We start from the raw sequence: 72,089 nt of genomic DNA, 5'->3' as shown, positions 1-72,089 counted from the left end.
TTGATATTCTAACAAGAAACTTGTTGCCCTTCCTTTCAGGCACTAACAACCAGATTACTAGCTCCTTTTTCTCCTGGGTTTACCATATTCCTCCCATCGTCTGCCTAATGGCCTTTCCTCTTCCTCTGGCTGCGTCTCCACCAATTGCTTACTCCTTTGTCAACACCACTCACTTTGCACACCCACTTCCCAACCCGTCTTCAGCACATACACCTTTTCTTAGTTACCATCAATTCTGAGAAAGGGTCACCGCACCTGAAATGTTAAGACTACTTTCTGTCCATAGGTACTGTTAGGTCTGAGTTTCTCAAGCAATTTTTTTTGGCACAGAAATAAATCTCTTGGCCTATCATCCTGCTGCTGTTAAGCCAACAACTTAAAAAAAACACAATGCTGAGTAGACTTAAAAGTTAGCTCATTTCCTAACCAAAATAAATAGCAGCTATAATGTGCTGTGTTCTTGTGACAACCATTTTCCATAATATTTTGTGATAATCTTTTGCCTTTGGGGGTGAGGGAGGGGAGCAAGAAATGAAGCCATTACACAAGGTGCAATGAGCCTACCCCATTTATATTATGGGAGCAGCTCTCTGAGATATGGGCTGGAGTTTCACACTCTCCTCTCCCTCACGGGTAACATGTCAACGTTGCAAGCATCTTAAATCTAATTGTAACCTGCTTTCAGTGCATGCCGATGGACAATTTAGTCAAAGCAATATAATAGGCTCTTAAGGATGTCTAGGCATCCGAGGCCCAGCGAACCTATAGCCAAAAAGGGAGACAAAGGCAGACTGACACAGTGATAATGTCCCTACCTCTGAGCCAGAAGGTCTAGGTTCAGGTCCTACCTGCTCCTGGAGGTGTGTAACAACATCTGAAGAGGCAGATTAGAAATATTAAAAAAGAATAGGTGACTTTATTGTGCACCAGAAACAGTAACAGCATGAATGAGGGGCTGGTGGGGACCCTCCTCCAAAGCCTGCAAGTTACCTTCACATTAGGTTTCTAGGCAGACATAGGATTCTTGGGTTTAGCATTGCGGCACTCCTGAGACCGTGGATTGAATTATAATTAGGTTGATTGTTTAATACAGGGGTAGATGAGTACAAAGTTGCTATTTCTGGTGCCATCTTCAGTGCTTTGGTACAAAATATGTACATCAACATACTCCAGGCCCAGAGATCAGACATCCCAGGACTGGAACCACAACTCAGATTTAGGGAAGGTGGAATTGGTGCTAAATCCACCCAAGATAACTGACCAGACTGACCTTGCCCTGCAACCTGCAATGGAGTTGCTCCATTGGAAACCCAGCTGATCATTGACAGATTCCTGGCTTGGAATTCAGAAGGACAATGAATGACTCATGTTAAGATACAACTCAATATCTGAAACTTGTTTCCCCTCACACTTACATAACCTGCCCCTGTTAATATCCAGGTCCATATTTAGGCCCCTGAGGTACAATCTTGTCATATTTATCAGGTGTAGCATCAAGAATCCCTCCTGTAGGTGATATCACCGGAAACAGACTAAGTGTTCAGGAACTCCCCACCCACGTCCAGGACACCACCAACGCCCTTCACCTCCTCCAAAACCTCAGTTTCTCTGGTCCTCAACACCTCATCATCACCATGGATGTCCAGTCCCTATATACCTGCATTTCCAATGCAGACAGCCTAAAGGCCCTCAGCTTCTTCCTGTCCTGCAGGCCCAACCAGTCTCCCTCTACCGACACCCTTATCCACTTAACAACTTCTCTTTCAACTCCTCCCACTTCCTACAGATGAAGGGAGTGCATGGGTACCCGCATGGGCCCAAGCTATGCCTGCCTCATCATAGGATACGTGGAACAGTCCCTCTTCTGCAGCTACACTCGCCCTAGCCCCTACCTTTTCCTCCACTACATCGATGACTGTGTTGGCGCTGCCTCATGCTCCTATGAGGAGCTTGAACAGTTCATCAATCTTACCAACACCTTCCACCCCAACCTCACGTTCACCTGGGCCATCTCTGGTACCTCTTTCTCCTTCCTGGACCTCTGTTCGGATCTCTGGTAATCACTTTGAAACACATTTATTTCAAGCCCAATGATTCCCACAGCTACCTAGAATGCACCTCCTCCTACCCACCTTCCTGCAAAAATATGATCCCTATTCCCAATTCCTCTGCCCCGGCTGCATCTGCTCCCAAGATAAGGAGTTCCACTCCCGAGCATCCCAGATGTCCTCATTTTAAAAAGGATTGCAATTTCCGCCCCGCCCCTCTCCCACCGGGGTAAAAGCTCCCTCAACTGCATTTCTTGCGTTCCCTACATCTCAGGCCTCACAGCCCCTCCCCGCAATAAAAACAAAGATAGAATTCCCCTTGCCCTCACCTAGCACCCCATTAACCTCCAGATTCAACGCATCATTCTCCACCACTTCTGCCACCTGCAATCTGACCCCAGTACAAAGGATATATTTTCCATCCCTATCCTTATCTGCCTTCCGGGGAGAGGGGGAACGCACTCTCCGCAACTCCCTTGTCTGCTTCACACTCCCCACCAGCCCCACCACCCCCGGCACCTTTCCTTGCAACCGCAGGAAGTGCTACACCTCCCCCTCATCACCCCCATTCCAGGCCCCCAAAATAAGCCTTCTACACAAAACCGATATTCACCTGCACATCTGCTAATGTGGTCTATTGTGTCCACTGTTCCTGATGTGGCCTCCTCTACATCGGGAAGACCAAGCGGAGGATCGGAGACCACTTTGTGGAATGGCTATGCTCGGTTTGCGACAAACACCTTCCAGTTGCGAACCACTTCAACTCCCCCTCCCATTCCCTGGACGACATACCCATCCTGGGCTTCCTCCAGTGACACAATGATGCCACCTGGAAACTGGAGGAACAGCGCCTCATATCCCTCCTTGGAACCCTACAGCCCAATGGTCTCAATGTGGGCTTTAGCGGTTTCAAAATCTCCCCACCCCCAACCTGATCCCAAGACCAGCTCCTCCTCTCATCCCCGCCTCCTTGACCTGTCTGTCTTCCCTCCCTCCTATCTGCCCCTCCCACCTCACTGACCAACACCCATGCCCACTTCCTACCTACAATCCCACCTCCTGGGCCTGTCCGTCTTCTCTCCCTGTCTATCTGCTCCACTATCCACCTTCTATCACAGCCCACCATCTCTCTATTTATTTCAAAGCCCCCTTCCCCTCCCCCATTTCAGAAGAATGGTCCAGAGCCAAAATGTCAGCTTTCCTGCTCCTCATATGCTGCCTGGCCTGCTGTGTTCCTCCAGCTCTACACCTTGTTACCTCAGACTCCAGCATCACCAGTTCCTACTGTCTCTAAGTGTAGATTTGCCCCACTGTGCCATGTTGCATTTGTCAGTAAAATGCTTGAAGTAGATTTAACATGGTGTGAAATACTTGAGCATTTGTACACAAATACAATTATTGGTTGGCATTACCTCTGCGGGATCAAAAGGATGAGTTAAGGCAAACAGAATAGAGATCAACTTATTTGTTATCTTAAAAGTATAATGCTCTGTACATCCCATAAAACTACTTCAAAATCAGAGTATATCCTTTAACTGGTTTCTATCATTTGCTTGAACAATTATAGAGCAGTACAGCACAGAACAGGCCCTGCAGCCCACGAAATTATGTGAGCTGATTTCAGAAATGTCACCCTTTCGTTGTTAAGTCACTTTTCAAAACAAAAAGAACAGTTCGATACTTTTTAACAATGTTTATAATTCATGTCACTCACAAGTTGTAAATGTCATTCCTAATATTTATCCACCACAGACAACGCTGCACATCTAAAAATATGGAAATCAGCACAGGCGCCGAGAAGAGACTTGGTTGGCTCTCAAGTGTCAGCATTAAGCTGCTCTTCTCTGATCCTCCGCTTCATCTTTTGATGCTGTGGTAGCACTGACGTCCACAGAACAGATTTACAGGCAATTGAAAGTAAATATTTGCTTTCTATGGACTGCTGATATGTACAACAGTGAGTGAGCTATCACTTTTTTTTAAGCTGCCATATTACTGCATCATATCTTTTTCTTCAACTGAAACCTCTGTCATTATTTTTTATTGTCAATTTTGCAACTACTGTGTTGTGATTTAAACAGTTTAATTTTAAATTCAGGCACTTTTTGACTTTCATGCTTGAATCGTAAAATATATTTGCATGATAAAACCAGTTTCAGTATATTAACCTTTTGACTTGAACATTCAAATATAACGCAATAAACTTCGTAAAGAATGTGATTCTAATCTTTTAAAAGGACATAATAGATGGTCCCAAAATACACGATTCCCCTTGTGGATTTAATTGCATCAAAAGCAGATAATCAGACTGGAGATTCATCATCAAAATTAACATCTGCAGTCATTTTGTTTCATTGTGATAACATTGGCTGGTAAAAAACGATTCGGAGGAGAATCATTTGAGCAATGTGGAAAAAAAGAGACATCTTGAATGAGCATCTGCTTCTCAACAGGAAGAAAGATAGACAGATACATCCAGGGTGATTGTATTAGGTTTACTGAGATGAGGAGAAATTTCTTTACTCAGAGAATAATAAATCTGTTGAATTCTCTGTGAAAGCAAGTGGTTGTGGCTAAAATATTGCTATACATAGGTCAGAGGGCTAATCGGATCAAAGGAGGTGGGGAAGCAGGGGCAGGGTCCTGAGATAGATTATCAGCTATATTGAATGGTTGGTCAGGCTTGAAGGGCCGAATGAGCTATTGTGCCCCCTTTTCGACATTTTCCTATGTTTCTATGAACGAGGCTACTAAGAACCATAGCTTTCAGTGTCAAATGAGCAAAACAAATGAGACTTCACTCACTCTTAGACCTGCTCTGCTCACTCTGCTTGTGGGTGCAATTTTGAACCATCCAACCACAAAAAACCATCACAGCTGCTGAATCTGACATCAAGTTTTAAAAGCTGCCCGGTTAGAATACAAGCAAGGTCTGCAACAATAGTAAAGACAGATCTTATTTTTATCTTATGTTACTTTTATTATTACTTTAAATCCTTGTATCCCTTTTTTGGGGAGTAATTTGATCTTTTTAAAAATATGTAGTTTTCATGAATAGGTGTGCAATAAATTAATTTTGTACAAAGCTATGTTGGTTACTTTTACATTGAAGCAAAGTTAAAAAAATGCTACATAAGAGATTACACAAATCCTTAGTTCATGGACCACTCTGAGGTCATACCTTTAAGATTAAATGAAAAAGTATGGTTTACTGACAAAACATTCACGACGCAGGGGAACTTCTTTACTCCATCCACAAAAACTGGCTCTCAGGGAATAAGTATAAGAGATTTTAGAAATCGCATGTTCCATAAATCCAGGGGTATTAAAATTAAAAAGGTCACATGAGTTACAGCTTCCCAGAAGTCCATGTTCAATGCTTGGTTCCTTGGCAAGCTGGGACTTATAGCTTTTCCTTCTCACAAACAAAATGTAGGCTTCTTTCCAGCCAGAAACTAAGGAGATTGAAATAGAGGGCTGAGGCAGGCTATAAAAAACTCCGCCTGCAGTCCTGCTCTCCTCCAAGGCAAAACAGCAACTGGCTTCAACCCTCAAAATTCGACATCAAACCAATTCAACAAGCCCCAGTTTCAGTTCATATGATAAAGACAAGAATTTAATGTGCCCATGATCCATCATAGTGGGCTAATTGGAAAGGCATTCAGTTAAGACTAAAGTTTTGCCTCTTCCATCAGAGATCCCATTGCAAGGTGATGAGGTTACTGTAAAAGTATTAGTGCCTATTTGTAGCTTAAATGGACTGTGATGTCTTCTTTGTCCAGATCTGGTTGGAAGATTACTGGTCTCCAACTCTTTTGTGTCAGCTTTCACCAGAATGCTTCTAGAATGTAGGAGTTTCAGCAACTTCTGGGCATACAATGAGGTGTTCAGCTTCTGCTAATTTATCAATCCAGAAAATGGTGTCCAGTTTCAAACGGAACAGATTTTGTTCATAGACAACGCTTTTGAGAATCCATTTCCTGGCCTCTGGCCATGACTTGCCTATCAGCCAGTCAGCCCTGAAGATGGACTCCTTTGCCAAGATGGTGCAGCTGGCATGCAAGTCCTCTGGGCCTCGAATGAATTGATGTCATAGTCTAATATCAGCTGTAATCAACCCTGCTGAAAATGAGAGCCTTCCACTCATCATTCTGTGGACACTGGGATAATACATTGGAGTGTTTGGAAAGGCAAAGGAACATTGAAAACAGGCTCAAGCAGAATGCACAAAGATGATTAGTTCACTTTTGATGTAATATGGAAGTGATTTCTTTGATACTAAAATAAACTTTACATTGAACTGCAGGCTTCTGAGTCAGTAACAGAAAGAGAAGGTTAGTTGTGAGAATGTTAATGGCTAGGGAATTAGGGTTGTGTTAATGCCTGGAATGGGTTCCTCAAGGACAGTCTGGACAGAGGGTGTTGGCTTTTTCTCTTTCTCCTCATCTCCTTTTCCTGAATTGCTTGCTATGTTGCCAAGGTGGTTCACATGTGATGTCAATGTGTTCAGTATGCGGCACACCACAATATGTCTTGACCAATGCACACAGTTCTGAGGAATTGTCACTGGACCCAAAATGTTAATACTTTTGCTTTTTCTTCACAGATGCATTCAGCAGCTATTAGATAGACTTATGAATGATAGGATAAGGTATCGGTGGATGTTAGATAGACCTTAGGTGTTGGCCAAAAGTTCGACACAACATCGTGGGCCGAAGGCCCTGTACTGTGCTGTACTGTTCTATGTGCTATGCTGCCAGACCGACTCAGCTTTTCCAACAACTTTGTTTTTGTTTCTGATTTACAACATCCACAGTTCTTTTGGTTTTTATTTAACGTGTCTTGACACCTGCTCTGCCAAGTACTGCAATTTTGCTTCAGAGCCGGTCGGAGAGTGGAAGCATTGGTTCAGCTTGTCCATAGTTTTCTCCACCTTAATCCATATGGCAGCATGATTTTCATTGTAGCCACACATGGATTGTGCACAGAAAAATCAGCCGCCACATGCTCAGATCTTGCCACCCATTAACCACCTTATGGTTTCTCCATGTGGGCAACTATTGGTGCCATGCAGTCACTGAATGAAAATGTGATGCCTACAGCTGGGGTATGGGATATTAGATGGTTCATTGCTGAAAGTCAGACAGCAGGTGGACAGACCGGAATTGAAATGTACTTTAACGTTGAGAGAATCTAGAGCGATGAGATGCCTCTTGTGCAACACAAGATGGTGAACTGCAAATTATTCCAGTTCAGCGGTGGATGTAAGGAGGAAGATGCATAAAAATTCATGGCCAACCATTTGCAGTTATTGGCCAAGTGGTACATGTCCTGGTCTGCAACAAAAGCAGTCTGTCAGTTGAGGATGATTGACTCAAGGTGGAACATAGAGTCATGCAGGATAGAAACAGGCCCTTTGGCCCACAGCGCCAGCTAATACATAATCCCATTTGCCCATGTTTGGTCCATAGCTGATTATACCCTGGCCTTTGAAGTACTCATCCAGATGCTTTTCGTGTCCTCACATCCTCTCAGGCAGCATCTTCCATGTTCATATCCCTTTTTGGGTGAAAAGAAGATTCTGATCTCCTCTGAACCACTTACTCTTTAGCTTAAACCTACGCCCTCTGGTTTTTGACACATATGCTATAGGGAAAAGATACTGACAATCTACTCTGTCTGTGCCTCTCATTGAGATACGCAAAACTAAATCAGATCAGCACACCTCGTCTGCTCCAAGGAAAACAAATCCAGCCTACCTAGCCTCTCGACCGAACAGAGGCTTTTTATCCAGGCAACATTCTGGTGAATCTCCTCAGCAACCTCTCTAGTGTGATTGAAACTACACACAGTACTCCATCTGTGGCCTAACTAACATATTAAAGGTGGAAACGAGACTTTCTTGCTCGTATATTCTGCACCTCAGCTCATGAAGGCAAACAATCCCTATGCCGGCTTCACCACCCTGTTTAGCTGTGTTGTCATCTTCAGGCATCTATGGACAAGTACACCAAGGTTCCCTTGTTCCTCAGTAATCTTTAGGAACTTGCCATTCATTATTTATGCCCTTCCCTTATGAGAGCTCCCAAGTTGCTTTCTTATTTATTTGAGAGATGTGGGCATCGCTGGCAGGGCAACATTTATTGCTTGTGCCTAGCTCCCTTAAGAATGCTGTGTCTCCTTGCACCACAGCAGTCCATGTGCTCAAGGATAGAATTTGCTTCTCAACTGCCCTCAAATTACGTCAAATCACTACAAATACATTGCTGTGGGTCTGGAGAGAAGGTCGGTGAGGAGAGAAGATTTTCTTTCCTGAAGGCCATTAGTGAACCACATGGCTTTTCTTTTCTGATAATCAACAATGGTTTCATGGTCATCAACAGTTGCTTAAAATCCCACATACTTTTTGTTGAATTCAAATTCCACCATCTGCCATGTTCAGATTCAAATCAGAAAATTGGATGAGTTTCTAGGTTAATAGTCTAGTGAGTATACCACTAGGCCATTGCACTGGGCATCATGGTGGGTCAGTGCTGAGCACTGGTACCTCAATATCAGGAGTTCAGGTTCACCCTCGAGCAGTTGTCTGTGTGGAGTTGACACAGTAGCCCTGTATCTGTGTGGGTTTTCTTCAGTTCTCTGGCTTCCTCCCACAGTCCAAAGATGTACAGGTTGGGTGGATTGGCCATGCAAAATGGCCCATATAGAGTCGAGGGATGTGTAGGCCAGGTGGATTATCCGTAGGAAATACAGGGTTACAGGGATAGGGTAGAGGAGTGTGTCCGGATGAGGTATGTTTAGGAGCGTCGGTGTGGACTCAATGGGCCGAACAGCCTGCTTCCAGACTGTAGCGATTATATGATTGGATCTTCAAGCATCACCTTGCACTTATCAGGATTAAGCTCAACCTGCCATTGCTCTGCGCAATTTCCCAGTTGATTAATAGATTTAGATTTTATTGTGACGTGCATTCAAGTACAGGAATAGAGTGAAAAGTGTGCAAAGTTATCATCTTATGATATCACCTTAATATACAAAAGACAAGATTAAAAACAAAGGCAAATACAAAAGAATCAGCCAAAGAAAACATCCAGATCACACTCCTGCTTCCATCAGGAGTCCACGCGACCAAAAAAAAACTCAAAGCCCTGATTAGTCCCTGCCTTCCCAATGTTGATTGAAAGTGTCCCTCAATATTTTTCCAATAATTTTCCAACCACTAACGTCAGGTCAACTGGTCTGTAATTGCCTGACCAATTCCCGATGCCCTTCTTGAATAAAGGAGCCATTTTATCTGTCCTCCAGTCATTTGAAACATCACACAAGGCCAAAGAATTAAACATTTCTGCCAAGGCACCAGCAATCTCCTCTGTTGCCTCTCATAGCATGGGATACATGTCATCAAGCCCTGGGCATGTATGCACCTTTATGCCCACTAAGGCATCGAATACGTTTTCCTTGTTCATCTTAACATGTTCTCACCATCTCAACTGAAATCCCCAAATACAAGGCCTCTCTCCTCTGTATATACAGATAAGAATTCATTTAAGACCTAACCCATGTGCATGGAACCAAAGGACAGGCTGCCCCTTTGTCCGCTTATAGGGCAAGAGTGGGACCTGGGTTGTGGGTCCTGAAGTAACTTTACAGCCCATTTCTGGATCTGCACATCGTGTCATAGGTGGGTGGGATGCTTGTGTATTTGCACACCGCTTCTACTGTTTGAACTTTACCTCCGTCTGGGCACGTCAGAGACACTCAAGATGGTTGAGGCATTATCAGACACTTTTTTAGTTTGGGAATTTTGCAAGTTTTCAGGGAGACTGTGAAGATCTCCTTGAAATGTTTTCTTTGCCCTCCTGGTCACCACTTGCTCTGACAGAAACCAGAGTAAAGAGCACATTTTGGAAGTTTTGAGTCAGGCCTGGAGATGATGTGACTGGGAGACGATAAGAACTGCAGATGCTGAAAGCCAGACTTCGTGTGAAGCTGGAAAAGTAAAGCAGGTCGGACGGCATTCGAGGAGCACCAGCCTCAATGCTGGTGTTGCTGACCTAATAGGGGACACTTACCCTTTCAGCAGATGTCCTCACCAAAGCATAAGCACCTCATATATTGTTTTCTGTCAAGCTGGGTAATTGCCACTGGGTGGCTCTCCTGCAGAGAGGCCTTGAGCTCTCCTACTTCCTCCTCTGTTGCGGGTCTTAAGTCAGATGCATCATCTTCTTGTATTCTAAGGGGATTGCATGAGATACCAACCACCTCTGGTCTGGTCAGAAGATCTTCTATCAACAAAACCTCCTTCAGCACTAGTCACACCACGTCCTGTTGTCATTTGCCAAAATAGATACCCAAAACACCAAATTCTTCCAGAATTGGAATAAGCGAGAAGGAATAAATCAGCATCTGATTTGAAAGCAGCCGATAATTCCTTTAAATAACACAGGCAGGCAAGGTCCTTTGTGCTGCTGAATGCATGTCGACTGTATAGAGCTAAAAGAGAATTGGCTGCAGCACTGAACACCAAAATCAAGCTGTTGGCATCCAATCACATTCATTGATATCATGAACTTCCTGCTGTATGTACTTCCTGTGAATGTTTGCTAAAAACGTTGCATTTAACACTTTTGATATACAAATGTTCAAGTGTTCCTTGAAAGTCATTTTGGAGCTTTAAGAGGCAAATAAACAGGTAATGTGCCTAATTTATGCACACAATGAATGGAGGTAAAAATAAACTTAAAAGGATTCATGTCACCTCAGTCTGCTAACATTGATCTATATTGAAGAAATTAAGTTAGTCTTTTACATACAGCTTTGTTGATTATAATCAGGGCTTTTAATTTCAAATAGCATCTCTATAATCTAACAAGATCCACATTTCCAGTAATCCCCATAGGATTGAGAAAGTAATTCATCTGAGGAGTTATCGATGTAAAACATTTGAAAAGGAAATGTGAACAATGCAGTCAACATGCTTCATTTGTAGCGTGGAAAATCCTGTTTGTCAGAATAGTTGAGCCCATCTGAAACACGGTGCTTAAAAAATGATGCAAAGATTATACAACAGTAACAATGATAGACTGTTACGAGGGTCTGTGAGTGACACAAACTATGGCGAACTGTGTGACAGAATCAGTGGATGAGTGTGACAAGGTACATTTCAATGGCAAGATCATTTCTCTTTTATAGTTTTCACAAGCTGTGGGGGGGGGAAGATTCTCACTGGACAGCAGTGAGATACAAAACTGGCTCACATTATTGTCTGTTAAATGCCTTCTTAACTCCACAATTCACCTCAATGACATTCAGACTCCCAAATTTATCATATAAACTAAACGTTGGAAAAACCTGTCAAAGGAAACCGGGTCATATGCCTGGCAAAGACCTCTCACTGCTTGCGAACATTTCAGGGCACAATTCGTGGGTATCAGCTCATGGCACTCATCCCACAGGAGCATTAGCACCTATCACTGCCAACTCATCACACCTATCCTGGCATTTCTGGCATGTACTGACAGGGTGCTCTGGAAGCAGAGACTTCCATTGCAGGACACAGCTGCAACGAGCATAAAGGGCAACAGAAGGGATAATTTGCATGCAGGGACTGGAATCTAGCTCAAAGATTGGGCAGGGCTGCATATAATTGATGCTTATCTTCTCTCTTAGCACTTGCTCACCTAGCACCGACTTGCTTGCTCACAGGCTACCTACTTTGCCTTCCTATATGCCTGGTAGTGCACTCATCAGGATAGGGAACTGGGAGCTGCAGTCTCTGGACAAATGTGCAATTGTGGACAGGGGCCAGCGAGATTTCAAAGGTGTTGATCCTGTAAAACATGGCTGGGAAGGATGCAGTATGGGAGAGGGGTTCAAACACTTTCAGAAGCAAATAAAACCCGAAATAACTGCGGATGGTGTAAATCAGGAATGAAAACAAAATCGCTGGAAAACCTCAGCAGATCTGCCAGCATCTCCGAATTGAGAAGGGTCACCGGACCCGAAATGTTAACTCTGTTTTTCCTTCACAGATGCTGCCAGATCTGCTGAGCTTTTCCAGCAACTTTGTTTTCATTTTTCATTTTCAGAAGCACCCTAGCTTCAAGAAGTGCAGGGATCAATGAATGACCACCTCAGACACATGAACCACTCATGTCAGGATCTGAGTGGGAAGGGTGGGCAGGGAGAGGTCCCTCTAGATGCTTTAGGTCGGAGCATTGGAAAACACAAATCCTAAGAGATTGATGGGGTGTACTACTAGGAAGGGGATGTAGACACAAAGGGGCTAACTGAAACAATTAGGCTGAGGAGCACTCATTGTTGCATTCCATTGGAATTGAAAGTGCTCAATGAGAAGAAAAGGGCATATGGAGTGGACAGGTAAAGTGGCTTGACCAATGAAGGAGGAGACTGCAAAAAATGTGTGATCATTGGACTTTGGAATGGGAACAACATAGCTCACAAGCCAGTGAAAGATCTAGCACATGTGCACTGTTCACTTGGTGGCTATCCAACAGCATCAATTCACTCTGTACTTTCTGCTGCCTGACACAGCCACTGCTGGACAAATTCACGATAGCTACAATTTAAACACAGAACGAGCCAAGGATTAGGAACCAGGGGGACCAAAAGGTATTAGCAGTTCTCAATGCTGTGTGTACACATTTTTGCCCAGTTTAGAGATAGTGCAGTAGGCTGTCAGAACTGACCTCTATCCACCAAGGTTAAATCCATGGCCATGAACTGCTGCTGCCCTACACAGACAGACTCAGATGCATGGAAGTTTAAATAAAGTAATCAACATTTATGTACACACATCTACTTTTCTTAAAAAAAAACCTCTTCACCTGTGTGCTCTGAACATACTATTTCTTATTTCTCTCCCTCGGACTTTTCCTCAATGTAGCCCCTGTTTCTGTTGCTGGGGGTGGAGGCAGTTTGCTCTGATATGGAGGCTGTTGCCCTTGGAGGTTAGGTGGGGAGACCCTGGTGGCATTTGTCCCTAGATTGGAGACATGCCAGGTGTCTTATTGCCAAAGGTAAGTTGACCCTCTTTAGCTTGAACGGTAAACAGTGAGAGGGAGATTAGGCTGAGTGGAGGGAGAGGACCTTGACACTTCTGTAATGTCTTCTATGGAAACCACCAAGGGACCTGTGCATGTCATGACCTCCTGCTGGACGCCTCCTGGCACCACCCTGTAACCATATGAAGAATGTCATCTGGGCTGACGTCATGGTCCCCTGGTCTAGGAGCAGCATGGTAGCTCAGTAGTTAGCACTGCTGCCTCATAACAGGGACCTGGGCTTGATTCCGCCTCAGGAGACTGTGTGGAGTTTGCACATTCTCCCTGTGTCTGTGTGGGTTTTGGCTGGGTGCTCCGGTTTCTTCCCACAGTCCAAAGGTGTGCAGGTTAGATGGTTTGGCCATGCTAAACTGCCCATAGTGCTCAGGGTCGAAGGTGGTTTAGCAATGGGAAGAGCTGGATTACAGGTATGGGTTTGGGTGGGATGCTCTTCAGAGGGTTGGTGCGGACTTGTTGGGCTGAATGGCCTGTTCCACACTGTAGGGATTCTCTGGAATATGGTCCTGTACACATCTCCAGCATCCTCTGGAGGTCGCTGGGCCTGGCTCTCCTTGGCAATCATCAACTGGCATGGCGTGCTGCAGCTTCTCGGCAACAGTGCCAGTGCATCCCCTGTACCTTCCTGGCATTGCTGCTGCTGCTGCTTCATCTTGACCTCTCCTCTCCTCCCTGTGGCCTACCAGCATCTATAATGTCTTCCAAGTGCCAATGGCCTGGGGTGTTTATTCCAGCTGAGAGATGCTACGGAGATATGCTCACCAGCTTCTGCTCATAAACATTTTATCACTGAGGTGCCAGCGTTTCAGCTGGTGGGGAGTGTAAGAGGCAATGTTGATCATGCTTCCCAGAGCCATCAGAGAATTTTTAAAAAATTTTTTCAGCTATGAGGGCGTTGCTGACCAGACAGTGTTTATTGCCCATTCCTAATTGCCCAAGAGGGCAGTTAAAAGTCAACTACATTGCTGTGCGTCTGGAATCACATGTAGGCCAGACCAGGTAAGAATGGCAGTTTCCTTCCTTAAAGGCCATTAGTGAACCGAAGAAACAGAACAAAGAAAATTTCAGCACAGGAACAGGCCCTTCAGCCCCACCCAAGCCGGATGGATTTATTTCGACAATGGGTTCACTGTCATCACTAGGATTCTTAATTCCGGATACTGATGTAAATTCATATTCCACCATTTGCTCTGGCGGTATTCGAGCCGGCTCCCCGGAACATCATTTGGATCTCTGGTGAATAGTCCAATGATAATATCACAAGGCTATTGCCTCCCCCCCACCAACCACCACCCCACTACATGTCCAACCCTCCCAGATTGAGGAGGGGTGGTGGAGGCTGGTTGAGGCAGGGGAGCTGCTGACGGTTCCTCTACAACTGGCTGTTTCTCCACAGATATCTCTGGGAGACTTGCAGAACTCCACAACAGAGAGCAAAGGCACTGTAGCTAACAATTATAAGTGGTGTGGAATGATTGAGGGAGACACAGTCGTGTTTATGGTAGACTGGTAGCAGCACGAAGCGTGGTTCATAATCATCTGATGGGATGTCTTGGCATCCCAGCAGGTGTGGTCTCCCTCTCTTCCTGCCAGGGCCAGGATTCATTCTTTGTGGAGGGGGAGGACATTGATGCTGGTCATGAGGGACAGGATGGCACATCTGTTAGCATGAGTGCTTGTCAGGCAATAGCCGTGAGGCACTCCGAAGGACTGAGGAGTCAGTGTGGAGGTCATACAGGGTCTGTGCCGAGACTGAGGTGGCTGAGTGGACGAAGGAATGTGTTGTAGGAAAACAGTGGGAGTGTGTAAAAAAGATGAACCTTGGTAGGAGGTAGTGAGAGTGTGAGGTGGCAGAGAGAAAAGTGTGTGACACTTCCCCTGCCCGAGCACAGAATGTTATCAGCCTTCTTTCTACATTGCTGTCTGATGCCAGAGAAGGCACTGACTCAGGTGGTGAGATTAAACCAGTCTGCCAAGGTCTGCTGGCACAGCCTCCTCTGCAAAGAAAACTCCTGTACTTGGTAACACCTCATCCATCAGGATCCCCAGGACCCTGTCAGAAAAGCAGTGCCATCTCCCCCTTCTCTGCTAAGTTCGGGTTCTATTAACCAGCAGGGCAGCCTTTTCTCAGGTCCTACCACTTCTCATGCAATCCATTTAGCATGAATTTAGTCTTGGAATATTTGACCTCAAAACCTCCTGAGGTTACTCTGGGAAAAATAAATTTCAATTGTTGAGGAACTTGGAATTGCCAGGAGAAAAACTTGGGGAGGTCCAATCTTTGTAACCATACAGCTGGGCAATACAAATTTACTCCAGATCATTGGGAAGAGGAAGAAAGACAACAAAGTTAATTAGTTTGAACCTATGAATGTGCCAGTAAATGAGACAAAAGGAGTATTTTTTAGAACCAAATGTATGCCATCAGCTCCCGTCTACATCAATATTGGAAGGAACAAATGAAAAAGGCAGCCAGTACAGTGCATGACTCTATTCCATTAAGCTAACAACATTATTACAATTAAACTGCTCTGCCTCAAGACTTAACCCCGCAAAGCTGATGCTTTGCAACTACACAGCTTAGATGGAAAATCTTTCTTATTTGTAAAATGGAGGCTGTATGATTGAGAAGGTTTCATATCAAGGGGGAGGTGATGGCCTCGTGGTAGTATCACTGGGCTGTTAATCCAGAGACGTAGATAATGTTCTGGGAACTTGGGTTCGAGTCCTACCAGTGCAGATGGTGGAACTTGAATTCAATAAAATATCTGGAATTTAGAATCAAAATGATGACCATGAATCCATTGTCAATTGTCAGGAAAAACCCACCTAATTCACTAATGTCCTTTAGGAAAGGAAATTGCTATCCTTACTTGGTCTGGCATACAATATGACTCCAGAGCCAGAGCAATGTGGTTGACTATCCTCTGGGCAATTAGGGATGGACAGAAAATGGTACCTATCCAATGACACCCCTTATCCTGAGAATGAATAAAAAGGGGGAAAAAAATCTTCATCCAACAAGGTGGCCTGAAAATTCTGCTTACGTTTTGGCAACGGCAGCTGGAATCGATCAACAAAATTCTAAGTAAAACAAAGCACACAAAGAGAGCCAACTTGTCCTATTGCTCCAAGTTAACAGATTTGTCAAAAATAGCTAAGGTCAGATTGAGAGCCACATCACTGCCAAAGACTTTTTAAAAGGTTGGACCATATCGAGCTTAGTCAAAATCCAACTTTTTTATTTACAGATAAACATAGTCAATGATGAAAATATAACAACAAAGAAACCTACAGTACAGGAACAGGCCCTTTGGCCCTCCAAGCCCGCGCCAATCAAGATCCTCTGTTTAACCTGTCATCTATTTTCTAATGGTCTATGTCCATTTGCTCCCTGCCCATCCATGTACCTGTCCAAATATATCTTAAAAGACGCTCATGTGTCTGCGTCTACCACCTCCGCTGGCAACGCGTTCCAAGCACCCACCACCGTCTGTGCAAAGAACTTTCCACAAATATCTCCCTGAAACTTTCCTCCTCTCACTTTGAAGTCATGACCCCTAGTAATTGAGTCCCCCACTCTGGGAAAAAGCTTTTTGCTATCCACCTTGCCTGTACCCCTCATGATTTTGTCGACCTCAATCAGGTCCCCCCTCAATCTCCGTGTTTCTAATGAAAATAATCCTAATCTACTCAACCTCTCTTCATAGCTAGCACCCTCCATATCAGGCAACACCCTGGTGAACCGCCTCTGCACCCTCTCCAAAGCATCCTCATCCTTTTGGTAATGTGGCGACCAGAACCGTACACAGTACTCCAAATGTGGCCGAACCAAGGTCCTATGCAACTGCAACATGACCTGCCAACTCTTGTACTCAATACCCCGTCCAATGAAGGAAAGCATGCCATATGCCTTCCTGACCACCCTGTTGACCTGCGTTGTCACCTTCAGGGAACAATGGACCTGAACACCCAGATCTGTCTGTTCATCAATTTTCCCTAGGACTTTTCCATTTACTGTATAGTTCGCCCTTGAATTTGATCTTCCAAAATGCATCACCTTGCATTTGCCTGGATTGAACTCCATCTTCCATTTATCTGCCCAACTCTCCAGTCTATCTATATTCTGCTGTAGTCTCTGACAGTCCCCTTCACTATCAGCTACTCCACCAATCTTAGTGTCATCAGTAAACTTGCTGATCAGACCACCTACACCTTCCTCCAGATCATTTACATATATCACACACAACAGTGGTCCCAGCACAGATCCCTGTGGAACACCACTGGTCACAGGTCTTCAATTCGAGAAACTCCCTTCTACTACTACCCTCTGTCTCCTGTCGCCTAGCCAGTTTTTTATCCATCAAGCTAGCACACCCTGGACCTCATGTGACTTCATTTTCTCCATCAGCCTGCCATGGGGAACCTTATCAAACACCTTACTGAAGTCGATGTATATGACATCTACAGCCTTTCCCTCATCAATCAACTTTGTCACGTCCTCAAAGAATTCTATTAAGTCGGTAAGACATGAACTTCCCTGCACAAAACCATGTTGCCTATCACTGATAAGCCCATTTTCTTCCAAATGGGAATAGATCCTATCTCTCAGTATCTTCTCCAGTAGCTTCCCTACCACTGACGTCAGGCTCACCGGTCGATAATTACCTGGATTATCCTTGCTGCCCTTCTTAAACAAACGGACAACATTAGCAAGTCTCTAGTCCTCTGGGACCTCACCCGTGTCTAAGGACGCTGCAAAGATATCTGTTAAGGCCCCGGCTATTTCCTCTCTCGCTTCCCTCAGCAACCTGCGATAGATCCCATCCGGACCTGGGGACTTGCCACCTTAATGTCTTTTCAAAGGACTTTTAAAAAGAAACAAATAATTACCAACTCTCAGAATGGGTAATATTTATATCATGTTAAGTGGCGAGAATTTATAAATTAAAAGGCTTCAAGTTGAATTTTCTGGGAGGAGGCAAAGGTAATTGCAATCAGAAAGCCATTCTGGCTTATTTTTCCCCTTTTCCCTGCCCAAGAGCTCCATGGTTTTGGCAGGAACCCCTGACTTAAGCCTTTTGAGAAATGCACATTACATATCTTTTGAGAGCCATCCAGTGCAGCACAGGGTTTGTATTGGGGTCAAGGTTTACTTTCTCTTTATAGTAGTATTTGCCATCTTCCCAGGCTTAAACAATCGGAAGGCACTTTGACAAGCTACAGAGAAAAGGTAAGCAACTAAACTATGTGGGTGAGGAGATACGATTCCAAGTGTGTGGGTAAGGGGAGGAGGTGCAGGTCGTTGAGCGCGTATAGTGTCAAGTAGGTGGGTGATGGATAGCATGGCCGATCTTGCTGAAGTTACTTATGTTGTGTCATTATCAATTGGGAACTATTTGCGGTTAAGGACCAAGTGTGTGGGTGAGGAGATCTGCGACAGGATGGTACGGGGTTAAGGTTGCAGCTGATGGGTAAGGGTCTCGAGAGCCAGAGAAATGAATGACTGAGTTGGGTGGCAGGTTCAAGGAGGTAGGGGTTACGTTTATATGGATTAGAGATTTAAGGCCTGACGTGGCAAGTAGGAGTGTGAAGAGAGTCAGGGCAGGAGGCACATGAATGAGTGGTCAGCTTGCAGATGCTTGGAATTAGGATGGCGGCCAGCGGTGAAGGAGTACAGTGGCATCTTAGTTTGGGTTCAAGTGGCATGTTAGTGAGGTTGGAGGTGGCATGTTGGTGGGCCAAGAGGTTAGGGTAGCAGGTGCTCACCTGAGGGGGTTGAGTGGTAAGTATATGGCTGTTAGGGAGCTGTTGGGGTTTGTATTCGGGAATGTCACTGGGAACTTGAGGGGGGAATCCATTTGATAGTTATCCATACATTCTAGTAGCTTTTAATTCCTCAAACCTTTCCTGGATAACTGTTTGGGAAAGTCTTTGAAGTCGCTTGCTTTGACGCAGGAGTTGTGGATCTTAGATGGATGGTTTGAAACACAAGACATTGAAAGTTTATACTTCAAAAAGGTAATTCTCGGGTAGGCAACAGGTCAGTGGTTCCATTGCTCATCTTTCAGATACGTTGCTGCAATGGCTAGATTCCAATTAGAAGCTTCAGTTTTCCTCTTGGATATTAGGAAACATACTGCACAGTAATGGCTACAATGACAATTCAATTCAAATTCATCAAGTGAGCATTGTCAGAGTGTTGGCTGAAACTACTTTGTATGAATCAGAAATCATTGTAACTGTAAGAAAAAGAACTCTCCTACTGTGTATTACTAAGGCAAGTTTTATGCAAGCTCTTTCAGGGCAGAATCCAACTAAGTAATTTGCTCACTACGTGTGGAAGTTGTCAGGGGTGGGTGCAGGGGAGTAGTTGTTAAGCTACAAGAAGCACCAGGGGGCCGACACTTAAAAAAAACAGTAGGGACTTGGAGAAGTTTACTCTCCAGGTTGTAAGGTTAGACTGAGCTGCTTCTCACCCAAAAATGGTCAATTAAATCATGTGATTGCACACTGTTAAAGTGACAGTCCACCATACTTGCACAATATCCCTTCCCATTTACACTAGATATTCCTACAATGAGAATAATTTGCAGGATTTGCAATCCTATTTACGACAGTAAGTAAGACATTCTTGAGGCTATCAAATCCTGTGCGGCCACTTATGCAACTCTGGCATCGTTTTTGCATTGGCTTTAATCTCTAGAGTTTTAGGTGCACTAGGAACATCATCTGTCACTGTTTTCCTCAGTATCCAGAGGTTCACACAATGTCATGTATTATTTTCCACTAAGGCATTGCCCCCTCAGATGCTTCAGTTACTGTTCTGTCCTTAAGGTATATTCAGTGCTCTATTTGGCACAGTTATTTATGGATCTCCAATTCACATTGGCCCTGGCACATTTGTTCTGTTTACTAAGAGTTGATCTTCTCTGTGTTACATTGTCTTGTCTGTACGGCACTGGAAGCTGGTCTTGGCCGTATTACAATGATGGCTGGTAACCACTTCTCACAAGAGGTGGGATTTCTCACCGACACTTCTTGGACTTTTTGGAAAATGTAGTGTTTGGCTTCGTTCTCTCACTGAAAAACCTGATTTTGTTGTTTCTTGTCTTTTGTTCCGTGTGGTTTCAGCAGATCAAATGCCGTGCACTGCTGACATTTTATCATGAGCAATGCTGGAGAGCTTCGAGTTGTTGACTAGGTTGTGTTTTGGTAAGTTAACAAAACTCGCCATGGATCAGATTTTAAGTGGATTGGAAGAAGTCCAGCATTGTGCAGATGATATTTCAGTCAGAACAAAAAAAACCGCATCTCCACAATTTAGGTGCTACTCTACAGGAAATTAAAAGATTCAGGCCTAAAAGTGAAGAAAGACAAATGATTTTTTTCTAAGTCTGCCAACAAACGTTTAGGCAAATCTCATTGATGCTGAGGGACTACACCCAGTTTCTGTCAATAAGTAAAGGACATAACTATGGCACCAATATCTAAAAATATAAACCAACCACATTCATTTGTTTTGGAATAACAACAGAAATTGCTGAAAGAGCTCAGCAGGTCTGCCGGCCTCTGTGAAGAAAAATCAGAGTTAATATTTTGGGTTCAGTGAATCTTCCTTGGTTTTTACATTCATTTTTAGTTTTGCTAATTACTACGGCGTTTTTGTCTGAAGTCTAACAAGCATTATTTAGCCTTTTCACAATTCACTTTGATGGGAGAAGAATTAGAAAAAGGGACCATGATGTGGAGATACCGGAGTTGGACTGGGGTGAACAAAGTCAGAAGTCACATGACATCAGGTTACAGTCTTATTGCGTGAAATTGCAATATGTGAGAAACAACTGCTCCAATTTGCTTGCAGGGCACAAAGAAGTTGATTTTAGACAGGTTGAAACAAAGTCCTTTCTGCATTTGAAGAGGTTACAGCCTGTGTCAGAATGAAACAGCCTTAAAACAGATCCATCCATCTGCCGGTTTAATTTGTCTCTCATCCAATTAAATAGTCTAAGAAGATTACCAAAATTATACTCCATTTTCTGCATGGCAAAGGTCCCAAGGGGGAAGAGAATAAGGGAATTCATTTTTAGGGAAGAAACAGATGTCCTTGTAAAACATTCATTTTGTATTCTATAATACGGGCTGCTTCCAATAAGATAAGGCTACTGTCAATATTATTGATTAGTGGGCAAGGTCGATAAATATTCTTTACTTTACATTGATTACCTTGTTAGGTCCCTCATGCAGACCTTTTCATTCAATGACAGCACATTAGTACAAGAGCTGTTTGATTTATATTAATAACAGCATCAGTATAAAACTTGCTGAAAATGCAAACAAACATGCAACTTCTTTTATTCCTCCTTCCTTGAAATTCTTGCCATGAAAAGCCATGGGATCATCTAAATGGTTTCCAGAAGGCTTCATGGAATATTTCCCAAAGGCACAAGTCACTAGATCGGTCCTTGGATGAGAGCTTTGTCTTATAATGGGAAGCTGAACATGTTAGGCTAATACTTTTCAGAATTTAGAAGATTGTCTCACACAAAGTTCTGAAAAGGGCTTGACAGCATAGTGACTGGGAAATGTCCACATGATAACCAGAATCCTTGTAATTTAGTTCTGTTGTAAAAATATTTCTGACTGAAGGTCACTGTACAGAAAAGCCTATCTGCTATCAAAAGAAGAGGCCAGAGGTTTAAAAAAATAGTGTGTGGGAAAGAGTGAAGGAGAAAAGAAAACATGCAATAATGCCGCACAAGTCCGAATAAATAAGGATGTGGACACTGTTCAATGAAATTGGAAAAACAAAAATCAAATTAATAAAGTCCTAGGTATTACAAAAGGAGATTTGTAAATTGCATTACAGCCAAATGTAATTGTTCAGACCTTGAATCCAGCATGACAATGTCAAGGAATATAAAGAAAAAAAATGTTCATGCAAGATTATATATTCCAAGCATGTAAGATACTAATCAAAGGAAGAAGAAGTCACAAAAGAAAGAAAAAAAAAAAGACTCACTGCAGGTGAACCTACTTATTCCAAGAGAAGCCTAACAGCCATAGACATAAAGCTAATGAACCCATCGGGCCAAGCTGCACATTTAAAATCCTTCTACAGCAGAGAACGCCTATGCATTCAAAGCTATTAACTTGTCAGTAATACTGACTATGAACTATAAATCTAACTTTTGCCAAGTCTTAAGGTAACCTCTGACAAAAAAATTTATACTATAACTGCAAGCTGAACTACAGCAGAGATTCTGCATCATGTTCAAATTACTTCTGAGCCAACAGTGATTTGAACTGTTAATCTCCAACAGAGTTCAGTATAATTCACAAATACTTACCTTTGTAACAGGATGAGATGTTACCTGAGAGGCCGAGGGAGATTGCTGACAAAAAGGATGGGACTAGTAGTGATAGAATGAATGCACTTCAAGCAATGGCATCAAATGGCTTGCTGTTGCATATCTGGCCCAGACTATCTCCCAAAATAGAGTCTGTAACTGGAGGAAAATAGCAGGCCAGGCAGCAGAGGAGCGGGGAAATTGATGTTTCAGGTCAGGATGCTTCTTCAGAAATGGTGAGGGGACAAGGGACCAGGGAACTAAATGGAGAGAGGAGGGGTGGGGCTGGGGAAGGTAGCTGGGGTGGTGATAGGTGAGTGCAGTGAGATGGGAGGGGCAGATAGGTGGGAAGAAAAGGCGGACAGATTGTGTCAGGTCAAGGAGGTGGAAATGAGATGACGGGTTAGACGTGGGATGAGCCCGGGGGTGGGGAGGTTTTGAAACTGGTTAAATCCATGTTTAGGCTATAGGGCTGTAGGCTCCAGGGATGAGATATGAGGTGCTGCTCCTCCAGTTTGTGGGTGGTGTCATTGTGACACTGGAGGAGGCTCAGGTTGGACATGTCACCCAGGGAGTGGGAGAGTGAGCCGAAATGGTTCGCGACTGGAAGGTGTTGTTGTTTGTCGTGTACAGAGCTCAGATGTTCTGGAAAATGGTCTACGAGTCTCTGCTTAGTCTCAGTGATGTAGGGGAGGCCACATCAGGAGCAGAGGATGCAGTAGGCCATGTTGATGGAAGTATGTGGGAGGTTTGTTTTGTACCTTGAATGGACGGGAGGGAGGGAGTTGTAGGGGTAGGTGGAGCACCTCCTGCGGTTGCAGGGAAAGGTGCCAGGGTGGCGGATTTAGTGGGGAGTGTGGAGCGGACGAGGGAGTCACGGAGCGAGCAGGGCCTGTGGAAGGCCGACAGGGGTGAGGTGATACGTGAGGACAAGGGGGATTCTGTCTTTACTTTTGTTAGGGTGACAGGATGTGAGGGCAGTGATGTCCTCCTATTTCAAGGACTACAACTCCCCTTCCCTTCCCCCCACCCGTGGTGATTGAAAATGCCCTCAACTACATCTCTTGCATTTCCCACAACTCTGCTGCTTGTGACAAATGATGACCCTTTACAGTCGGGAACCATTTTAACAACCCCACCCACTCCCTGGGTGACATGTCCATCCTGGGCCTTCTCCAGTGTCACAATGACGCTACCCAACACCTCGGGAGCCTACAGCCCAATGGCCTAAACATGGAATTCACCAGTTTCAAAATCTCCCCTCCCCTAGCCTCATCCCATGATCAACCCACTCTCTCATTCCCACTTCCTTGACCAGACACAACTTGTCCATCTTCTCTCCCACCTATCTATTACTCACACCTCACTGACCAATCCCCACCACTGCTTACCTGCACTCACATATCACCATCCCACCTACATTGCCCAGTCCCACCTCTCCCCTCTCTATTTATTTCAGAGCTCCCTTACCCCTCCCCATTTCTGAAGAAGGGGCTCGACCTGAAAGGTCAACTTTCCTGCTCCTCTGATGCTGCCTGGCCTGCTGTGTTCCCCCATCTCCACACTTATCTCCGAGTCCAGCTTCTTCAGTTGAGATAGTAAGAATTATCTTCCAAAAGCCATATTGCTGAGTGACTAGAGCAGACACTGAATAAAAGTAAAGTATTTACTCATATACGCAAGTTGCCTGTTGCCCCTTAAAAACTTATGCTGATCCATTTCCGCTGAGGGGCCAAAAAAGGAACTGAGAAATGATGTCTTTTTTTTTTTGAGGGGCCAGGCATTGTAATCATGCTCCTCTGTGCACCACAACAAGGCCCAATACTGTAACGGCATCTCTCCCTCGTTCCTCACTTATTGTCTGCAGTCCTCCGGGTCGATGTTATTGAGGCTCAGGTCTTAAAAATCAACAGTGCCCCACCCACCTGCACTCACTGTTGTGGCTGTGTATATCAGCGTGTATCACACTGAAACTTAAGTGTGACTCGTGTTTGTTTCACTGAATAGAGAGCACAGAAAGAAGCCATGCAGCCTATCTAGTTAGGAAAGGTTTTTATGCTCCGCAAAAATCTCCTTAAATCCTACTCCATCAACATGATATCATCGTCGTCTATTCCTTTCTTCCTACCTTCCTTTTCATGCATCTATATATGATTTACCTCAAATCAATGATTCTATGTACTGGATCGTCTTGTCATTCCCTGCCAAATAGTTCAGACCACAGTCTCTAAAAGCTTTGGATGGTTAATTGTAAGATTGTCCCCAGAGACAAGGTTAATGAAGCATTTTATAAATTGCCGAGTTAGTTGATTTAAAAATAATTCTGTCCAGTATTTATGTATTGTTAAAGGAATGATATGGTTTTCATAGGCAGACAATTAGAAACTTTTAAAGTATGTTGTGTATGTTTAGATGTAAATTTACTCTGTACTGCAGTTTTTTCAATCAATAATTCATACATCAACATGTTAATTTTCATTTTGCTGTTGTCATTCCTCGATGCACCTTTTATGCAATACTTCAAACAAAACTATTTAAAAAGGGAATACTTGCTTTTTCAATGAGTTATAAATAATGAGTTACCCAAAAGGAATTGCTGAAAAGTTTTTGCATGTGTGACACAATGATAACTCCTAATGGTGTGGCTGGATTTAAGCAGAATGTCACAATTGCTTTTTCCACTTGAATGTTCAAAACTTCACTGTAAGAAGCATATGAAAGTTGCCATTTAGTTCAATTTGATGCTGCACTTTTTCAGTAATACTATCAACACGCCTGGCATAACACTGTTCAGGAAAGTCTTAAGATAACCTTTTTGCGAAGGGCGAATGGCATACAGTAAATGTCAATGACGTGTCTTACAGAAAGTGTCTCTGAAAGGCCAGATTTTGATACAATAGAAATGTGTTTAGTAAAATGAACACATGTACTCGGTAAATTGGGACTATTTCTGTGTCAGTGTTGCAGAATTACAGCTTTAAGCATTAGAAATGATGAGTGACCATTTCAAAAGGTGTGCAGATTACACAGTTTAATGTTGTCTTTACAGTAGCAAGAAATGTTTCAAATTTCACTGATTTAAGTTATCCTAGATCTGAGATTTTGCCACTAGAATAAGGGAACTCAAGTTAGCAACCTAAATGTTGGAGCTAGATTATGATTGTCAATCCAGTCAGACTCCAAATTAAAACATCATTAATCCAGACACGGAATAAGGCAATTAATCAAGACAAGCCTTCTGGTAAATAAGAGGCACATATGATGAACTTGACCACCCTCTGTGCCCCTTGTCCATGGCCTCTGCCAATACAGGCGAAGATAGGGGAAGGCACAAAATAAAAAAAGGTGATCACCAATCCGTTTACCTTCCTGCCCACACCCTGACTTATCTCACATATTGACACTCCATGTCGGGTCCTCATTCTGATTCCACTGAATTTTTTTTTGTGGTGCAATGTCAAACAGCTGCTCAGCTCCCACTGTGTGGGTTGTTGCTGGGCATGGTAGGGCAGATACCTCTATCGAAGAAGGATCCTCTTTACCCATTGTCCCCGAACAGTCCCATTCCAGCTCAGCCTCTCTAACCAGGCTCCCCATCACTCCTCCCACCTTACTGTAGTCTCACAGCCCTTTCTGTCCAGACATAGCTGAAGTGTGGGTTCCACTTCTGCCCCAGCTCAGTGTTGCTTGCAGTCATATCATAGAATCCCTACAGTGTGGAAACAGGGCCTTCAGCCAAACATGTCCACACCGACCCTTGGAGCATCCCAATCTGACCCATTGCCCCTAAAACCCACCTAATGTACACATCCCTGAATACGACAGGCAATTTAACACAGCCAACCCACCTAACCTGAAGACAGCTTTGGGCTGTTGGAAGAAACCAGAGCACCCAAAGGAATCCCACGCAGACATGGAGAGAATGTGCAAACTCCACACAGACAGTCATCTGAGGGTGGAATTGAACCCGAGTCCCTGGTGCTCTGAGGCTGCAGCACTAACCACTGAGCCACCATGCCAACATCATCTTTTGGTGCTGCTGGAATGACACAGTCATTGGCAATTCTCAGCAGAATGTGCTGGGGCTAAAGTGCCACTCCCAGCCTTAAGGTTACTGCAGTGCATAATCACAGCAGAGAAGCCAAAATTCACATGGATGAGGTTCCACCTGACACTTAGCTCAGGGGACGTTCACCGGTAGTCCTGTTCTTCATAAAATCCACCTCAATCAAAACATTTGTCAGCAAGTATCAACCAAATCATCACAAAAGGATGTGAGAATCAACCAATTCAAACACATGTCCTCCCCTACCATGTATGCAAAAGCATGTACCAGAGATGGAATAAATGGTTTTTCCTGACTCTTTCCCCAAGAAGAGCTGATAGTTGCTGCTCGCGGAACCTGTCAGCATGGATATTAGGTTTTTTTGATGCAAACAAAAAAAAATCCTCTATTTATTGTAGAAGGGTCAGAAAGGGTTAATGCAGAAGAGTGCCTTATGCAACAGTCACAATGATGATGTGATTGGGGCTTTGTGAGAAAACAGCTTAGAATCTCAAAGTGCGCAAGACCTGTTGTTATCTGGGTTTTCCTCACTGTCTTTCTAGCAATGTCAGTCACTTCAGTCAAACTTGTCCAAAGTTGGGATCATGCAACAAACACCTTATTAACAAAATAAAACAGCCAGTCTCTTATTCAAGTAGCAAGTGGTTTTCCTCTTTCACACCAGACCAAACAGGTCCAAAAAAGACGGTGTCAGCAAATCTATATTATGGTAACTAATAGGACAGAGAGCTCTTACAAATGATGAGCAGTGATACAGGTTGCACATAATGCAATATTAATAAGCAATCAATGCATTTTGCACACCAGAAAATATGGTGCAGTGTGTTTCACTTCAATGCCAATGTGTTGAAAAAAAAAACAAAGCTGCTAAATGCTATTTTTAAAATCTTTTCATGCTAGTCAGGAGAGAACTGTATGTCTACTTATCAGACCTCAAGAGGATTTTGTCTTAGCCTGACTGGGAGATGAAGTGTTATTTGAGTATTCTTATCATTGCAGGTGTAAAATTGTCAGGATCTCGAAATAGTGAATGGGGTCGGAGTGTGGATCAAATTTAATACATCACAGAATATTATGGCACAGGAGGTGGTCATTTGGCCTTTCATATTTGTATTAACTCAACAAATGATCCACTTGACTTTATGCCATTCTCTTACAAATAATAATTTTTCCAAGGAGAAGCAAAATGGTCAAATCTAACTCCCTAATGAATACATTGCTGAGCATGCCTCATCCAAACACTCAGTGCATTCCAGACCAGAAACATACCTTGCATTAGGAAACATTTCCTCATATTGCATTTGTTTCTTTTGTGAAATTGTCAAAAGAATTCCTATGTACTACATCATGATATAGTAACATTTAGAAGGGGAGGTAGCATTTTCTTTAGGTTTATTCTGCATCTATAAACATTGTTCATAGTTCTTGTGGCATGTGCTATTTCAACTTCTTTGAAGCTATTGCCAGTTTTACAGTTCACTGTAGTTCCTCCCCCAAACGAGAAAGGTGCAGGAATTGCTGTGTAGGCTCAGTTGGCCCTCAGTGTGACCACCAGCACATGAGCAACTGACATTGATGCCTTGTTAGTGGCAGGAGCACAAAAAACATATGTATGGCTGCAGGCTTCAGCCCTATTAATCGGGATAAGCTCATTGAGAGTGTATTGGAAACTCACAGCATGTAAATATTAATTGCAGCTTCAAGTAGCTGTCTTCTGAAACAAGTTGCAAAAGGCATTGTGAAAGCAGTTTTTGGGTTACCCTTAAATTGATAACGTTTCAGTCAGATCGACTGCAATTGATTTGTACATGTGCATACAGTGCCTTACGGAGTTATAACAATAACACCTTTCAAACAGGAAATTGCAAGAACAGTACTGCATTGGAATGGGCCTTTCGGCCCATGGTGTTTTGCCAAACATGACGCCGAATTAAACTAACCATACTTCCTAGAAAGTGGAGTCCCAGGTAGACAGGATAACAAAGGCGCCTTTTAGTATACTTACCTTTATTTGTCAGTACATCAAGCATAGGAATTGGGAGGTCATGTTGCGGCTATACAAAGCATTGGTTTGGACACTCTTAGAATACTGCATGCAGTCCTAGTCTCCCTACTATAGGGAGGATGTGGTAAAAATTGAAAAGGTACAGAAAAAAAAATTACGAGAGTGTTGCCAAGGCTGGAGCCAAAGACAGGGTCTGAATAAGCTGGTGCTATCTTCCCTGGAACGTTTGAGACTGAGGGGTGGCCTTGCGGAGGTTTATAAAATCACGAGGGGCATGGGTAGGATGAATAGCCAAGGTCTTTTCCCCAGGGTTGGGGGGGGTTGGGGAAGAGGAGGGGGTTGGGGTTGGTGGGGGAGTTCAAAAAGAGGGCATAGACTGAAGGTGAGAAGGGATCAATTTAAAAGGGACCCGAGGGGCAACTTTTTCCACACAGGGTAGACCATGTGTAGAATGAGTTGCCAAAGGAGCTGATGGAGGTTGGTACTATTACAATATTTAAAAAGGCATCTGGATGTATATGTTAATAGGAAGGGTTTAAGAGGGATGTGGGCCAATGGATGGCACATGGGACTACATCAGTTTAGGATATCTGGTCTCATGGACGAGTTGGACCAAAGAGTCTGTTTCCATGCTGTACGGATCTATGACTCTGACTCTAATCTTTTCTGCCTGCCTTTGGTCCGTATTTCTTACATATGGATGTGCTTATCTAAAAGCCCCTAAACACACCCTATTTGTATCTGTCCCTAACCCCACCCCTGACAGTGCATTCCAGACTCCTACCACTCGATAAAAAATTGCCTCTAACATCTCCTTTGAACTTTCTCCCTCTCACCTTAAATGCATGCCTCCAGTTTAGGCATCCCAACTGTGACAAAAAGATTCAGTCAACTCTATCTGTGCATCTCAATTTGTCAGGGCTCCCCTCAGCCCCCTCTGCTCTAGAAAAAACAACCCTCGATTTTTTTTAAAAAGCCTCTCGTTACAGCTATTCCCCGGTAATCTGGCATCGCCTTGGTAAACCTCTTCTGTACTGTCTGCAAAGACTCCCCTTACTTCCTGTAATGTGACGACCAGAATTGTACACAATAATCTAAGTGTGGCCTAATCAAAATCTTACAAGGCTGCAACATAATATACTGAATCTTGCCCTCAATGCCTGACCAATAAAGGCAAGCATGCCATATACCTTCTTTACAACCTTGTCTACTTCTGTGGTCACTTTCAGGGAACTATGGACTTGAACCCCAAGATCCCTCTGTATGTAAATGCCATTCAGGGTCCTGCCCTTGAAATGTATTACTTTTCCTTAACATTTGATCTGCCAAAGTGCAGCTCCTCACACTTGACCATATTGAACTCCATCTGCCATTTCTCCACACATATCTGGAACTGATCTATATCCTGCTGTATCCTTCGACATCATTTTACTCTATCCACAAAGCCTCTACCGTTGTCATCTGTGAACTTACAAACCCACCCATCTAGGCTTTCACCCAAGCCGTTTGTAGTCCAAGTCATTTATATATAATCACAAACAGAAGAGATCCCTGTATGGATCTCTATGGGACACCACTAGTCACAGACCTCCAGCCAGAAAAATACCCTTCTACCACTTCACTTTGCTTTCTATGGGCAAACCATATCTGAATCCAAGCGGTCAGGTCACCATGGTTGCCATATATGTTAACCTTCTGAATGAGTGTACCATGAGGAATGTTGTTGAAGCCTTGCTAAAATCCACATAGCCAACATCCACAGCTCAACCCTCATTGAATTTTGAGGTGGTGACGAAGGTGATCAGTCAAGTTAGTAAGACATGACCTGCCCTGCACAAAGCCATGCTAACTGCCCCGAATTAGGCTATGCTCTTCCAAATACACACAAATCCTATCCCTAAGGATTCTCTCCAATAGCTTCCCAACCACCAATGAGAGACTCAGTGGTCTCCAGTTTCTTTGATTATCTTGATTTCCCTTCTTTTGAACAGAGGAATAACATTAGCTACTTGCCAGTTCTGTGGGAACACTCCAAGGGCTAGTGAGGTTTCAAAGATCCTGGTCAAGGTGCCAGCAATCTTCTCTCTTGCCTCTCTCAATAACCATCAGGCCCTGGGGTCTTATCCACCTTAAATGTTCTTCAATACATCCAATATCAGTTTTTTCTTAATAAGAACCAAAAGAACTGCGGATGCTGTAAATCAGGAGCTAAAACAAAGTTGCTGGAAAAGCTCAGCAGGTCTGGCAGCATCTGTGGAAGAGTAAACAGAGGAAGGGTCACTGGACCCGAAACGTTAACTCTTTTTTTCTCTTCCACAGATGCTGCCAGACCTGCTGAGCTTTTTTATTAACTTGGTTTCTGTTCCATCAGTTCTTTCTTGATCGAAATTCCCTAACATATTAACATGCTTCATATTAATCTCACTACCCTTCATGCCCTTATTCTGGGTGAATACAGAAGCAAAAAAATAATCATTTGGATCTTGACCACATCCCCACCTCCAAGCACAAGTTCTCTCCTTGAGTGAGTGAGAAAATTAGCTTTATCGTCACATGTACTCAAATAAATACGTGACAAAACTTTAAAAGTCACCATTTACAGCACCATGTTTTGGGTGCAAGATAACTAGGTACAGCTTCTTCAGTTACAAGATTTGTTACAGTATAATTTTGCCACCATCTCAGGTACAATCCTCAGTAACAGAATAGAAAACTGAAGAAAAGTTACATTACTGCTGTACACAGTATAACCATAGGTCAGAGAAAAATAAAGTGAAGTTAAAAAGACAAACATTGCAGGGTCTCTCCGAGAGCTCCCCCACCAAAAACCATAGCGGGGTGCCTCCGCATGACCTAACCACTGCCTGCCAACCCCGCTTCAGATGCTGTATCCCAAGCTGAGAGTCCAAGAAAACAGGAGGTGAAGAGAAAGCTCCAGTAAGGAGGGAATGAAAGAATAGGCAAAGTGGACAAGCTCTCGCTGGAGCATTCTGCTCCTCTGCCTTCTTACTGGGAGTGGTCCTACCCACTTCCTAGTTATCATCATGTTTTAAAAAATATATGTATAGAATGTTTTAGGATTGTCTTTAACCTATCATGCGCAGGTCTCTTCACAACCCGTTCTTAAGTCCTTTCCTGCTTTAAATTCCTCACAGGCCCTGTTTGATTTTAGCTTCCAAAATCTTACCTATGAAAAAGAAAAACTGAGAGCACAAACTAAAATTCTAAACAGGAAGATTATGCTGATTGAGAGTTTTAATATTGTACGGATTGCTACAGTGGAACTTTTGGTCCAATTGTTCAACTCTATTTGGCTCGGAATATTACAATGAAATACTTCTGTCACATGTAACTTTCTGTTTGAGGTCCTTGGCCCAAGTTATATCACAACTGCTTACAAAATGGTTTCCATACTGAACAGAATTCTCTCTTTGATAGATTAGCAGGTTGGACCTAATTCCTCCCAAAGTAGCAGTAACTTTTTCCTTTACAATTATCTTCACTGTAAAATGAGATCACCTGGACTTTTCAACTTCCAAATTTTGTTTCAACTTTCTTCAGTCTCTTCCTTGAATACATTATGCAAAAATGCTCATCCAGAGTGCATTTAAAAGTAGCGTTCTCTGACATCTCCTCGCAGAACCCATGCATAACACAAGATACACCGGCTCAATGTATGGCTCAGAAGACAGCTATCAATTCGCATTTGGTTCAGCATCATCAGTTACTTCCTCAAACAATTTGGTTCCCTGCTTGTGCCAGAGGTTGACTCCAACTGTGTATTGCCTAGCAGTATGGTGGTAGAATCTAGCAATGCAGCATGTAGATGAGAAATTGAAGATGGCCAAACATGTAAATTATTGTGACTTCAGAGGCACAGTGTGAAAAGAAAAGTCTTGTATTACCGTTTCCTTGTATTTTAGGTAAGGAGCCGAGGATTACAAAACAACTTGTAAATATCTCTTACATGCCAAAGCTTTAACTTGATATGAGTTTTTTAAAGCAAAACTGAGCAAGCCTGTCAAGATAATCACCGTTCCCCCTAAGTATTATCCTATAGAAAAGTGGCCAAGAATCCTGAACCATGTTGAGATCGCTATGGAATCTTTACCCCAGTTATAATGAACACACTTTCTTCTTCAATCTATTTGCCTCCTTACCGTCAATCTGTTCACAAAAACTGTCCCTTCTGCAATCTGAGAAGCAGGATGCTGTCAAACAGTAAAGACTTTTCTATTCATTAAGCAGCAGTAAGACGTATATTCAATAAATTATAACTAAAATAGAACGTCCCGAGTCTGCTAACGTATTGATTAGGTTCTGCATTATTGTACGCAATGCTTCTGATGTCTTGGTCCATAAAACACATTTCACATTGTTAGACTGGAGTGAATTAACATGCATTTGAATAGGAATTTCAGTTGAATGAAAGAAAATTTACATGTTCACATCAAACAAATGTAGAGTCATCTATATCAATCTGCAGTTGCATTATTACAGCAATTTACACATCTAATTTTAGTGCTCTGTTGAATGGCTCTTAGGTATGGAGTGGACAAGTGTAGTTGCTACAGTCTTCAGAACAATGAAATTTCATTTATTGTCTGGATAAAACAACTTACTCCATTATTATGGGCCTGATTGCTAATGGTGCCTGACACTTGTGAGAAGGACAAATGTTATGATATCTGTTGTACACTGACCAATCACTCTGTGGCTTGGGATTTCCTTGGGTCGCTTAAATCTGTGTCTCTATACAGCAGAGAGAGAGATATTAGACTGTTCTGATTCTAGGAACCCTTGTGCAGAGAATTGATCATCTATTTTCAGGGAACATCTTTGATGTTCTTGACATATTAAGGAGAATAGCAAAACGTTGAAACCATTGTAAATGCTCTATTAAATATTGATTGGTGTTCATTTACCTACTATGTTAAATATGCAACGTGCTAGTCTTTTGTTTCAGCCTTAGGCTGCTTGTATAATAAATCCGTCATTGACGATAAGGAAATCCATTATACGTGTGCATAAGCCAGTGTTTAACTTTTACTATCTTTGAACAAGATATTGAACAGGCAGAAGATGACTTTAGGTCATGGGGGATGAAATACCCATTTTTGGGATTAGTCATTAATGTTAAATGTGAGTAGAATTTCTGGCATAAAACCCAAAATTACAACAGATCATTTAATTTGATCTTTGCGATGTCATTTTCATTTTAACGTAATGAATATGTTGCTTAACGGAGGACTCATCTTGTGCAGCTGGGGCATTTAAATTTCTTAAAGTAAGTAATTTTTATTTGAGATTTAAGTACCAGCCAAAACTATCTGACAATCATAAAATCCATGAATATTTCTTCCCCAGTTTACACACGTGAATCTCAGCACAAAGGAATATCTCTAAAAAACAGTGCACCCTGCATTAAGCTAGGCACATGAAAGTAACGAAAAGGCACAAACTGTCTAGCTGACCTTGCAATGCACCTCTCACTTTCATCAGGAGTGAATGTTCAAAGTTACAAGAGCTGTCTCGCAAATTAGCCAAGGACATACTTACACAGGTCCTTCGGCCATCATCCCTGATGCTTTCACCACTGTCCCTCAGTCTATCCAGCCCCATTAGCAGGGCAGATCCGTCAGAGTAGGGAAAATTGCAGTATACCAATAAAAAGGTTTGCCTGTGAGAGTGCTCAAAGTTCATGTCTAGCCCCATGAAGTCTCATTGCATCAAACACGGTCAAGGGTTGATTATGACATATTACTTTCTCCCAGAAAAAGAGAAAGTTGGTATTCCTTCCTGTTAAACACCACTTGGAAGAAGCATCGAATGTCAAGAAGAGTACAGAATGGACATGGTATTCTGGGCAGCATCTTCAAACTACAGCAGTGACACCACTGTTGACTGAGTTTGCTGAGAGATGAAGGACGCTACTGTAAGACTGGGCCTGCAGCAAATGATGACAGAACCAATAGGAGGAAAAATATATGCTTGACTTCCAGCTGAAGCAAAGCTGCTCCAGTTTGACTACAGTTATAACAATTACCAGACAAAGGAACAATTGCCCAGACTGCAGGTGCATTAACCCTTGGCAGCATTTATAGGAATTACCACAGATTAAAATTACTAGTAAATGAATCACCAATAAGAACACTTTCACACTGGGAAAGCATCTGGTCTATAATATGTATGGTAACACAAACATGGTAAACAGCATAGATTCAGAGCTGATTTGGTAGCTCAAAACTGGGCATTCATGAGGCACTATGGACCAGCAAAATCCATACTACTTCAATCTTTAGCCTAATGACTCAAGATATCCCTCACTGTACTATTACGTTAAAACCCTGAAATCAACACGTGATCAATAAGGGGACTAAAACAATATGCCAAAAACAGAAGCAGGTATACTTAAAACATGTGCTAGTTTACTGATTCCACACTGCAGGATGCGAAACGACAGAAGCAACATACTGTAGATCTATTGGCGGTTTTCCATAATTAGCAGAGTAGCTCAAAACTCTGCAGTTTTTCCATATCTAGTTGGGAGTGACAGTGAACAATAAGCAACTAATAAGAGGAGGTTGCATGAACAAACCTGTCATCAATGATGGAGGAGCACAGCCAATCAGTGCAAGAAAGCCTGAAGGGTTAGTTGCTACCATCAATTAGAAATGCCGAATGGATGATTGGCCTCCTTATGAAGTTGTGATTATAATGGAATCCAGACTTCAACCACATACTTTCATTTCAGATGATATCAAGATAAGGCTCAACACACTGAATGCAATAGATGCTTTGGGTTCCTGTTACTGCAGTGGAGAAAAATAGTACTTTAGAATTAGTCACAGCTATTCCAGTTCAACTACAATTATAACGATTACCCGACAAAGGGGACAATTGCCTAGGCATCTCCTGTTCAGAAAAAGAACAAACCCAATTCAACCAACTGTACCTTATCAGCCTCCTCTCAATTACCAGCTAAGTGTGTCATTGACAGTGCTATCAAGGGAGAAAGACTTACCTGTAACCTCACCACTGATGCTCACATTGGATTCTTCCTCACCTTTGGACCCCAGACTTTATTATAGCCTTTGACTCAACAAGGTCAAAAGAGTTAAATTTCAGAGATAAGGTGCCAGTGATTGACACTGAAGCAACATTTGATAGACTGTGGTGCTGTATCACAGCACATATTCCAGAGTTGACAGCCTGTGTCTTCAAGGCTGATGTAAAAGGTGTCTGCCTTATCTGCAGTCACTCTCGCTGTGTAGAAGAGAGTCAGTGCAGTAAAATTTAACTGTGTATGAGAGAGACAGGCAGCAACACCAACAAGCACATGTTTCAGACTGTATAAGTCCATGATGTTGTATCTGTGTAAATAAACTTCTGTATATCTGACTCAGCAAAAAAAAACTTCTTGGTATATGTTACATATCCCAAAGTATAAAAACCAGCAAAGTGCCTCATGGTGGCAGTAAGTAGGGCTAAAAGGTTATGTTAACAGTTAGTTATTGGCAACCATCTTGCAATATAAAGCTGAATTACAATTACTATCAAACTAATGTGCTACAAAGAAAACATAAAGGCTATAAATCTGCATTGAAACAGTCAAGTATTCTAATATTTTTCTCCATTTCAAAGCAAAGAGTGCAGTTCACAAGAGACCTCGGTCCACACTGATTTTAAAAAAGGCAATTTAAATGTGCTAAAGGATACTTTCAACTTAGGGAGGTGATCCTGGAACAATATACAGAAAACAAACATAGGAAGAAAACTGTATTCTATGCCAAAAGGACCCACCTGTGTCCAAGCATCAGTCAGTTGTGCCATTTTCATTTTCTAAAACGTGTGATAATCTGAAAGGACAATAGAAGTCACCACTGCTTCTATTTTTTTGTGTGATTGCCACCTACAGGCACAAGCCTGCAAATTTTAAAGGGATAACAACATTTAGAGAGAGAGAAAAGAACCCAATAGCCAACAAAGAAACAGGAAATACACTACTCTGCAGTATGGATTCCTACACTAGTGTTTTAGGGAGCATAACATTGTACTGAAAAGGTCGAAAACAAATCATACCACAGAATAGCAATCCACTGACATTTTGTCAAAATGCTAGTTACTTCAAATGTTAGTTATTTCCTGGATAAACAGGTATCGAATTCGATACGCACAAGCTTGAATTCAACACAGTTCCTTCCTACCATATTCTTACCAACCACCCACATGGGCACAACACATTGTTAGAAAGAATTGAGAAAATCATAGAAGAAAATGATTAATGGGCATTCAGACAGTTATTCCGAACTGAACCAGGACAAACCATCAGTGTTCAAGACATTTGCATGAACTCATGGATGTATGGAACAATGCTGTGCCTTGTGCCCAGCTGAGGCCATATGATGTATAATAAGCAATGGTCAAGTCTTATGAAGAAGTCGATGACATATCCAAGCAGTATGTCATCAAAACCTTATTACATAAAATGATAACTCAGATATTGAAGATATCAAGCCAGACAAGAACATGCCTCTAAGATGAGAGATATCACAGAAAGGAGCTACAATACCAACTTGTGTTAACTGCAAAAACTAGATCTCGTTGCATCATTTGTTCACAAAGGTGCTACCTAAATGTATAAAGACACAATATATGTATCCTTATACCAGTCTATCAAAAAAGTGAGTTCCCATTATTTAAAAAGAGAAAGAGAAAGGCTGAATTATTACATTGATTCTACCAAAAAGACCTGTAACTTTAAGGCAATTATATATCATGGCATATGACATGCTAGTTACTGATATCTGGCATGTCCTTGGTAAAGCTATCAATAGATGCTACATTGAGGACAATTCATTTAATACAAAGACCAGCAGTGGGGGTGTTTGCTAATTATTGTGCTATATGTAGTCCATTCAATTCAGCAGATAAGTGTGGACCCAGATGAGAGCAATGCAGGTTACACGTGCAACAACAAACAAACTATGTCAAAAGCTGTGGATATATCAAGAAGGACAAGGAAGGTAATTTTAGCTTTCTTGCCATTTCTTAAGGTACTGATGAAATGTTGATAAAGATGCTTGGTACTGCAGCTGAGGTGGAAACATAATTAGAGGGATTTCAATATGCAGTTTTGAGTCAGATGGTCATAGATTTAGGAGGCGATAGCATGTTAAAGAACTTTGGAGCAGAAAGGGAGAATGGAGCTGGAGTAATAGTCCGCCAGGATGAGGGAAGATTAAGTAACAGGGAGAATATCTGAGGAGGGTGAACTGTTAAAATACTGTTACTGTGGGAACAGGAGTAGGGGACGTGTGGGTTGGGAGTGCTGAAATTCATTGTGTACATGGTTTCAAGAAATTCAAGAAATTGAATATTATCAGACAATGGATCAGCATAGTTTAGAAGAAGGAAACATGTGTTTGACAATTTATTTGATTCTTTGTGGATTTAACTAGCAAAACAGATAAAGGAGAAACAGTAAATGTCATGTATTTGTACTTCCAAAAGCATTGACAAGATGCAACATAAAAGATTATAGTAGATGATAAGACCCTATGGTGTTGGAGTTAATATAATAACACAGATGGAGGATTGTCTAAACAACAGGAAATGAAACGTGACTGGGGAAGTGGGATATACTTGGAGGATGTTTGATCCAATAAACTAGTGAGAGGGAGGAATTCAAAGAAGCAGTTGGTTGGATAGTACCAATCTTAACGAAATGAAGTTCATGAGGTCTTTGCACATATTGTTGGAGAACATAGGGAGAAAAGTTTCAGAAGATGGTTTGATGTTAAGAAATTCAGGTTGAACCTGGAATAAAGAGAGGTTTCAGGAAATGATCCAACTGTGCTTCATCTGGTGCAACCAGACCTGGTAAAAGATGTCAAAAATCAGTTATCTGTCTATACTTTCTATTTTATTTGATTTGATTTATTGTAGTCACGTGCATCTAAGTAAAGTGCAGAGCCTTGTTTGTGAGCAGTACAAACAGACCACAGTAAACAAGGACATATAGATCATCAGGTGCATAGAGTGAAACATACAGGTTACACAGTACGGAAGGTGTGCAAAGCAAAATTAACATTACCAAAATCAATACTATTCGAAGTTAGAGACTCCATTCTTCAGTCTAGTAAAGGCATGAAAGAAGCTGTTTTTGAACCTTTTGGTGCCTGTGTTCAAGCTTCTGTATCTTCTGCATGACAGAAGATATTGTAGGAGAGCATTCCCAGGGTGGGAGGAGTCTTTGATGATGTTGGCAGCCTTTCTGCACAAGTGTAAATGGAGGCCATGGGTGGAAGATTGGCTTTCGTGATGATCTGGGCTGTGCACACAGCCTTCTGTAGTTTCCTTTGGCTTTGGGCGGGCTGTTATGTAACTGGGGAGTATGCTTTCTATGGTGCATCTGGAAAAGTTGGTGAGGGACCTTATGGACACGCTGAATTTCCTAAGCTGTCTGAGGAAGAAGGGGCATTGTTGTGCCGCCTTGTCTGACACATCCACATGGGAAGCCCAGGGCAGGTTGCTGGTTATAGTCACTCCTAGGAATTTGACACTCTCAACCTTCTTAACCTCTGCTCTGTTGATGTAGATTGGGCTCTTCCCCCTTGCTGAAGTTAACAATCAGTTCTTTTGTTTAGCTGACATTGAGAGAGAGGTTGATATAAACACACTGCGACACAGAGCCCTCTATCTCCTTTCTCTATTCTGACTCATTTTAGTCTGATACCAGGAACAAAAACAGAACTTGTGGAAAAGGCCAGCAGGCCTGACAGCATCTGTGCAGAAAAAAAATCAGAGTTAACTTTTTGGTTGTGGTGGCCCTTCCTCAGAACTTGTTTGATATTCATTCTGCCATGATGGTGCCATCAGCAAACTTGAACCCTTGGATTAAAGGGAGTGGAGGTAAGGGCCATGCCATAGGGAACAGTCACAGTAAGAGAGTGTACGGTTTTACTAGGAACGAGGACATCAAATGTGAAGGTATGGGCCTGGTAGATCAAATCCGCAGCTGCGGAATGTGCAGCTGGAGGGCCAAAGAAAAGACAATTCCTCACCTAGATAGAGTTAAGAAATTGAACCGGACCAGCTATACAGATGCTCTGTCTACAAGAGCAAGTCAGAGCTTTCAAATTATGCAGCAATCATCCAAACTCCCCAAAGCCTGATCACTATCCACACGAGACAGGTCAGGAATGTAATGGAATGCACCCACTTATCAGTATGAGTCCAGCCTAACACTCAAGAAGCTTGACAGTATCTAGGACAAGATAGTACCTTTGATCAGCTGCCCAGCTACCACATTATACATTCACAGTCTGGGCACCAGTGCAACATATTTGCAACGTGCAGTATCTACAAGACATATTGGAGCCAAGGTGTCTTTCACAACATTACTACTGACTAGAAAGGTTAAAGGCATAAAGTGGCCCCATACCAGTAAGTCCCTCTGCAATCATACAACGCCCTGCCATAGAATTACGTCAATATTTCTTTACAGTTCAAAATCCCGGAATGCCCTCCTTGTCAGCACCATTGATGTATCTACACCAGATAGACTGCAGTGGTCAAGAAGACTACTCATTAACATCTTCTCGGTGGCAATTACAAGAGAACAAATAATGTTGGCCTTGCCAAAGACCCCACATTCCCATGAGTTTTTTTTTAAATTCACACTAGTTAAAACTCACCCTTAACTTGATTGTCTTAATTTCGCCAATTAACAAACTCCTTCGTAAACTCATGTTGAGGGGCTTGGCATTGCAATCCTACTTTAAATTCTCGTTTCCAAAATCACTTGCTTCACACCTGGAAAATTATTCTATTCCAAGATGTTATGAATACAATCTAAGAGAAAAGGTTCAGATTAATTTGGCACTCTGATGGAGCAGTCCTTAAAAAACAAAAGACAGTTGTGTTTTAACACATATTTTCAAAGTGTTAGTGTTAGAGGTGAGTTTGAATAAGAGTCACAGTATTTGATACTTTCTTTTAACTTGCAAACGTTCATTTAATTTTGCAGCCTTTACTTTAGGTCATTAAGCTTTTGCAGGCTCATCACTCATATCTGATCTCCCCCACCTGGAAAAGTTTTACAATAGCAAATGCTGACAAGGAATTATGATTAATGCTATTTTTTCTGGTGGTCACCTCGTTCTGAAGCTACTTGAAGGAAAAGTGTACTCTGCTGAATTTCTCCAATGTCCTATCGTTGGCAAATTAGACATCTCAATTCAGAGAATTAAGTCACAAGGACAGTTTGCATGAACTTGTTTTGTATTCCCTGGGTGTAAGTGATCATTAAGGTGATCTGATTGAAGTGTTTAAGATACTAAATTGGGAAAAGAAATTGATAAACTCAGAGTGGAGAAACTGCTTCTGTTGTTGGAAGAATGACAAACAAAGGAATGCAATCTTAAAATGTGAATCAGGTTATCCAGGCAATCAAAATAAAGGCGAATAGAAGTTTTGAATGTTCCGTTCCAAGGACAAACATATAGGAGATGGTTTTAAGACTGAGTTTGCTAGTTCTTTATTTGATAAAGATTTCATGAGATCTGGAGCAAAGATGAGAAAAATCAGAGCTGAGGCAGATTAACCCTGATCCAAATGAATAATGGGGTAGGTTCAAGGCTGTGTGGTCTATTCTTGCTTCAATATCATTGGTTTCCCACAGAGTCCATTCATAAACTTAACTGAAACTTGATGGAGGAAAACTGGATCAATCCACAGGACTTGATGCCCTATATCCCAGGGGAGGCAATGGCCTCGTTGAATCATCACTGGACTGTTAATCCAGAGACCCAGACGATGTTCTGGGGACCCGGGTTTGAATCCCTGCTACATGAGATGGTGGAATATTGAATTCAATAAATATCTGGAATTAAGAATCTGATGACATCCATGAATCGATTGTCATAAAAACCCATTTGGTTCACTAATGTCTTTTGGGGAAGGGAACTGCCATCCTTACATGATCTGGTCAACGTGGCCCTAGACCCACAGCAATGTGATTGACTCTCAATTGCCCTCTGGGCAAATAGGGATGGGCAATAAGTACTGCCTAACCAGCAAAGCCCCATAAAAGATACCCTAAAGTCATAAAATAGGAAGTAGATGAGCTGATCATAATTTTACCGAATTTGTGATATTGAAGTCTTGCTACAATTGTACAAGATTTTTATGAAACTACACCTGGACTAATGCTCACACCCTCCATACCGAGGAAACTATACAGCTGTGTCAAACGTAGTGCTACCAGCGTTCACTAAACTGGGATCAGAAGGTTGTTTTATCATGAGAAACTGAGTCAATTTGGCCTACATTTTCAGGAAGTTAAAAGAATGAGGAGTCATCTTGTAGAAACTGATAAGTTTCTGAAGGGCCTTGACAGGGTAGACACTGAGAGGATTTTTCTTCTGACTTTTGAATCTGAAACATAAGCACGGTCTCAGTCTAAGGAATCTGCTACTTAGGACTGGGATGAGGAGAAACATTATAACTCAAAAATTTCCAAGCCTTTGGAATTCTCAAGTCCAAAGGTTGCGAATTCTTCAGTGAGGGCATTACTTAAGGCTGAAAAAGGTTTTTGATCTCTTCGGCAATCAGTGAAAATGGAGCATGAGTTTGAAAAAGAACCATCTCTCCACCCAAACACCTCATTGGATGATGCAGATAAATGATAATCTTGTGTTTACTTGGGCTGAACTGTTTGTTTAAAAAAAAAGTGTACAAATGTTCCAGTAAAATCCATATCTGATCTTTGTATTTTGCTTTTCAAAGTCTTAAATTCGGAACCTGGAATTGAGCATGACAAAATTTCATTCTTTAGCTATCAATCTCCTCCCAGTGTTTCAATTCAATGCATATACTTAGAATTATTCAGCAGGGCCTTTGATTAATGTACAACATTGTACAATTGTTGATGTTATCTTCTTTACTTCCACCATGAAGATTGTTTTAAATATTAAATATTAAATATTCAGTTCTTTTGTTTTCATCTGGTCTCCTGGCTTTAGATGTCAAACTGATGTTATTTGGTAAACACCATTGATTTTAATAAGAAAACAGATTCACAGGCAACATTTCCAAGCAATGGCCTCCAAGACACTTTTCACGAAGGACCTTCAAAAATTCTTTGGAATCGCCCGCACAGAATGAACACAGAACATCACAAAGAATTTAATTAACACAGTGTGTTTGTTGCTAAGCAAGATATTCGAAACCAATCGAATGAAATGACTTACCCACAATGTGTTCAGCTGGGAATAAACAAACATTTTTTGAACTAGACTGTTTGAAGAAAGGGAAATGATATTCCAATCTTTGACAGGGTTTTTTTTCGGTTGAAAAGGTTTTGCATATCAGAGTTAATAAAATTGGACATTTCCCCCCACAAATTGTCATCTGCTGCATTTTTGTTTCTTTTAAAGGTCAAATTTTGAGAGTTGTAGAGAACTAAATGAATAACAACTTGCCTGCTTCGTCTTAAAGATATACTGCTCATTGTGAAATGTTTAACATTTATTCCCCAGGTGTGTGCATGACCTTACAGGTTTTTATAACCATTATAACTCATCCTCTCACTTCCTGACTTTCTGCAAAATTGAAAACCTTATGATAGTTTTCAATACTAAAGGTGCTATATAAATGGAAGTTGTTATTTTTATTGTAATACATAACTGCATTGTACAATGGCATACATATCTCCTTGGAGTAAATGCCTTCCCACAATACTTGGCATGTTTCTTAAATTTTAGGCTTTCAGTTGTAGCATTTGTATGAAATCCTGAGCATAACCAATATCTCAAGACACTTCATTGAGGGGAAATATAACCAACTGTGCCAACACAGGAAATTTGGGAAGTATTTTGAAACAACAGGGAATGTGAGTGCTTCAGAGAGGAGCATCAGATACTAGATACCGGTTGCATGATCTTCAGACAAATGGCGAAATGGAAGTGAGGAAAGATACATAATAGGTCACAGTTGAAGAAGATGGGAAGGTAAAATAAAGCTGATGATAGTGCAGCTGAGGTAGAGCAAGACACCATCCATTCATAGTGGCATATGATCGTAAATTCCTTTGGTGAAAGAATGGGCCTTGCAGAGCTGTGAATATGTAATCGGAGCTGTGGAGGTTAAAATGTCAGCAGCAGAGTTTTCAACCCACCAAATTGATGCAGAACACTCAGAAGCCATCGAGGGTGGTATTGGAAAGACCAACTACAGAGGTGATGCTTGGTTTGGTGGTAGGTGTGGAGATAGAAAAATGTAGTTTCGGTGATGAATATCACTGAGATTTAAATTTCAGTTGTGGGTCTAACAGAGATTGGAAATGGTGAGTTTTAGGACGAGTGAAGATTTCTGATGGGGCCTGAAAAAATGTTTTCAATCTTCTTTTGCTATTTCAACTTCCTTTTCATTGAATGTAACGAGGCAGATCTCAGAATTAAGTAATTTGACATTCAGCAGCAAAGCTCCTGCAATTGATCCTTTCTGGAGTCTTTGATCAGAATTAATCAATGAAATACAAATTTCCATTGACGGCTACATTGCTGTTTCTTACGCTATAGTCAATCAGTTGTGCAGTCTACATATTCTCCATGCATCCCAGGAGCCTTCTATTTAGTGACAGTTCTCAAAGGAGGGTGTATTAAATACTTTGAGAAAATCAAAATCTACACTACCAACTAACTTTCTGTTTGATTTTCAGTGTTCAATAGTTTTGTTAGGTACAATGTGTTTTCCATCAGCTTACATTGCCTTTGATATACAAGCCCACATGACAGTGCCTTTCAATAGGCTCCAGTCGTTTTCTCTCTGCGGGTGTGAAGATAATAAGCAAATCATACCAAGAACCAGCTTTTGACCTGTCTAAAGAAAAATAACCAGTAGGCACAGTTCCCAGTGTTCAGATAGTAAGGAAGTGCAAATGAACTTTGTAAGAACTCCCCAACAATGCATCAAATACAGAAGGCGAAATATTACAGCATCTACAGATCTGTTTTATTAACAGAAAATGCTGGAAATCTCCACAAATTAAAAAAAGCATGGAACGAGTTAGATCACAGGCTGAATTTTACGTGGGTTCCAGTAGAGACTGGAAGGGGGTGTTATTCCTTTTGGGTAGTGCTGTGACAGTGCGTGTTGGCCGACCTGAGAACACAGATGTAGAGGGAAGGAGCTGTGAGGTGACAATAACGTGTTGAAAGGGCTGCCAAAAAACCTTTTAGAATAGAGTAGAAGAGAACAGAGCCCATACAGTGTGGAAGCAGGTCATTTAGTCCATTGAGTCCACACTGAAACTCCAAAGAGCATCCTGCCCAGACCCAACCCATCCCTGAATTTCCCATGGCTAATCCACTTAGCCTGCACATCCCTGGGCAATTTAACATAGCCATTGCACCTAACCTGCACAAAACTTGGATTGTGGGAAGAAACCCACGCAGACACAGGGAAAATGTGCAGACTCCACACAGAGACAGCCCCCAAAGGGAAGAACTGAACATTGGTCCCTGGTGCTGTGAGACAGCAGTGCTAAGGTTTTACAGTAGGTTTGAGTGCTAACCACTGTGCCAATGTGCCACACAAGATGTACAAGGAAATCTGCATTCAGAGAATAGAAGGAAAAGAGTTCAACTGTTCATCAATTCCTCCTCCCAGTTGCTAGGCAAGACTTCAATGATCTTATTCATTCTGCCAAGGTGAGGTCTTTGTATCGCTTTCCCTTTTGAAACATGAATGAGGCAGCAATACTGGTACATTTGGCTCAATCTATAACTGCATTCAGGGATACTGGAGCTACTCAAGCTCTTTCATTGGAGAAGGATTTAGTTTTGCCTCCTGTTATGATCTGAACTCCTGTTATTGTTGGATAGGTCAGAACACAGGCTGAAATCTGTCTGGGTACTTTGTTCTGTTTTGATTTTCACAAGGTGGCCATTCACTAGAACATAAGAATGCAATGTTGAAGATTTGGTTTAACAGTAACACAGAAGTTTATTTCACAAAAGAAATTAACATAACATAGAATACATTAAAAATGTTTCCACAAAGCAGAAGTTTAGTGGATTTTGAGAAACATGGCAAAATAAAAGCCAATTTATCACAAGACACTCTTTTACAAATCCCCAAACAAATGCGCAGTGCCCAAAACAGCCTTGTAGAGTACTCACTCCAGAAAAGAACTTATTTCTAAAACACCTTGATATTTTTAAGTTAACTATGACTTCAAGCCCTTGTCTGGAAAATCTGATAGCCTTTTCCTGGAACTTCCATGCATTTGAGTTGAAAAGCTTTCAGCTTCAAATAAACTCTTCAAGGTTATATTCAAATTCTTCTGGTCTAAAGCCGTTACAAAGCTCCTTGTTATAAGATCATCCATTTCTACTATTTTCTTCCTCTCCTAGGAGCACTGTCACATGTATACTTTTTCATCGAAGGATGGCGGTTGAACTGTCTCAAACTGAAACAAAATGACTTTCGTTTTCAGGCTATGGGCTTTTCCCTGAAGCTTAAAAAATTCCAGGCCCAGCAATTTCTAACAGAAATCCTGATGCACAATTATTTATCTTGCTCAGGAGGATGCTTTTCTTATGTACATTTGGATACAGAAGGTAGAAGACAGAGGTGGTCATGGGGGGTTGCTTTTCGGACTGAAGGCCTGTGACCAGCGGTGTGTCACAAGGTTGGTGCTGGGTCTTTTGTCATTTATATAAATGACTTCAATGTGAACATAGGATGCAGCAAGTTTGCAGATGACACCAAAATTGGAGGTATAGTGGAAAGTGAAGAAGGTTACCTCAGAGTACTACAGGACCTTGATCAGATGGGCAATGAGATGAAGGGTGCAGATGGAGTTTAATTTAGATAAATGTGAGGTGCTGCATTTTGGAAAGGCAAATCAGGGCAGTACTTATACTCTTAAATGGCAAGGCTTTGGGGAGTATTGCTGAACAAAGAAATCTGGGAGTACAGGTTCATAGTTCCCTGAACATGGAGTCCCTGTAGATAGAATAGTGAAGAAAGCATTTGGTATGATTGTCTTTATTGTTCAGAGTCATGCAATTCTGGTCTCCCTGCTATAGGAAGGACATTGTGAAACTTAAAAGCGTTCAGAAAAGATTTACAAGGATGATGCCAGACTTGGAGGGTTTGAGCTATTGGGCGAAGATGAATATACTGAGGTGATTTTCCCTGGAATGTCGGATGCTGAGGGCTGACCTTATGGAGGTCTATAAAATCACGACGGGCACGGATAGGGTGAATAGCCAAGATCTTTTCCCTGATGCGGGGGCATCTAAAACGAGAGGGCTTAGTTTTAAGGTGAGAGGAGAAGGATTAGAAAGGGGCCTAAGGGGAAACTTTTTCACACAGAGGGTGGTGAGTCTATGGAATGAGCTGCTAGAGGAAGTGATGGAGGCTGGTACAATTACAACATTTGAAAGGCATCTGGATGGGTATATGAATAGGAAGGCCAAATGTTGGCAAATGGGACTCGATTTATTTAGGAAATCTGGTCAGCACAGATGAGTTGGGCTGGAAGGTCTGTTCTCATACAATTCTATGACTCTACACAGAAACCAATTAATTCTCAAAGGTAATAAAATGTGAGGCTGGATGAACACAGCAGGCCAAGCAGCATCTCAGGAGCACAAAAGCTGACGTTTCGGGCCTAGACCCTTCATCAGAGAGGGGGATGGGGAGAGGGAACTGGAATAAGTAGGGAGAGAGGGGGAGGCGAATTACAAGAGAGTTGCAATGGGAGAGAGATTCCCTGAAGTTGGTCCGGAGGGAGGAGGGTAACTTCTTCAGGTTAGGCATCCCTGGAAGAGGCTTCGCAGTGAGGTTAAAATAGTATCAGAGATAATGGGAACTGCAGATGCTGGAGAATTCCAAGATAATAAAATGTGAGGCTGGATGAACACAGCAGGCCAAGCAGCATCTCAGGAGCACAAAAGCTGACGTTTCGGGCCTAGACCCTTCATCAGAGAGGGGGATGGGGAGAGGGAACTGGAATAAGTAGGGAGAGAGGGGGAGGCGGATTACAAGAGAGTTGCAATGGGAGAGAGATTCCCTGAGGTTGGTCCGGAGGGAGGAGGGTAACTTCTTCAGGTTAGGCATCCCTGGAAGAGGCTTCGCAGTGAGGTTAAAATAGTATCAGAGATAATGGGAACTGCAGATGCTGGAGAATTCCAAGATAATAAAATGTGAGGCTGGATGAACACAGCAGGCCAAGCAGCATCTCAGGAGCACAAAAGCTGACGTTTCGGGCCTAGACCCTTCATCAGAGAGGGGGATGGGGAGAGGGACTGTCCCCTGCAGCCCGGACCGGCTCACAGGGACTGTCCCCCGCAGCCCTGACCCGCTCACGGGGACCGTCCCCCGCAGCCCTGACTCGCAGGCCATTTTAAAATAAATCACCATGGCTACATGTTAATCATTAAATCCTTCAGACACACAAAAAGCCCGTATGCCAATAACTCAAAATTTAAGCATCCAAAGTTAAAAATAAACAATAGCTAAATATATGTGAATCACATACAACACATCACAGCCCTGAGAGTTTAATGAAAGCCAACATGTAAAAAACAGGATAGTGGAGAGTATATCAGGGCTCTATTGTATAAAGTGCCATTAGAATCTGACTGACTGGTGAACCAAAGCATTGTCAGGAGGAGTAATTAAGAAATTACATGTCAGTGGAATTAATTTACTACTGGAAAATGGTTTGGGAAGGTGAAAGCTTCACCCTGACAACAAAATGTCTGAATGCAGTTAGAGATACTCAACAATTACAGCAACAAGTTCAAAGCATTTATTCCATTGTATGTGATGGCCAGAACAATGATAAAACAAAGTAGATTACACGAGTAGACTTAGAGTAGCCAAAAATTTCATTAATGATGAGGATAACTCCAAGACAACATTTGGCATATCTTCATTAATTGATGCTCAGAAAGCTGGTCTCAAATTAAACAAGTTAACACAGTGTGCTGAGACTGAAGGAGTTCTGGAGTGCTATTACATTATGAGCTGAGTTTTGATGATGAAGTGGACAAACCCTCCTCAACCTGAAGATGACCGATAGTGGTAATCACATTGTATAAGGTGATATAATGAGTAGCACATGAAAATCCTATGGCAGGAAATATGGAAACCTCAAGCAATGACAGCAGGCATTTTACCTGACCACGACTTCATCAGGGCGGATTGTAGAATGTGCCATATATGTAATGTAGTAGATAAACCTCACTGTGCATTCACAGTGGCATCTTTAATATCGATACTAGCTCTTTGAAAAACTATTTATTTTAGGGGTTTCGGCAATTCAACAGAAATCTCTAACTGTGATTAAGAAATCACTGTTTGAAGTAAGGGATAAAAATATTGCATCTACAGCTCTTATCCAGGAGTCTGCAATGTACAGTGTCACAGATGACTATAGTGCAGAAAAATGCCCCTTTGGCCCATCAAGTCTGTATCAATCAAAAACAACTACCCTTCAGGGGCGGCACGGTGGCTCAGTGGTTAGCACTGCGGCCTCACAGCATCAGGGGCCCGGGTTTGATTCCCGCCTCAGCTAACTGTCTGTGTGGAATTTGCACATTTTCCCCGTGTCTGCGTGGGTTTCCTCCAGGTGCTCCGGTTTCCTCCCACAGTCCAAAGATGTGCAGGCTAGGTGGATTGGCCATGCTAAATTGCCCATAGTGTTCAGGGGTGTGTTGGTTATAGGGGGATGGGTCTGGGTGGGATGTTTCAAGGGGCGGTGTGGACTTGTTGGGCCAAAGGGTCTGTTTCCACACTGTAGGGAATCTAATCTAATCTAAACATTCTAACTGATCATTGGCTTCAGAAAGGAAAGAGGAGAACTCACTCCATTTACATCAACAGAACTGAGGTTGAGAGAGTAGAGAGCATCAAGTCCATTGGAGTGATGCTAACTGCCAATCTGTCCTGGACTTCACACATTAATGTGATGGTTAAGAAGACACAACAACACCTGTTCTTCCTCAGGTCGCTCATGAAATTTGGCATATCCGGAAGGATGCTCACCAATTTCCACAGATCCACAATCTTCCACAACCTCTCTGTCAGGTGGAAGACACAGAAACCTGAATACACGCACAGGTTCAGGAACAGCTTCTTCCCAGCCATTACCAGACTGATGAATGGTCTCTTTTGCCTCAAATAATGCTGATCTTGCTAACATTGATCTCACCTAGTGCATGCCCTTTACAATGTAACCTGTATGCCTCTGTTGAAGTCATTTTGATCTGTACATCCTTGCTTTCAATGATCTGCCTGCACTGCTCATAAGCAATGTTTTTCACTGTACTTCAGCACGCATAGCAATAAAATCAACCAATCAATCAAACCCTGTTATTGAAAAAAAAAGGACAACAAAAGCCTGCTCAGATATGGGTACATGGAACCACTGTTAGGTGCACTATAGCAGATTCATCTCTACCATCATGATTGTAGTGTTCAAGAAGCAGTCATTTTGCCTAATGCAGGGGAGGAAAAGGAAATGCAGATAAATTCTATACAATTAAATGAGTATATCATTACTCAGCATCATTTAACTGTTGCCCAAGTAGCACCATGTCCATTTTTTTTATTTCTGGAAATGATGATGCTGTGTACTGAAAGGAAGAGTCAGGGAACACAGAAAGTGCTTGTACTATTGAAATAAAAATCAAAAATGTTGTTGAATTTTTTCTTCAGAATCCAATGTATATGTGTCAAACTATGGTCACAAAATACCAATATTTTCCAGTATATTTGATACAGGTTTTGATACAGAGAACTAGTGACTCTGATGAAGAGGAACAGGGCCTGCATTTAGATGGAGAATGTAGGAAATGCATTGAATTTAAGGGGCAGGAAATTTATTGTAAATCAGAATTATCAACCTTGAAGCTGGAACCTGAAGCAACTGATTGCTGTACTGATATTCAGTTCAATAAACAAAAATAATTGATAGGTTTGTATCAATAAACAGAACAAAATAAACAAAAATAAACACAATAAACAGAAACCTGAAGTGCTGTTGCTTCAAAAGCAATGGACATAGGTGAAAACCAGTGGAAAGTAAACCTCAGAAAATAGCTTTTGAGTCTGATCTGTTGGTCATTATTGACAGGCAGCCAGCTTAACTCAATGTAATTTTAGATATTGAAGCAGAGGAATTCACTGTGGAACCAAATGGAAATGATGTTTTCTTTCTCACGTTAAGAGTTGAAAACAGTTATTGAGTGTTATTATAATAGATTAGCATTATTTTCTACTTGGGCTAAGAGATTATGTCTGCATAACTAACAGACGAATATTGGATCAAAATCGTGGAATTCTCAACCTCAGGAAATTGTGGATCTACCTGTGTGTACTGCAGCAAATCAAGAAGGCAGCTCACCACCACCTTAACGGCAACGAGGGATGGCAATAGATGGGTTCTGGATTAGGCAGGATATGAAACAATTGTTAGGTGTACTGCAGCAGATTCATTTATACCATCAAGCTTAACAGTTGACATTGTGTTGCTCAAGAAGTAGTCATTTTATTAATATGCAGGACAGACAAGAAATGCAAGTAAAGTCTGTGCAATCAAATTAATATAACATAACTCAAGTTGCTGGAAAAGGTCAGCAGGTTTGACAGCATCTGTGAAGAGGAATCAGATGATGCCAGACCTGCTGAGCTTTTCCAGCAACCTCTGTTATTATCTCTGATTTACAGCATCCGCTGTTCTTTTGGCTTTTATAACATACTTCAACATCATTTAACAGTCATCAAAGTAGTATCATGCCCTCATTTTATACTGTATCATGATTAAAGACTTGGCCAGGTAAAATGCCTGTTTATCATTGCTCACGTTTTCCTGTCTTGACAAAAATGTTTCGATTGACTCCTGACAAGGTGACGATAGCTTGTGTGGGACCACTGTAGCACAGAAACACATAGTACACAAATAAAATGCAAAAAAATCTTTCTTTGTTGTCCCTCTCCCGCATGGACGTGACAGACAATCTCCAGTCATAGCTGGTAATGGGAACTGCAGGTGCTGTAGAATCCAAGATAACAAAGTGTGGAGCTGGATGAACACAGCAGGCCAAGCAGCATCTCAGGAGCACAAAAGCTGACGTTTCGGACCTGGACCCTCTGATGAAGCTCTCTGATGAAGGGTCCAGGCCCGAAACGTCAGCTTTTGTGCTCCTGAGATGCTGCTTGGCCTGCTGTGTTCATCCAGCTCCACACTTTGTTATCTCCAGTCATAGCTTCCTCTTTTCTTGCTCTGCAAATTCCCCTGTCGAAAGGAAAAAGGGAAAATCTCTTTCAGGGATTATAAAAGGGTTGAATTCTCAAGCAGCGAGTGAATGACTAAACATTGGTCTTTAAAAAAAAATTCTTTCAATATCAAAACATTGAAATATGAAAGAGCAAAGGTTACTCATCAATCCTGTGGTCCAGCCTAATGCTCATAAACTGTTTTTTTTTGTCCTGTCCACTCTTATTTTGCATGTTTTATCTATCTTTGTGTGTCTGTGTGTTTATGAAGTGGGGAATTGATGCAGGGTTAAATTTAAGCTGTAGAGTTATAAATTGGCAATCACTTTTCTTCAAATCAATCTGTTTGCAATAAAGAGATTTTCTTTTTAAGTAGAGAAACCTGATGAATACTTTATTTTAACCTGGCTAAGTCAGTTAAATCAGTCAGATGGTGTGAAAGAATTATATCAAACTGTTCATTGTGATAATTCTAGGAATTGTGAGGTTTGCTTTCCAGTGGACTTCCACAATGAGTCATGACACTGGGTCTCCAGGCCCGAAACGTCAGCTCTTCTGCTCCTAAGATGCTGCTTGGCCTGCTGTGTTCATCCAGCTCCACATCTTGTTATCTCTTATCAACGCTAAAATGTTACCCTCTATACAATGGACTTTTATTTTCAGCATTTCCTTTGATGTAGCACCTTATCAAATGCCATGTAAAAATCGCAGTACAGTACATCGATCAGTTTCCTTTCTTCAAAAGCAAGTTACTTTCTCAAATAACTCAAATTGCACAAAGCCATATTAATTCTGCCTAATTATTTTGAAATTATTTAAGTGTCCTGTTAAAACTGCTTTAATAATAGCTACGAACAACATTTACTTTATGAAAGATATTGTTAACTATGGTTTCTGTACTTAGTTCTTTTTGAACAAAGGGGCCATATGCTTTGTCTTCCAATTCCTATCTCACTGGTCACTTCTTTAAGGAGGCTAGAATGAATTCCATTAGCACCTGGGCACTTGATAAAACAACGTATCGCAGATGCTGGAAATTGGAAATAAACACAGGGAATACTAGAGAAACTCAATCGATCAGGTAGCATCTGCATAGACAAAATGGAGTTAATATATCAAGTCCAGTATGACTTCTTCAGATTTCTAAGCATTCATCAGCCTTGAGGTCCATCAATTTATTCAGTCCCACTTTTCTGATGATTGTACACCTCCTTAAATTCATTTCCTGAATAATTGTTGCTTCTAGGATGTCACTTGCATCCTCTATAATAAAGACTCATGCAAAATACCTGTTCAATTCATCTGCCATTTACTTTTTTTGACATTATTAATTCTCCAGACTTACTTTCTAGAGGACCAGTGCTCACTTTCCAAATGCTTCTTGGCTTGAGATTGTTCTAAAACTATCCCAACTCTCTTTAATCATCTCCCCATTGATAACTCTCCTGGCAAGTACCCGTTATTCAGTGATGTAGCCCTCATAGAGATGGAAATGGGATGGGAAAGAATTACTTCTGTTCTGGATTTTTATTCATCAGGCTTTACTGCCCTGACTTTACATTCAAGCGAGAATGGATTGGAGAAATTGTCATCTGGTGGATGCCTGTTTCAAAAGTGAACACCCTGAAATCTTCATTCACCAACTGACCTCCATCATGGTACTAATTCTTGTGTAACTCTCAGATTACCAAAGGCCCTTTTCACTCTAATTGTTGGGTCTGCTGTGGTTGAGTTAATTTTTGTCACTTCAACCCATCTTGGACAGTTGTCAACTGGTACTTATTACATCTTTTTTCTCAAATTAAACAAATCAATTACTCTTTCTAATCTGAATAAGACAGGCTATATTGAGAATAAACTTCCCCACATGATTTATATTGCCTAAAGAGTTTTGCACATCACTTGCGCACATTTCTGCTGGAAATTGATGGCTCATTTGCCTTGGATCCATTATGATGCCTTGTTCTGAGACAATATGTCCTAAAAAAATGTAATAGTTGTTTTAGACAATTTGAATTTCTCAGATGTACTACCTTTACTCTATCCCTGACCTTCTGACCTTATTCCTTCTTCATTTTAGGATGTCCTCCAAATCACAAATGATTACCTGTTTCCCTTCTAAGAATCTAGATATTTCCCTTTGGAAAATTTCTGTGCCAGGGGATTTCCAAACAGCAGATGATTAAAGCAATACTAACCACATGGAGGAATAAATGTAGTTAGTCATTTTGATTTTTGTTCTTTCTCTGCTGGAAGTCACTGTCTCTACCAAGCTTTGTGAAAAACTTGCTCATTGCCAATTTTGCCAAATTACCATTGTGAGATGAAATAGGATGGATTTCTCTTCTAATTCCTGTACTAACCGAGTGAAATCTGTGCACAATCTTAATTCTCCACTAGTTTTGGGAACATTTTTAGCCCTGAGCGCCATTGTCTCAGTTACGTCACGAGTGATACGACCAAGCTATCAATCATGCTGTCTAACTGAGATTTTACTTTTCCCACCAGATGATGAAGAATTGTCCTGAAGCATGATCAAGCAGATGGGTTTATCAGCTTCTTGCAAAGTAATGTGATATCTTGCATCAAGTTGCCTCAATCTGTCAATAGCATTGGACTATTCTGTCCAATCTTCATTTTGAAGTACTGCCTTCACTCGCTCTCAGAGATCTAAATCATATACACATTTTTACTGAAAAACAAGATATTCTAATTCCTACGTCTGTACAATAATTCACTGATATTTCTTTCTCTGAGGGTAAGCTTCCTAGTGATTTGTCCACCTACTTGAAAATCTGTGCCTCCTGGACCTTAGAGTTTTATGTGTACTTGCCTGACTCTCACAGAAAGCTGCCAGCCAATATTGAAACATCTGCTACTGGTTGATTTTAATTCTGCTTTAAAACTTTGTACCTTCAAGTTGAAGGCCAAAATGGATGGATCACTTTGACATTCCCTAAAAATGTTTTCTCTACATTTTGTTGTTTATCTTCTTTGTTGCAGTATTTCCATTTCTCTGACTATTTTCCTTTTCCAGGGCCTTTTCTTTCTTTTTTGTGGTGAAGATGATTAACCTCATATATTGTTAAAACTGTCCCAACTTAGCGCATGGCACTTTCTATGGGATCTTCCTTGCAATTTGATTCCGTTTGGTGCCACATACTGTAAAATTATATGTAGTTAATGCCTTTGATTCATGTACTTTTTTGACATGTTGGTGGGCTTTCAGAACTGTGGCATTGCCACCTTTGGCCTATCCATCAGACCATATTCAGACAAATTCCCAATTTTTCCACAAAATACTGGTCAATTTTATGCCTGAATTTTTTCTTCCAGCATAATGAATTAGTTTGCCTGGTCTAACATTAAATTCTTTCCGATTGAAGAAAGTCTGACAATTTCTGATCCAACATACTGACTACAATACAATCTCTGAATAATTCATCCCTCATTGTTTCATGTCTACAATATCGAGTCAGATCTATTATAAATGGTTTCCATTCATTCTTCCCAATGTTGAGATTGCTGATGAAATCTTGACTTTTCTATCACTAAATTTCTTTTAGGCCAACAGCACCCATCAAACGCTTTAATCAGTGCCTCAATCAATGTACTCAGCAGTGCCTTCTTCCAAAATTGTAATCCCAGGGTATCATCAGCTATTGAGCATACAGCACATGAAATGTTGCTTTTGCAATGGCCCTTCATGTTCAAACATGAAATTGTTCTATTGATTGCAGTCACTTCCACTTCATTGTGAGCCCTGTGTGTAGGTTGAAGTAATGGCACAATTTCTACCAGATTGACAATCGGACTACTTATGAGCTATCAGACATGACTGACCTGGGTGAGTATTTGGGTTTTTCCTATATGCAATGAAAGTTGTCTGAACGTATGCTTCTAAGGAGTGTCTGCTGACATTCAGTGTTGCTTACAACTGCGGAGGTGCACAACTTTAGAACCTCTGTCATCACAAAGACTTCCAATTATGTCATACAAAAAGAAACAGTGTAAGTACAGAAGAGAAGCATGCTATTGAAATTGCGTTTGGCAGGACAGAGTGAGGATGAGCACGTTGGAGAACAGAGATGCTGTTAAGGATAGAGGAAGGAAGAAAGGAGGCTGGAGGAACACATGAGGATGGGTGGATAAGAAGTGAGGAAGGGGGGAATAAAGTGAGGATGTGGGGGATGAAATGAGGATGAGCATGGGCAGTAGAAGTGAGGGCAGAAGACTTCGCTCCCTTATCTCCCCTTCCCCTTTCACAGGCCTCTCCTTGCCCTCCTTGCTCCTACAACCTGCTCCTCTCCTCCCTTTATAGGTACCCACTTGCTGCCTTTCTCCCCTGCTCCCCCACTTCACAACTCCTCTCCCCGTCTCCCATGTTCCCCTGTTCACAGATACACTAAGTTTAAAGCTGAACCTATTTAAATAAATCTGCACAAATTTAATTATGCATAGCACACACACTTGTGATGTCAATACCTGCAACAGACATTCTCTTCTGAATATTAGTGGTCATTTGGCTTCAAAGTCTTCATAAATTATTTTCACTTCTCCTTCAGAATATTCCAGCTCTAAAGCCCTGTAACCAAAATCTTCTGAGGTCATTTCTCCATTTTTCAAGTCAACCATTTTCCAGCTTGCTTTCTAAGACTTAGCTTAATTTTAAGGAACTTCCTCCTTTTACTCAGCATTGAAGTCTTCTAAAGGCCTTGTGTTGTTCTACTTTCAGATCATGGCTCAAGTGAGGTCTTTCTTTTTCCAGCTTCAGTTTGCTTTAAGCAAGTACTGCTACCTGCACATTGAGAAACCAGACTGGAGTATCCGGGCCATGCGTATCTGAATATATACTGTCCTTGATGGTGATTGCTCCTTACAACTAAGTAAGGCTCTTCAACTTATACTCTGTGACATTCCCCTATTTATATCTAAAGATAATAGGTCATCAAATGCATTGCACTAGTGCAGTGCCTGAGACCTGTCTCTTCACAAACTCTTTCCAGATTGATGACTTCTCTTTTATTGATGATAAAATCATTTTATCGGTTACATCATTGTTTTAAACAAAAACAAAAACAAAAACATTCTCTTTTTTTTCTATTCTTTCTACAAATATGAATCACATATCACCACATTATATTCTATTGGTCAATGTTTAGAACATATTTCACATGATACAGACAGCAAGGTGTATATGTGATTTGGTGTTGCAAACTCTGCTCCTTAAACAACTTTACCCAAGCACAAGAGCTGTTAACTGAACTGTAATGAACTTTGTCTTAATTTTACTTATTTTTATTATTACATATGACTTCTGTCATTGATGTTGGCGCCGTGGTGGGCCAATTTATAAAACTTTGCAGTGCATTTTTCATTTAAATACACATGTGACAATAAATTTCTATTCTACAAATTTCTAGTCCAGTCTATTTTATCAGCATAATTTACATGAATCTCATTATATAACATTTCCAAGCAGTTCAAGGAATGGAAATTGCAGGTAATGAGTCATTGGAAGAAATGGATGAAGCAGGAATTGAAGGATTAGCACACAGCATCTGGTATGCAGTATTAATATGTATATTTGCACATGGGAGGTATAATGGTTACAGATGACTGTATAGATCAATGGATGCTGATAACCTGTTGCAGATGCAAATCTTAGCCATCAACAAGAAAAGGCTGCACTCCCTGATGCTAAACTCATTCCAGCAATATTTGCAGAAGCTGAATCTTTTTTTGTGTGTGTTGACTTACGATCGAGAAAGTTGCTTAAACACTTTGAAATCTTTCATATTTTCTTTATACTTTAAAAGATCGCTTCCTTTATTGTGCAATGGAGTGAATTTAGATTTTTAATCATTTAAATTAATTTTGGTATTATCAATGAAAATCTCAGTGAAACAGAGTACAGCATCATGGAAGTCACATGATCACAATAACAGAAAAGAAAATCTTTGTAGAAATTAGAAGAAAGGAAACTCCAAGGGGTGATACTTTTAGCTAAATATGAGTTTGTTTTGATTTATTGGAGGGATTCTCGCCGCCAAGAGCAATGAGATTTTATTGCTGTATGTTACAAAACACGCCTTATTAAGTACCCACACATGATGTCAAATTCTGGCCTCATCTTAGCATATTCTATTCCATGAACAAGTCACCCACTCAACGGATATCTGCCAAAGGACCGGGATTCCTGGTGCCCATGGTATGTTTGAAAGGTCACTGCTGCACTGCTATTCTGAAACAGACTTGCTCAGTCATCAACAGATTCTGAACATGCCAGAGAATGGGAAAATGGTGCTGAGATTCTCTGACAGGGATCCAGAGGTTCTGGTGGCATGGGTGGTGCTCAGGAGAGGATGCTATCTTTCTGGTGGGCCAGCAGCAGAGGTCACACCACCAGATCCTCGCACCCTTAATAGTTAATATCTTCAAAACAACAAACTTTTTACATATAAGTGGGAAAAAGTTTGAAATGAAATTAACTTAACTAGGCTGCTGGGGTAACAAAACCTTGGATTCAAAGGAGACCTGAAAACAATTCCACTCAAAATTGGATAGGTCAGTTTCCATTTGCCTTTGACACCAAATAAAACCAGGCATCAACCCTCAAAGACATAACCAGTAGTGGTTTCAGGAGTTCTCTACTAAATTGGTCAGCGATGGGCAAAGTTAGTATTGAACTGCTATATCCTTAGTAGTGGGATCCAGTGAAAGGCACAATTTTTAAAACTGATTTGAAGAAATGTTCCAGCATGATCAGAAGGTGGAGGCTTCCTGTCTGCCCGGTTCAACCAGCAATCAGCACCCAACAAATATTTTGCTCCCCTGTTACGGTTCCAAATGTTTAGATTTGTTTATGATCAAGTTAAGATGAGTAACCATTTATTTAAAGCAGAAATGTTTTGAAACCCTGGTTGCTGAAAGGGAATAATGCTATTGGGTCTGTGTTGTATCAGTGATAATGGGAACTGCAGATGCTGAAGAATCCAAGATAATAAAATGTGAGGCTGGATGAACACAGCAGGCCCAGCAGCATCTCAGGAGCACAAAAGCTGATGTTTCGGGCCTAGACCCTTCATCAGAGAGGGGGATGGGGTGAGGGTTCTGGAATAAATAGGGAGAGAGGGGGAGGCGGACCAAAGATGGAGAGAAAAGAAGATAGGTGGAGAGGAGAGTATAGGTGGGGAGGTAGAGAGGGGATAAGTCAGTCCAGGGAAGACGGACAGGTCAAGGAGGTGGGATGAGGTTAGTAGGTAGGAGATGGAGGTGCGGCTTGGGGTGGGAGGAAGGGATGGGTGAGAGGAAGAACAGGTTAGGGAGGCAGAGACAGGTTGGACTGGTTTTGGGATGCAGTGGGTGGAGGGGAAGAGCTGGGCTGGTTGTGTGGTGCAGTGGGGGGAGGGAACGAACTGGGCTGGTTTTGGGATGCAGTAGGGGAAGGGGAGATTTTGAAGCTGGTGAAGTCCACGTTGATGCCATTGGGCTGCAGGGTTCCCAAGCGGAATATGAGTTGCTGTTCCTGCAACCTTCGGGTGGCATCATTGTGGCACTGCAGGAGGCCCATGATGGACATGTCATCTTAAGAATGGGAGGGGGAGTGGAAATGGTTTGCGACTGGGAGGTGCAGTTGCTTATTGTGAAACAAGCGGAGGTGTTCTGCAAAGCGATCCCCAAGCCTCCGCTTGGTTTCCCCAGTGTAGAGGTAGCCACACTGGGTACAATGGATGCAGTATACCACATTGGCAAATGTGCAGGTGAACCTCTGCTTAATGTGGAAAGTCATCTTGGGGCCTGGGATAGCGGTGAGGGAGGAGGTGTGGGGGCAAGTGTAGCATTTCCTGCAGTTGCAGGGGAAGGTGCCGGGTGTGGTGGGGTTGGAGGGCAGTGTGGAGCAAACAAGGGAGTCACGGAGAGAGTGGTCTCTCCGGAAAGCAGACAAGGGTGAGGATGGAAAAATGTCTTGGGTGGTGGGGTCGGATTGTAGATGGCGGAAGTGTCGGAGGATGATGCGTTGTATCCGGAGGTTGGTGGGATGGTGTGTGAGAATGAGGGGGATCCTCTTTGGGCGGTTGTGGCAGGGGCGGGGTGTGAGGGATGTGTTGCCGGAAATGCGGGGAGACGCGGTCAAGGGCGTTCTCGACCACTGTGGGGGGAAAGTTGTGGTCCTTGAAGAACTTGGACATCTGGGATGTGCGGGAGTGGAATGACTCATCGTGGGAGCAGATGCGGCGGAGGCGGAGGAATTGGGAATAGGGGATGGAATTTTTGCAGGAGGGTGGGTGGGAGGAGGTGTAGTCTAGGTAGCTGTGGGAGTCGGTGGGCTTGAAATGGACATCAGTTACAAGCTGGTTGCCTGAGATGGAGACTGAGAGGTCCAGGAAGGTGAGGGATGTGCTGGAGATGGCCCAGGTGAACTGAAGTTTGGGGTGGAAGTTGTTGGTGAAGTGGCTACAGACAAAGGGGGTGGCCATGGGCACCCGCATGGGCCCCAGCTATGCCTGCCTCTTTGTAGGTTACGTGGAACAGTCCCTCTTCCGCATCTACACAGTCCCCAAACCCCACCTCTTCCTCCGTTACATTGATGACTGTATCGGCGCTGCCTCTTGCTCCCCAGAGGAGCTCGAACAGCAGCCCACCCAGATGCGTGTGATAAATGCAAGCCATGAAACTTCTTCCAAGCTCTTTCTTCCTCATGAGGAATTGCAATTCTTCTCAAAGCTTGCCTTGCCTTTTGCTTAGGTCATCACTGATCTGATTTTGGCAACAACTCCACTTTCTAGCGTACGCCCAATACCATTTGAGTTTCTTGTGAATCAATTATGTGGCTTTAAAATATTCAATGATTGTGTCTCCATCACTCTCAAGGGATGGGACTTCCAAGGACTCACAAATAAACAAATTGCTCTCATTGCCAATATAAGTGGGAGACTCCTTATTTTTTTAAGCTGTGACCCCTTGTTCTAGCCTCTCCTATATGAGGGCAACATCTTTTGTCATGATCCATACAGGTTCCCTCAGGTGTTAAATGATCCTCTCAAACCCTGACAGACTTCTCAAAGTCCCAAAAGCATAAAACTGCCAAATAATTTTACTGACCCCCCTGCTCCTCTGCCGTAACGGTAGCAGTCCAGCTGTGAGGAGCCAACCAATGATAACACGGTGTGAGGCTGGATGAACACAGCAGGCCAAGCAGCATCAGAGGAGCAGGAAAGCTTGACGTTTCAGGTTGGCTTCTTCTTCTGCCCCTAGATGAGTGCTGTTCACTAACATTGTACTGTTCCAAGTGGCATACAGGAACCCTCACAACATTCAGAGGTAGAATCAGATGAATCAGCCACTGCAATATTTTGTTGTTTAAAACGTTATAATCTCTCTGCTGCTGCAAACATACAGAGGCAAAATAAATTGATATCATCACACCTTACCCCTACTCCATTCTACCCTGATGGCCACAGTTGGCAAGGCAGGCTGCTGGTGTTTTCACTTCTCCAAGCTGGTAAGCTGCCTATAGAAATTTAGGTTCCCGCTGCCCACTTTGCACCTGAAAACATGTCTGAATGAATTTCTAGGTCACATGGGTTTTGCAAAGGGCTGGATCATTAATCACGATCGTATCAAGCGAATACTTTCACAGTGAAGTTATTTTTGCAATCATTTTCCCGTCAAACAGTTTCAGTGTCTGATGAGTTAAAGCCAGCAAAATCATCATAATTTGGAAAATGGCCACAAAAAGATCATTTTCACAGCAAGCACGTGCATTGCTCAATCAACTACCTTGTGGGAGGACAATTAAATAGGGAAAAAAAGGAGGGATTTTAATTACCATACAAATTAGAAAAAAAATTAGGCAGCCATATTTCAAGCCTTAATTTGGCTTTGGGGGCTGCTGGGCAAAGTTTGGAGTAAATCTTTGATGAATTGAGGCACAGCAGGAAGGCATTTGAAAAGAAAAGCACGTTTTAAATTACACTTCACAGCAATTTTGTCCTTCAACATGTGAAAGTGCAGGCTTAACTCAAAGAAGCACAATGTGAATTAATGTTCACAGCACACTAGTTATTCGGAAAAATAAAATATCTAAGTATTTGAAGCAAAGTTTTTGCCTCTTTCCTGCTAATATTGCAAACTTTTATCATTTAAGATGCATATTTTATAAACTATCTGCCTTGAACTTAATCTAACATTTCAAATCATCTTCAAACTTCATTTATTATCTGATAATTTACAAAAGAGCCAGTTTCCATGTGAAAGCACTCAAGGCTTGGTTAGGTAAACATTAGCAGTACTTTGGTACTTCAATAAAGTTGTTCTTGTTCAGATGAACAATCAAATTGGTTTACCCCAATCTAATCTTCAAACACATCCACTATACAATTGTAGTCAGGAGAAGAAAGCCTGGTCAAATGACTTTTCCCCATCTTTAAATCCCACAAACGTTCTCACTGTTACCACCTTGGCTAATGGTCCCTAATCATGTATCAAGTATAAGACACCCTGATGTGATACTCAGTTTCTTGCCGGGCTGGTAACAAATTTAATCCAAATGCAATGATAAATTAAAACCAACTCGATACGTCTGGGTTTGCATTTTCTGGCTCTGTTTGGATTGCATATAGTGCGAATAATTAAAGCTAACTAAAATGAAACCTAAAAGCGTCAATGACTTTCTTCCCTTGAGACTGAAATGTCTTCTTTACTCATCTAATATACCAAACTGTTGTTGAGGTGGAAGCATGCTTTATCTGCACAGTCCTCTCCCCACCACTACCTCCCCAATGACTCCCAATAGTGGAAAGCAATGAGGCCCACATGTATTACTTTGCTACCTGAATAAATGTGCCAGGCACCATACTCATCGTAGAGAAGGACATTAAATTCTTTACCATTTGAAGTTGAAACTTGCAACGAAGGCATTTCAAAGGGAAACAACACAGATGTGTCAGGGTTAGCTAGACATTTTCTAAAATGGGGAAAAGCTTCAGATATCTCAAGCAGAAAGGGACTTAGGAAGCCGAGTTCAGGATTTTCTTAAAGTTAACAGATAGGTACAGTTGGCACTTAGAAAGACAAGTGCAACATTAGCATTCTTTTTGATAGGGCTGTAATACAAGAGCAGAATACAAGAGCAGGAGTATACTGATTACACTATAGAAGGCTTTGGTCAAACCACTTTTGGAATATTGAGAGCAGTTTAGGATCCTATATCTAATGATAGCCATTGTCAGGTACTGACGGCAGGGATTGAGTGAAAGCCTGGAAGAGTACAAATGCAGTATGAATATACTCAAGAGAGAAATCAAGAAGATAAAAGAGGGACAGGAGATAGCTTTGGCAAATAGAGTTAAGGGCACTCCAAAGAGATTCTGCAAATACATTAAGGACAAAAGAGGAACTATGGAGAGAATATGGTCCTTTAAAGATCAGCAAGGCTGATGGGTGCAAAACTAAGTGAGTCTTTTGTATCAGTGTTTACAGTAGAGAAGGATATGGAAGCTAGAGAACTTGGGAAAATAAATTGTGACATCTTGAAACGTGTCCATATTATGGCGGGGGAGGAGCTGACGTCTTAAAAAGGATAAAGGCGGATAACTCCCCTGGACCAGATCAGGTGTATCTCAGAACTTTGTTGGAAGCCAGGGAAATGGTTGCTGGTTCTCTTGTTGAGATATATGTGTCACTGATAACCAGTGAGGTGCTGGAAGAAAGGATAGCGAAGAAAGTCTTTGGTACACCTGCCTTTATCGTTCAGTGCGTTGTGTCTAGGAGTTAGAATTTCATGTTGTGGCTGTACAGAACATGCTTTAGGCCAATTTTCTAATATTGCATTCAATTCTGCTCTGACTGCTATAGGAAAAATGTTGTTAAACTTGAAAGGGTTCAGCAAAGATAGGCAAGGATGTTGCGAAGGTTAGAGGGTTTGAACTGTGGGGACAGGTTGAATAGACTGGGGCTATTTTCCCTCAAGCGTCAAGGGCTGAGGGGTGACAATATAAAATCATAACAAACATGGATAGGGTGAATAAGCAATGTCAATTTTACTGGGGAGGGAGTACAAAACTAGTTGACAGAGGTTTAAGGTGAGAGTGGGAAAATATAAAGAGACCTAAGGGGCAACCTTTTCATACAGAGGGTGATGCATGTACGGAATGAAATACCAGAGGAAGTGGTGGAGGCTCGTACAATTACTACATTTAAAAGGATCTGGATGGATATATGAATATGAATAATTTAAGGGGATATGGGCCCAATGCTGGCAAATGGGACTAGATTAATTTAGAATATCTGGTTGGCATGATGAGTTGGATCAAAGTGTCTGTTTTACTTGTTGTCTATCTCTATGACTCTATATGCTGGCCTTGGAGGTGTCCAAAGTAGGTTTACAAGGATAAGCCTGGGGATGAAGGGCTTACCATATGGCAAGTGGTTGATGGCTCTGTCGTCAATGGGGTTCAGAAGGATGAAGGGAGATCTCACTGAAACTGATAAAATACTGAAAGCCCTGAACAGAGTCCACATGGAGAAGATATTTCCACTAGTTTGAGAAAATAGGCCTTGGGGCATAGCTTCAGAGTAAAGAGACACCCTTTCAGAACTGAGATAAGAGGAATTCCTTCAGTCAGAGGGTAGTGAATCTGTGGAACTTATTGCCACAGAAGGCTGTGGTGGCCAAGTCACTGAGGGTACTTAAGACAGTGTCTGAATATGGCAGAGAAGTGGAAGTTAGCAATGCAATTCTTCAATGGGAAATTGGAGGTCCAGATGAGCAGAATGGTGCAGAGGGCCATCAGAGGTGCCTGTGCCAGCTTGATCAAAGGTCACCACTCAGGTCAGTGCCATCATCAGGATGTGGAGGAATGGCTATCAGTGCTACAAAAAAGTTCATTACCTTCCTGATCCACCAGGGTAAGTGGCACATTCTATCAACTCACTCTGCATTTGCTACTGCATCCTTCATGTTCTACTACTCCAAACATTGCATGCAACATGCTGCCTCTCTTGCTCTCATGCCCCCATCCTCTCTAACAATTAACATTACATGCCTTTTGCATGGCCTCCTCAGTCACTCAAAACACTTACCTACTGCCTGCATGCATCAGTGCTAACAACTGTGCCTCTCACTGTTTGTCACTCATTTCCACCATTTCTATCATTACAGGCAAAGGCAACCCATAAATGTTCAGAGTAATTCTAAACAGTTTGGCAGAGGGAGAAAGCAGGTCCTCATGCCCTATAAGGAGACAATCTCAGGGAAGACTACATGGATGCCATGTCCCCAAAATGAGTGAGTACTTTTTATTATCCCACCTGCCACTCTCCTTAGGAAGCATCAATAAGGCTGCATCCTGCACCCATTACCAGCCCATTTTGGGGAAGAACATTAAGCACAATGATGTAGTGCATGAGCTTGTGATCTGTAACATCCCCTTGCAGATCCTGCTGCTTCTCTTCACAATTTACCACTACCTTACCCAGAAACCAAAACCCCCAGTCCTGATCTGTAAGTGGCCAAGGCTCAGTGCTGAAGCAATGACTTTCTGAAGAAGGGTCCCGACTCGAAATGTCAACTTTTCTGCACCTGTGATGTTGCCTGGCCTGCTGTGTTGATCCAGCCCCACACTATATAATCTCCAACTCCAGCATCTGCAGTTCGTACTTTCCCTGGCCTCCTTGTCTGCCCATTTTCACTTAGTTTCTATGGGCAGACCGGACGGGCCATGGTCTGTCCAATCTGTTGCCCAACTTGACTGAACAGCCCAGGCAAGAAATGCACTGATCCCTGAAATGCGCCGATGCATCCACTCCCCTGACTTCACTAGCCCCAATTCCAGAATGACTGCTATGGGCTCAACAGAATGACTGTGCTAATAAAAAGACTGATTAAGAAGCCTAGTAAGATTCCTAATCATGGCCAGTGCTTTTTTTGCGATGTTGCCAATGGCACCCATATGTACAAATCTGCTACTTTTAATGAAGTAACAAAAATAGAAGTTCCACATGAGGAAAAAAACCAAAATGATGGAATAGAGTTTTTACTCTCGCATTTTCTAAAGAACACAGAGCTTTATAAATACTAAAGAAAGAAAATCTCCGAACCCTGGTCTGGCCAAAGAAATTCTGTCTGAATTTCATTTATTCAATGGAAGGATCAATCTTTACTTATTTGATTGTTGTGTTGTGGTAATAATCGTTGATATAATAATGTAGACGTCCACATGCTGTGGGGACATGTGTTCAAACACCAGCATGGCAGCTGGCAAAATTAATACGTCTTAGATGTCAAATTTGTTTCAATAATTTTGACTTTTAGAATTATCACCAGAACCATTAGATGGGGATAACAACAGCATGGATTAGGAAAGGAATTTAGCAAAAAAGGTAAAAGATGTCTAAGTTCATGACTTAAAACAAAAGCACATCCCAGTGAGGAAGATTTTAGGAAATGTATAAATTGATTATGGTTAACTAAGGAAGTTAGGATGATTTCAGATTGAAAGCAAAATACGCACAATGTGGCAAACACTCATGATAAACCTGAGCACTGAGAAAATTTTAAAAATTAAAGGTGCCAAATAAAAAGACAGAAAAAAAATCCTAGGAGGGGAAACCTACAAGTAATATAAAAACGGACGGGAAGAACTTGTTTAAATATATAAGGAAGGGAGAGGCCAAATTGAACACAAGACCTTTAAAGAATGAGGATTGGAAAATAATTGTGGGGAACCAGGAATTGGCAGCAGAACTGAATACTTTGCATCAGTCTTCACAGTATAATAGCAAACCAAAATTACCAAAATGAGCAAGATGTTAATGGAAGGCAGGAAATAAATACAATTACCATCAGTAGGGGACAAGTGCTGTGGAAATTAACAGGACTAAAGTCTGATTGGTTCCCTGGGCATGTTGCATCTTAGGATTTTAAAGGAAGTCGGTACAGAAATATTAGATGCGCTGGTTGTAGTCTTCCAGAGATTCTTAAACTTTGGAAAAGTTCCAAAAGATCGGTCATTTTACAACATTACACCCTTATTCAAAAGAGGGAAAGCACAAAAGCAGATAACCACTGGCCAGTCATTGGGAAAATATTAGAATTTGTCCCAAAGGGTGTAATAATAGAGCAGTTAGAAGTATAATATAATTAAGCAGAATCAACTTGACTTCATTAAGGGAAAGTTACGTCTAACAACCTTGCAGAGTTCTCTGAGGAGGTAACAAAGCAAGTTCGACAAAAGGGACCAAGTAGATAAAACATAGTTGAATTTCTAAAGATGTTTGATAATGTACTGCATGTAAGGCTAAATAACAAGGTGAGAACCCATGGTGTTCAGGGATAATATGTTAGCATGCATAGAGGATTTGCTAAATATTAGAATGAAAAGAGGGTTGGAATAATTGGGGCACTTTCAAGATGAAAACTTGCAAAAAATGGAAAACCACAGCGTTCAGTGCTGGGGCCACAATTATTTGCAATCCTTATTGTTGACAGATGGTGGAAGTGAATGTACCAAAGCCAAGTTTGCAAATGACACAAAAATACATAAGAAGGCAAGCAGTAAGCATGATACAAGGTGCCATCATTTAAAGGAGTGGGCAAATGATTTGGTATGTCGAATATGATGTGGGAAAATGTGATGACATTTTGTGATTTTGTGACTCTTCCAGAAATTTACTCCACAAAGAAATGCCATCCACATGGCAAGAAATTCACCAACATATGTTTTCCTCTGTCAAAAACCTCTCACTTCGACAACTACACAGTCTAATTCCAAGAATGCAATTTCAATTGTGAATTAGGCTCACAAATAATGATTCCTGATGTCCTTCGTAGACTTTCAAACCCTACTAAGAACAAAGATATTTGTCAAAATTTCAAACGATGTTGTAGAATCTCAGTCAGAAGATAGTCTCCATGTTGATCTCACTCATTTTGGTCATAGTTACTGAATCTGCTTTGCTCAGCTTTGTCTAATGATGTCCAACTGGAACATCTGGAGAAGATCATAGGGTGACCTGAACACATTCAACAAGTTCCTGAGCAATCATGTTTTTCCTGGTCTTTCACAACTGTCTTGGATTGAAATTTTCAAATGCAAATAAATAATTATTCCACAAGCTTTATATCACAATATATTACATCATAAATACACAGGTCACAAGGTTGCAGAAAAAGCCAAGAGATTGCACATGCATCCATTTACTGGCCTGCTATCAATAAGGACATCAATCAGCTGATCAGATCATGTAAAATATATCAATTCCATCAACTCCCACAATCATGAGAACTCATTACAAAAAATTCTTTGAGCTGCACTGCAAGATTGCAACTTATATTTCAATGTCCAATGATGACTGACTACTTCATGAAATTCCCCTTTTGAGACAGAAATCAATGAGTTCTCCAGCTCAATAGTTGTTAAAGTGTTAATTGCTACATTGATTATCTTTGTGTTCTATTGCAAATTATGCCATCAACAGTAAATAGAATAATAATACATTCTTCCTTGATGTATAGAAAATGGGATATGTCTCTTCACAATTACAAACTTAATGGTTTTACAGAGTGCACTGTTTCTATTGTGCAGTCCACAATTATTAAATGCAAAGCAAATTGCCAAAATTTTCAGAAAGATATGTTAAATCAACATCATCAAGGCAATGGTTTACTCGCACCAGCAACTCATGTTTGGAAGACAGTTCTTTCATTAAGTAATCTTAACACCCAAACACATGTACACAAAGTATTATTGGAAAGAGGGGGTGAAATAGTACAACAACATGATCAATTAGGATTGCAAACAGTTACCACAATGTGAACCAGGTCAAAGCATTAGAGTTAACGTCTTCATAGAAAAGTTGCTATGACATTGTATTCGGCCAAGCTGTTCATGAAGTCACAAAGAATCATCAAATCTTACCATGAAATTGATGACACATTCAACTTATAGGTGACCAACCGTCCATCATATAAGATGATGACTGATGCTGGAAGTACTACACAAGACATCCATAATGCATGATCAACAATGATGGATCACTTGTTGCAGAGTGAAGCTACACAAACAATTCATGATAATTTTATAAGGGCTAGATCTGGTCATGCCACACATTTGCCAAAGTGCTATCTTAATTGTATAAAGATAATGGACCAAAGTGCATCCTTATTTGTATCAGGTTGTCTATTCTTCAAAAGAGAAAGAGGGAGACATTACATTGTTGTACAGATTTGAGACATGCATATTATGTTTTTATGACAGCCAGGTGACAGCACAATATGTGATGTTCTCATACAAGAGGTCTCCATCTTAGTCTCTATACATTCAGTCAGTAGGTAAACAAGCCATCAGTCTGTCTGCCTGTCCGTAAATCATACATGAAAAATAACAGTAATTTAAATAAGCATGTATGGAATAGTGTAGGTTAGATCGGCTTCAGATTGGTATGACAGGTCGGCACAACATCGAGGGCCGAAGGGCCTGTACTGTGCTGTAATGTTCTATGTTCTATTTTCTATATGTACCCTAGGTTGCATATGTAAGTCTGAGATATCATTTTTATCTACATTGTCATTGCCAATAAATTTTGAGATATCTGTCTCATTAACAACCTAACTGTCTGTGTTACATGTTACGTGGGCTATCAATTAGGAAGCCATACAAATCAAATCAACTTGTATCAGTAAAAGTTGAAGAACTTAGATTGTTGTAAATCTATCAAGGATATACCTCCAAATAATGAATAGAAACATTGCTTTATTCAGAGGAAGCAAGAAATCTGCTCCTCTTTATTCATATTTGTGGCTATATTTTAGAGAAAATGACAGAGCACCCATTGCAGCAGCAAGTGACCTTTCAGTTTATTCGAATCTACCTTTAATAAGAACTGACAGAGAAATGCAATACAAGTCAAACCTCACTTCCCTGTATGCCGGGTAAAAGTGCTGTCCTTATTTGTTTAGTTATTAAAGATATTTATCTGGGATATCAAAATTGAGCATGAAAGCTTATTTACAATGGATTCCTGCTCAAGGGCAGAATAAGGACATGACAGCACGGGATAGATTAAAATTTCAGATGCGACATGAAAGTTATTGAACGAGGACAGGAGTAAGGGCAGCATCTCAAATAAACATAAAACTACGCACAGCACTATGATTATTAGTTGGGGACAATACATCTCAACTGATGAGAAGTGGCATCCATCATTTTCCAATAATCTTAGCCTTTTTCAATTAGCTTAACAACTGGGCACATTGCAGTTATTAAACTTTTGGCATCAGATCATATTTTAGCTCCTCAGTGAAAGATGAGAGCATTGTGATGTCATATGATCAGCACTACCTTACATATCGCTTGATTGCTGATGTCCTGAAAGAAATATCATGAAAGAAATGGATTAGTTGTAACTTAAGTATAAACTGTATAATCTAGGTCTAGTGTTGATTTATAGCCTGCAGCACAGATTTGCATCTTCTCTTCGTAGTCCCGAATGTTTTTCAGACAGTATGATTCAATACCTCACATCCTTTGTCAGCAAGCTACAAAGATACAATGCACCTCTTAAGCACTTTTTAAGGCCACAAACAATGCCAATTTAATTTGCAGGCCATGAATCATAATTTTATTCAAATGAGCAAGTTTGTAACTCGCCCTCAAAATAGAATGCCCCACTTCCACACAACAAGATCCAACAAAGTTGCTGGTTTCATGTTATGACTGTGAGACACACATTGGTAAACATCTTGTTTGAAATAATAATGTCAAGTTAAAAAGCGGATATTAGTGACACTGAACAATATTTCATACTTTAAGCTGCAAAAGTGCAACAGAAAGGTGACTGCTGGGAGACTGGGGTGAAAAATGGTTGCAGCTTGTTACAAGTGTCGACAAAGTTGACTGAAGACATTTCAAAAACATTTTTTAACCCTTTTAGCAGCCCATGTCCCTCTGAAGTCAACTCCATTGCATCCCTTCTTTAAATAAATCCTTGAACTGTAAGCTTTCCAATGCTTACTTGCAAGAAATATTCATGTGACATAGGAAAATAGCATACACAGGAGTTAATTGACCATTCTCCACATCTTAGATGGACAAACTCAAAGAACTGATGATTATTTACTTAATTTTTCTAAGCTAAGGGAAACAACTTGGGGTTTCAATTTGACAATTTTCTTTTATTTTCAATCATCAAAACATCTATTCCACATTTCCCATGAGGTGGTGAAATGCTTTATAACACACAACGCAATAGACCTCACAAATTATGTCTTAGGATATGATCGAAAAATGGACTGGAACATTGTATTTACTTGGGCGATCCTTTAGAAATAATCAATTTGTTGTTATTCAAGAAGCAGTGACCTTATTAACAACAAGGAAGAGCATTGCCTGAATGGGTGCCATCAAAATGTGAATGTCTTTAAATAGAAAGTCAGAACTAACAAATGGATAATTGCAATTTACGTGCATTTTAATCAGTTTTTTGAATAATGATCAGTTGCGAACGACTGTTTTGTTTGCACAGGTCTTCCCAATAAGAGGTTTCTAAAATGCGGTACTGGGCTCTGGGTTTCAATTGCTGAGTTGATATGTTCTTGTAATGTGCTTTGCAGTTTCAGGTATTTCCAATGTTGATTCCAACTCTTTTACTTGGCTATGAACCTTTAAAATTTGGTGAATATTATCAGTATACAGTCAATAATAGATGAGACCATTTGTACAGTATGCACGTCCTGCAAATGACACACTTGCTTTCTATAAAACAGTCCCTAATGTATTCTCTCCTATTTTAAAATGGCATCTCTACAAAATCTTAACAGCAATGTCTTGGATGGGGAGGGGGCAGCAAATGGTGTTGCTATTAAATTTTAATATATAAATCATGTAGGGAATTTTAATATTGTTTGAGCTGAAGGCCAGATGCTAGGAACAGTAGCATTGAATTTTATGGCACAGTAGAAAATGCTGCAGTAAATTCCTGTGCACGTTAAAGCTAATACATGCACAAAGCATGCATTGTGAATAATTTTGTTCATGAGCAGTTATGAAGCTTTAGCTCATTTTTGCCCATGGTCTTAAAATCTTTCTAGAAATAATCCAATTTAATGCACTTTAATCCACTTACCCAATGTTAATCATGTTAAGCACCAATTAAAAGGTAATTTTTTTTTCTCAGGCTTGCCTTATTGCAGATAGTAATGATACCTGCCATGAAAATCAGAGTTAGGGTCGTACAAAT

This window comes from Stegostoma tigrinum, chromosome 14 (genome assembly GCF_030684315.1).
Source record: "Stegostoma tigrinum isolate sSteTig4 chromosome 14, sSteTig4.hap1, whole genome shotgun sequence".
In the NCBI taxonomy this organism is placed as follows: domain Eukaryota; kingdom Metazoa; phylum Chordata; class Chondrichthyes; order Orectolobiformes; family Stegostomatidae; genus Stegostoma; species Stegostoma tigrinum.
Note: the sequence above shows the minus strand (reverse complement) of the source record.